Source organism: Lithobates pipiens, unplaced genomic scaffold (assembly GCF_037356315.1).
Source record: "Lithobates pipiens isolate NorthernLeopardFrog02 unplaced genomic scaffold, aLitPip1_a1.2 Scaffold_18, whole genome shotgun sequence".
Taxonomy (NCBI): Eukaryota; Metazoa; Chordata; class Amphibia; order Anura; family Ranidae; genus Lithobates; species Lithobates pipiens.
The window spans coordinates 510,977,249-511,049,337 of NW_027507758.1; the positions used below are offsets into that span (position 1 = coordinate 510,977,249).

The following is a 72,089-nucleotide window of genomic DNA, read 5'->3' on the forward strand; positions in this document are numbered from 1 at the left end:
TTATGTACAGCCAAGGTCGTATAGCCCGGTCTTTGGGAGAACGTCGCCTGTTTCTCCCACAGAAGCCGCTTAGCCTGTTCCTTCTTTGTGGGGCTTAACCGGTCTCCTAGCTGTACAAGGCTAATGAGGTCAGTCTGGGGCTCTCTCTCTATTAAGTCAGGGAGGGGTAAACCTTCTGAGTCGTCCGCAGCAGGGGCACATACTACAGCAACATCCTCCTGCCGTTCCTGATACTCCTTCAGCATGTTCACATGAAAGGTTCGCTGGATTCTTTCATCTGCACAGCTGGCAATGACATAGGTAGTATCACATACCTGGGCTACTACTTTATACGGGCCCTGCCAAGATGCCTGCATCTTGTCGGTCTTCACAGGCTTGAGCACTAAGACCTTCTGCCCAACCTGGAAGACCCGCTGTCGGGCCCCCCGGTCGTACCATCTCTTCTGTCTTCCCTGGGCCACCTGGAGATTCTCTCTTACCATCAGAGACAGTTGCTCCATGCGGTCCCTGAGTTCCAGAACATAGGGTACTATGGGGGTCCCTTCTTGCTCTGTCTCTCCCTCCCAGTGTCCTCTGATGAGATTGAGGGGTCCGCGGACCCTTCTCCCATAGAGCAACTCGAAGGGCGAGAACCCAGTAGATTCCTGGGGTACCTCTCTGTACGCAAATAACAGGTGAGGCAGGAATCTCTCCCAGTCTCTGCAAGAGTCCGAAAAGGTCCTCAGCATTTGCTTGAGGGTCCCGTTAAAGCGTTCACAGAGACCATTAGTCTGGGGGTGGTAGGGGGAGCTCAGTAAGGGCTTAATATTGCACACCTTCCACAACTGCCGGGTGAGTACCGCGGTAAACTGGGTTCCCTGGTCAGAGAGAATCTCTTTAGGGAACCCCACTCTGGTAAAAATCTTAACCAGGGCATCAGCTACTGTCTCTGCTTCAATGTTGGACATAGCTACTGCCTCTGGGTAACGGGTGGCGTAGTCCACCACAGTGAGAATATACTTCTTTCCGGATGGACTAGGCCGGGCCAGGGGACCCACAATGTCAATGGATATGCGGTAAAAGGGCTCCCCAATAATAGGCATGGACATGAGTTTAGCCTTAGGGTGGTCCCCCCTCTTCCCTATCCGTTGACATGTGTCACACGTTTTGCAGTATTGTCGCACATCCTGGCTAAAATTGGGCCAGAAGAAATTCTGTGTGATCCTATGGGCCGTGCGACGGAACCCTAGATGTCCTGCTAGCGGCACATCATGCCCGATTCGCAGAATCTCCAGCTGGTATTTCTTAGGTACCACCAGCTGTCGTTTCTGCGAAGGGGCCTTACTTCTCTGAGATGGCTTAGGGATCCTATACAGTCTATCCCCATCCCATTCAAACAGCTCCCCATCTATTCCCCTTTCCTGAGTATCTGCCTTAGCCCTATACTTGTGTAAGGTCGGGTCCTCCCGAGTTTCCCTCCCGAATGCTTCTGGGGTATCCCAGCCTAGGCGCACCTGATCTAAGGTATGTGTCGGGGAGGATAGTCTCACCTGGGTCTCTGCAGCGAGCGGGCCGGTTCCAGCAGTACGTGTCTGTGCACGGGTAGTCACAGGGTTGACTTCATCGGGGCCCATCGGGGTGTAAGCAGAAAGGAGGGGGGCCAAATCATTCCCCAGTAGTACATCCGCAGGCAAGTCCTTCATCACCCCCACATTCACGTGTCCCGAACCAACCCCCCAATCCAGGTGAACACGGGCCACGGGTAGCCGGAAGATGGTACCTCCCGCTACTCTTACGGCTACAGTGTCTCCGGTGTGTTGGCTCTCTGGGATGAGGTTCTTCTGTAGTAGGGTCATGGTAGCGCCGCTATCACGTAAGCCATTGGCTACCGTTCCATTAACCCGGACCGTCTGCCTGTGTTGTTGCCTGTTGTCCCGGTTAGCTGCTTGTATTGGATCAGCCTCGTGCAGGACGCCCCAATGTTCTTCCTCCTCAACGCAGTGGGCCGCAGGCATGGGTGTGCGGGGGCTCCCCCTTGCTGGTTGTCTCCATGACTTGGACTGGATGGCTGGATTTAATGGACAGTTTGGCTTTTTGTGCCCTAGCTGTTTACATCCGAAACACCTGATGGGTTGTGCATAGTCCTGGGAGTTGAACCTGGGCTGCTGAGGATAAGTGGCCGCTGGGGTTGGTGCTGAAGCTGTGTTAGAGGCTGATAAACTGGGCCGAGATGGTGGATAGCGCTCGCTTCCGTCTGACCTTCGAGAGTCCAGATATTCATCGACCAAAGTAGCCGCTTGCTGTACAGTCCGTGGTTGCTTATCTCGTACCCAATCCCGTAGTACCGGAGGGGTGTGGTTAAAGAACTGTTCTAAGAGTACTAGTTGGGTGATGTCCTCTATGGTATGAGCGTGGCTTCCCTGGATCCAGCCCTTAAGGTCTCGCTGCAGACGATGTGCCCACTCCACGTATGTTATGTGGGTTTGTTTCCGGGATTCTCGAAACTTAATCCGGCTGGCTTCGGGTGTAATGGCAAATCGGGCTAGCAGAGCTTCTTTTACCCGGTCATAGTCTTTAGCGTCCTCATCCTCCAGGGCCCGATACGCATCCGCCGCTCTGCCAGTTAAATTACTTGCCAGTAAGGCGACCCAATCTTGGGGCAGTACTTCATGTATCTGGCATAGTCTCTCAAAGTCCTGCAGGAATGCTTCAATTTCCTCCTCTCCCTCCTTAAATAGTTTGAACGCCCGAAAGGGCAACTTACGGACAGGCGCTGCATCTTTAGGTGTTGTCTCCGATTGCCGTATTTCTGCCATTCTCTGCTCATGCTGCCGCTCTAGTTCTCTCTCCTGTCGCTCATCCTGCAGCTGGATGTCTCTAATGGCATTCTGTATGGCGGTCTCTGATGGGTTAGCACCATATAATGAATGAATGAATGAATGAAATACTTATATAGCGCACAATGCGAACTGAATCGCCTCTAGGCGCTGTGGCGAGCTTTGATCATCTGCTAAAAGAGGAAGGTCTTGAGTTTTTTCCTAAAAGCCAGGTGATTTTCTTCCAGGCGGATGTTGATTGGTAGAGCATTCCATAGCCGAGGCCCTTGGACAGCGAATCTCCGATCACCCTTGGATTTATACCGGGCTTTGGGCACGAGGAGGAGGTTTTTGTTGGCTGATCGAAGACTGCGGTTTGGTGTGTAATGATTTATTTTCTCCATTAGGTATTGCGGAGCTTCTCTATGCACGCATTTGTGGGTGAGGCAAAGGGTCTTGAACGTGATCCGATTTTTTACGGTTAGCCAATGTAAGCTCCTCAGTGAAGGAGAAATGGATTCCCAGGGTTTTTTTCCTGTTATCAGCCTTGCCGCCGTGTTTTGGATCAGTTGTAATCGCGCAAGTTGATATTGTGGTAATCCTATGTAAAGCGAGTTTGCGTAGTCCAGTCGTGAATTAATGATTGCCACCCGCTGTCGAACTCGTTGCTGAAACAAGTCTTCAACTGACCGGGGTCCTGCATCACCATCCCTCTGATCCATCTCGGTTAGTTCCCTGATCAAGGTGGCCTTGTTCTTTGTCCCACTGGTCTCTCCACGGCTCTCAAGTAAGTCTTTTAGTGTGGCTTTCCTGCAGGCTGCATAGCTGGTCATTTACTGTGGTGGTTTGAAGTGTCCCAGTAACTGAAGAGAAGATCCCACTGCTGCCACCAATGTAACGGCACCCCTAATATAAAGGGGGTTAACGCCGTTTACGATGTTCCCTCTCCTAGACACACATCCACTCGCTACCAATATCCACAGCTAAACGACCCTTTCCTATAGGAGCCGACCCCTCTGGCAAAAAGACGAGACACACTCTGTCTCTTCTGTAGTAGGAATGACTTTATTAATGAGAAACATTGTAACTTTATACACAATTCAAGGCACATGCTTTAACATGAACAAGGGCCCAGCTCCACCCACACATCCCAAGACTCAACACCTCATCCTGACGTTTGCTAGGCTTCAAACGATCCCACCCAATACACATCTTTTCACAAAGGGTTGGCAGCCAGTCTGTCTGGCACTTTACAATACACACAAGGACAGACTTAAATGAACACTAGAAATGCAAAACAACTTAATTCCTCACAGCAATGATACTTAACCCCCATATACAGTATACATCCAATCTATATACAATGTATATACAGCCTTGAATATGGCTATCACAGACCATATCGGGGGTTTCTTTTACTCACCCTGTGTCCAAAGTGACCCCACTGTCACACTACCTTTGGTAGAAATTCAGGATGAGGCCGCAGTACAACCTCCTCCTTATGAATAAACCAATATGACTCTTTACACAAGTTAGCAGCCAACTCTGATACTCTTCCTGCAGAAGATATGACAATCAAGAAAATTATTTTTCCTTGTCAAGAGGACCAAGGGAATATCTCGTATAGGTTCAAAAGGCTGCTTCTGTAAAGCCAACAGGACTAAATTTAAGTCCCAAGGGTTCAGGGGTGACCTAACTGGAGGATTAATCCATGTTGCCCCCTGAATAAAGTAAGTGGTCATTGAAAATACACAGATAAAGCCGACATCTGGCCTTAATAGTACTCAAGGCCAGCTTCATTTCTAATCCTATTGGTAGGAATTCAAGAGTCCTACCTATGAAATATTTCCTGGGGGGCCAACCCCTGGATTCACACCAGGGGACATATACCGTCCAGATTCTATAGTATATGACTCCGGAGGCTTACTTCCTAGCATTAACCAAATAGAAACTACTGAAGCTTACAGCTCATGAGCTTTTATATTGTGGGTCTCAATAGCCAAACCGCTAAATTTAGCGTTTGTAAGGTAGGATGGAATACCGGACCTTGTGAGAGAAGGGCTGGCCATAGCGGTAGGGTCCCCTATTGTCATTTTTACGATCTCTGCAAACCAAGATCTCCTGGGCCACAAGAATCCCCTCCTTTCCTTCTTGCTTGATCCTGCGAGAAGGCGCAGAAGCAGCAGAACAGGAGGGAGCGCATAGATCAGTGAAGAAAGGATCCCTTTGTCCTTGACACAAAGTTGTCAATCTTGTTGTTGAACCTGGACGCAAATAGATCCACGTCTGGAGCTCCCTATTTTTGGCATATTGACAGAAAGATGTCGAGGTGAAGGGAACATTCTCCCGGGAATAATTGTTGGTGACTCCAATAGTCCGTCTGCCAATTCCCAGTCCCTGGAATGAAAATTGCTGATAGGCACGGAATGTTGTTTCCCAAGATAGAATATGATTCACCTCTCTCCGACTTCTTGTGACCCCTTGGTGATTTACATAGGCCACAGCTGTGGCATTTTCGGATTGGAACCTGACAGGACAATTCCGTAGTCTGAGCATCCAGGCCTCCAGGCCTCCAGGGCCAGGGGTACTGCTTGAATCTTTAGAATATTGATGGGCAAGGTCATCTCTGATTTGGACCATTCCCCTAGGACAGACTGCTTCCTAGCCACGAAGGCTGGCATCTGTTGTTACCACCTTCCAGGTAACTGGTAGAAAGGATTTTCCTTTTTGAAGATTCTTGGATATCAACCACCAATTGACGCAGTTGGAAATCACACCCCTAAATCGCCAATCACATGTCAAACCAGGGCAAAACGTCCATGTATATGCCCCACTACAGCCACATTCAGACTCATATAAGATCAAAAATATGATGAGCTTGTTGAAAACAAATTAATAAACCAAATGGTATAGAAAGCAACCTGGTCAATATGTATAACAATTACCCAATATAACCAAACCATACAGTGGATACAAAAAAATAAAAGATAATAAAGATACCTAAAATAATGATATTAGACAAATACAATGATCCGGTACACATCTTTTCCATTCAGCCCTGTAACGACCATTAGTATGCACATCAGTAGTAATATTCTTAAAGTTCTAATGTATTCCAGGGAAAGTGAATAGGTTGCAAAGCAAAAATTCAAAGGGATTGATTTACTAAAACCAGAGAGTGCAAAATAGAGTACAGTTCTGTCTGCGTTACTTCCAGTTTAATGCCATATAGTTCTGTGTGCATTACTGCCTGTTTAACGCCATTTACTTCTGTGTGCGTTACTGCCGGTTTAACGCCATATAGTTGTGTGTGCGTTACTGCCAGTTTAACGCCATTTACTTCTGTGTGCGTTACTGCCGGTTTAACGCCATATAGTTTAGTATGTGTTACTGCCAGTTTAACGCCATATAGTTCTGTGTGCCTTACTGCCAGTTTAATGCCATTTACTTCTGTATGCATTACTGCCAGTTTAACGCCATATGGTTTTGTGGGCGTTACTGACAGTTTAACGCCATATAATTCTGTGTGTGTGTTACTGCCAGTTTAACGCCACATAGTTTTGTGCATTACTGCCAGTTTAACACCATTTACTTCTGTGTGTGTTACTGCCAGTTTAACACCATATAGTACTGTACATTTGGCGCATTATATTGCCGTATATTATAGAGTAACCGTGGAGTGTGTCTGTGTAGTGTGAGTACTCAAATTAAAGTGCACCAAATTCCACTTTACATAAATTAAAGTGCATCTACGTACAGATTTCCACTTCTTCTTTACATTTGCTTATAAGCACCGCACCCTCCCAATAATGTCTGGGAGGACAACAAGGAGAGGCAGACGTTCCCTTGGCACTGTAAGGGGGCCAGCAACAAATGTGTCCACAGGCAAAGGTGGATGTCCCCAAGCAGGGCATAATTTCCTCTGTTTAGTGAGTTTGCCCATGCTATCCAGCCACAGCATGCAGAGGAGGTGGTGGAGTGGTTTACTAAACCTTCCTCATCCTCCTCATCCTATGTCACACAAGCAGAGACAGGTGTGTAATCCCATGCAGGCACCACAGATACAAAAAGACCAATTTCTATGCACCTGTTACTTCTATCCAAAGTCAAAGTGACACCAGAATGTATCCAAAAAATCTCTAATCTTGTTCCCAGTGCACTACATTGTTGCTCCATCATACATACTGGCTCCCCAGCTGTTGCTAAGCAAAATAAAGGCAGCTTGCAGGAAAAATGTCTTTTTGTTGGGCTTTATAAATGCAATTATTGCTGCAGCAGATTCTAAGCATGGTACAGATCTGCCACTTTACAGGTAGACCAAGGGGACCCCCAGACACTATATTGGAAGTTGTTATGCTTTCACTTTAAACATAAAAACATCACTGCTCATTTAAAAATTACGTTTTTCACAAACTTTTCTTTTATTGATACATGTCCCCTATGGCAAGACACGGACCCCTATAACCATTGTATGCCCAATAACTTGCATATTAGCCTTCAAAATGGGCACTTTTGATTTTTGATGTTCGGGTCCCATTGACTTTAATGGGGTTCGTTATTCGGGTCCGAACTTTTGCGGCGTTTGAAAGTTCTTGTGCAAACCCAACAGCGGTCCGTTCGGCCCATCCCTACTCCATAACCTACATTGGAAACCCGATACCCTACATTGGAAGTAGAAGCAAAGCAATGAGAATCACAGTTCAGGGAAAATGAAGAAATAAAATATTTTATAATGTTAAATAAATAAAATTTAAAATAATGAAAAAAGAAAAAGAAAAAAAAAAACTTTTAGAAGAACAGCCAACATAAGTTTAAGAAGAGTTGACTGGCTGAAGCGTATTCAATGAAAGGGGAATTGAGCTGCTTGTAATGAGACAGGGCTGGTGACTTCAGAGCTAATAGCAGCAAATACAGAGTTAACTGGCAGAAATCCATGCAGTGAAAGGAGAAAGAAATGGCTGAATGATAGAGAGAGACAAGGGAGCTGACATCAGACAGCGGTGTAATCAGAGCGATTGCAGATACTGGAAGTTGCAAAGAAACAGCTAAAAGAAGGACATACAGAGAGGCTGGGTGAACTGATACCAACAATTTGCAGCAGAGGAAGAGTTCAGGTGCGTGACTAGGAGGTGATGCTATGCTGACATACAGATCTCTGCAATATCTGATGAAGAATGCCAGGGGAAGTAAGTGTACGTAATACAGTCTATGGTAGTGGAATAAGGCCCAGAGGACAGACTACAGATGAATATAAATAATATTAACTAAATCCTAGGGCTTCGAGCAAAGTCCAGACACAGATGGCTGTTAAATTAGGAATCATGCACAATGGATGTTTTTTTCAGCTGCTCCTAGGGGTGTCAGGCGTTTTTTTTTTTTTTTCTTTTCTTTTTTCCTGCCTTTAAATGCTCCTACATGTTAGTCTATGTGTTCATGCAAACATAGGCTTTTAGAGGAGTTTAGAGGTAGAGGCATTTAGAGGCAGAAAAAAAAAACACTGCGAGTGCATCTAGGAGTAGCAGAGTTTAGGTAGTAAAAGTACTTGTCGCTTCTAAACGTGTGTAGACACATCTAAACGTGTGTTAATGCCATGCACTTTTAGCACTTGAGAGTTAATTAAATTACATGGCCAGAATAATAATTTATTTATTATTTACAATTAAATGAATTAACATGCAAGCGCTTGACACCTGTAAAGGCTGATAAACACGCCTAAATGCACACTTATACAAGCGTCAGGTGTTTTTTCTGCTAAAACGCTGATGCTAGGAGAGTTGGCAAAACGTGCTGTGTGCATGATGTCTAAAGTGATGCGAAACTACACTATATTGTGAAAAGTATTGGTATGCCTGCCTTTACATGCACATGAACTTTACTGGCATCCCAGTTTTAGTCCATAGGGATCAGTATTGAGTTGGCCCACCCTTTGCAGCTATAACACCTTCAACTCTTCTGGGAAGACTGTCCACAAGGTTTAGGAGTGTGTTTATGGGAATGTTTAACCATTCTTCCAAAAGTGCATTTGTGAGGTCAGCCACTGATGTTGGACGAGAAAACCTGGCTCACAGTCTCTGCTTGAATTCATCCTAAAGGTGTTCTATCGGCTTGAAGTTAGGACAGTCAAGTTCTTCCACCCTAAACCCGCTCATCCATGTTTCTATGGACCTTTCTTTGTGCACTAGTCCAAATCATTTGGTGGAGGGGGGATTAGGGTGTGGGGTTGTTTTTTTTAGGGGTAGGGCTTGGCCCCTTAGTTCCAGTGAAGGGAACTGTTAAGGGGTCAGCATAACAAGACATTTTGGACTATTTCATGCTCTCAATTTTGTGGGAACAGTTTGGGGATGGCCCCTTCCTGCTAATAGCTAATATTAGCTAATAGCTAATATTAATTTGCTATTGTCACACAAATGGGTGGGTTCAGGGCGCAGTGCTCTGTGCCCCAAGCCCACCCTTTTATGAATACAAAAAATGAAATCCAATGAGTCCCTCACCCTGCATGTAGATTAGGGGGGGTGGTGCCCCTGCACTCCTAAGGCCCCTTTCACACGGGGCGGATGATCCACCGTGATGATCTGCTAGCTCAGCGGGGATCGCTCCGTTGTCCCCACTGAGCCGGCGGCGGACAGGGCGGTCTCCGCACACTGTGCAGGGACCGCCCTGTCAGCTCTCCGTTCTCCTTTTATGGGGATCGGATGAGCACGGACCGTCTGTCCGTGTTCATCAGATCCGCTCTGCAGATGGATAGAAAAATTGGATTTTCCTCCGTCTGCAGAATCGGACAGTAGCGGAGGCAGACAATAGCGGGTGTCTTCGTATGTTTATCCGCAGACACCCGCTATCCCATAGGGATGCATGTATGTCCGTATTTCATCCTCAAACGGATGGATGAAATACGGACATACTGTCCGCATGTGTGAAAGGGGCCTAAAGGAGTGGCTGCCACTGTCTGAAACCCATGTGACAGATGGACAATACAGGGCCAAATCATTGTCACTCTATAAGAGGGAATGTCTAGATAAATATCTTCATGGTAGGTTTAAAGGGTATTATTAAAATGAGAGCTGCAGAACTAAAAATTACTTTTGAAAAAACCTTAACAGGTTAAGCCTATATGAGATTTAAATGATTGGGTTTACATATACTGTATAGTATAATTAAAGGCAAAACTTTTTTTTCTAGTTTTGCTTAGGCCGCGTACACACGGGCGGATTGTCTGGCCAACTAAGTCCGTCAGACAATCCGACAGACAATCCGTCCTACTTTTGAATGAACGGACTTGACCACACACGATGAACAGACAGTCCGCTGAAAGCTTGCGCGATGACGTGTACAGCACGTACGACGGGACTAGAAATACGACGTCCAATACACTGCAATGCAACCTTCGGCCATGTAAATCCTTTCTGAGCATGCGCCATACTTAGTCCGTCCAACTTGCCTACTCACGAGCGGACTGTCCGCTGAAACCAAGTTTGGACGGACTGTATTACGGAAATTCCGAAAGACTTAGTCCGCCAGACTGTCCGCTGAAAAAGTCAGCTGAAGCCCACACACAAGCGGACTGTCCGCTGAAACACGTTTCAGCGGACTAAGTTGGACGGACAATCCTCTCGTGTGTACGCGGCCTTGCATGAGCGGACTTGCCCACACACGAGCGGACTGTTTCAGCGAACTGTTTGCCAAACAGTTCGCTCAACTTTTGAAATGAACGGACTCGCCCACGTAAGGCGGAGGCAAGTCCGCCCATTTTGAGCGCGTGTACAGGTAGGCGGGGCCCTCGAAGGAGACGTCGCGGGCTCCGCCGCCTGGAATGGACTTAAAGGGACACCCAACGCCGAAAAAAATCGGCGTGGGGGTTCCCCTTTAAGTCCATTCCAGGCGGCGGAGCCCGCGACGTCTCCTTCGCGGGCCCCGCCTACCTTGACACGCGCTCGAAATGAGCGGACTTCCCTCCGAGCGGGAACAGTTTGCTCATTTCGAAAGTAGCCTACACACGGGCGGACTGTTCGCTCAAACAAAGTTTCAGCGGACAGTTTTTCGGAATTTCCGAAAGACTTTGTCCGTCAAACTGTCCGCTGAAACTGTCCGCTGAAGCCCCACACACGGGCGGACTGTCCGCTGAAACACTGTTCAGCGGACAAAGTTGAGCGAACAGTCCGCCCGTGTGTACGCGGCCTTAGAGTGTAGAGGGATTAGAACACCTATTCGATTTTTATTGCTGTGTCCCCGTTAGAGAGATTCATGCTCTCCATTTGTCACGATTACTGTTCTCATCGAAAGTAAAAGCAAATCATAAATATTAGATTGTCCCCAGAACAGTAGAGGGGATATCTTCCAGTGGGGATACTAATTCTTGAAACCTTGGTGACAACATGGAATTTCCTCATTTTGGAGGGATTTCCTCTCATTTCCTGTTTTGGCTCTTGGACAGGAAGTGAAGGGATATCTCCCCTATGGCAAAAAAACAGGCAGGTGTTTCATCCCTCCCTTACTCTATCCAAAAAAAGGTTTTGCTTATAGTTTTACTTTGAGGACGCAGATTGTGTCAGTCCCTTCACTGCTGCTGCAACTCCCTTCCAAAATGTTGGGCAACCAAGTAAGTCACCTGCTACAGGAGGAGAAAAAGAAGAGAAGCAGCATCTTTCAGCAACCTGTGATGGACTAAAGTAGGTAAATATGCATATACTCACATATCTATAACTCAGTTCCCTCCCACAATGACAAAGCCTTCATTTTTACAATTCTCACACCAAGAAGACACATGATTTTTGGAAATCAGAGAAAGATAATTACATTTCTTTGATGTATATGGTATAATGTTGACAGTGACTAGGGCCTAATTATGATCTGAACAACTGTCACACAGCTGCTAGTTAACTATACAGAGGGAGGAGACTGTATATCCCCCTTGTAGCTGTTCCATCTGCACCCCTTGCCTGAGAAAGGAATCTGTATCAGATGCTTATAATCGGTGGTGCTTCAGCTGATACAACATTTCCACATGAGATATTATTATCACCAAACTGAATTCAATCAATAGCAAACTGTAAAAAAAAATCTGCATATGGTTTATTCTTTTCATACTCAATAGAGGATTAATTTATAGCATTTAACATCTTAGAGCAAACCCTTAAAGCTGAACATTGATTTAAAGTTGAATTTTATCGATAGCAACTTGATAAAAATAATGTTCTTTAGTAAGGAACATACATTCCACATTGATAATTATGCTACCAAAATGAAGTGCTGTTAATTGCCTCCAGCATTGTTACTGTTCCATCTTGCTGGAGTTGCCATACTGCCGAAGCCCAGAGCCCCTGAACAGCAGTAAATATTTAGGCTGTCAGCAGATTCAACTCTACAAATGTTGCAGTGCCTAAAATTAGAGAGCAACTGAGCATGTGCAGGGCAGGGAGAGACAGTGTATTATTGGATTTTAAACAGTATAGGTACTTATTTTAATTGTTTTACATAGCTATACCTGCAAAAGGGGCCAGCCTGAAGTGATCTGGAAAGATTGAAAGGTGAAGGGTGGTGACCACCTATGGGATTGTGGCAGACAATGGAAACTGCTGGAAGCTGTTAAGAAATTTGAAAATAAATACTTACCAGTGATCAGTGGTGGCTGGTGCTCAAAATTTTTGAGGGGGGCGCAAATGGAAAAATACTGCCCCCCCCCCCCCCCCCATCAATTGCAGCCTCACTGTGCGCATCAAATGCAGCCACTGTGCCCATCAAACGCAGCCACTGTGTCCATCATATGCAGTCACTTGTGCCTGTCAAATGCAGCCAAATGTGCCCATCAAATGCAGCCACTTGTGCCCAGTATATTTAATCACTTGTGCCCAGTATATACAGCCACTTGTGCCAATCAAGTGCAGCCACTTTGCTCATCATATGCAGCCATTTGTGCCCATGAAATGCAGCCACTTGTGCCCATCAAATGCAGCCAGGCTCGGCTGTCACTTCACTAACCCCCCCCCCCCCCCCCGGCCAGTCCACTCACCGCTCCTCTACTGTTGTGACAGGGCACTCCTCCTCGGTGGGAAGCGGCGGCTCTCCTCGGTGGCTCTCCTCCTTGGCAGCTCTCCTCGGCGGCTCTCCTCCTCAGCAGTTTTCCTCCTCGTGAGAAGTGGCGGCTGCGGCTCCTGTGTCCGCTCGTGACCAGCGTGACCAATTCTCTCACATGCCTTTGCTGGAGATCCGTGAGAATAATCCTGATGATTTCAGGAATTATCTCCGGATGATGGACCCCATTTGTTCACCATTTGTTGGCTTTGCTGTCCCCTTATATTACAAAGCAGGACACCTGCATGCGGCAAGCCATCATTCCCGAACAGAGGCTAGTCGCCACGTTGCAGTAATTGGCGACTGGGAGAAGTCTGCAGGACAAGTTCTCATCAGGCATCTCCTCCCAGGCTCTGGGGATCATTATTCCAGAGACCTGTTCTGCCATCATTCAAGTCCTGCAGAAGGACTATATTAGGGTAAGATTTCTCCTTTAACATCACATTCTATGTATTTCATGTTTGCTAATGTGTTGTATTTATTTCATCATTCCCTAAATACCATGGTTGTAATATGCTGTGAAGATGCACCCAAATTGAGAATCAAAGTAGGGATTTCCCTCCTCATCCCTTGCCGAATGTCAACATGAGCTAGCTCCCATCATGGGGGATCAATGGACGTGTTTCAGAGGTGCAACCCCTTCCTCTCAGCTACTTTAGTTGCGAGGAAGGGGTTGCACCCACAAAACGCATACATTGATATTCCGTGATGGCGGATAGCATATGTTGACACACTGTGTGCATCTTCAAAATTTGGCTTCCAATATACTTTTAAAAAGTTAGAAAAATACTAAAAATTTAAACTATTTGGATAATTTTGGTGAGTTTTAGATTCTGCCTAAAACATAAAATGATGTTTTTTAGTCTTTTTTGCACATCATTGATGTCTTCCTTGATCATCTGTACATCACAATTGCACACCAAATTGCACACCATGATCTCCCCGATGAGGATCTGTGCACTTGCACTTGTGAAATTAGTTTCTTCTTCCACAACATCCACATCACCTAAAATTAAAAAACATACCATGTATTATAAATATGCAGGCATACATCTATTACCTGAAGCTGTGGTCTCAGACACTGACCTGTTGTGGTCACTATTTCACCCAATTTATAAACCTCTCCTGCCTCCACATCCTCTGGTTGTGGTGTGGGGATTTCGCCTTCTTTAGGAGGTTGTGGGTACGTAGTGTCCTCTGATGTCCCAAGTCTTTTCTCCCCTATGTGAATAAAAAAGGTATACTTGGCACACAGATATTTGAGGGCAGAAATAGTAATATGAAACAAAGCCATCTAGACAACAATGTAGTAAACTTCTTTTAATACAAATAGGCATGAACAAATGTTAACCTGCATCTGCCAAAAACATTGTATTAGTGGGCGAACGATCGTTGTTTACTACAAATGATTATTGTGCCCACGAACCTGAAACTTGCCATTTTAAACTGTACAATAGTAAAGAAAAGCACATGGAGTGTAATAATTATAATAGGCACATGCAACAAAATACTTACTTTTTTGCAGCACTCTCTTGATTCTTCTGTACTGATCCTGCTCCCTCAATTTGAGGTCTGACCATCATTTCCTCAGTTGATCCTTGGATCACAAATTTACTCATGATCTTGGCCTTTCTCACATTTGGGTTGCTGTACGGTCCATGCTTCCCGTCATAGTCTGCCCTCCATTTCTACAAAGGACATATTAGAGGCCTTAAATCGCCTCTGAAATCGGGATGTTTGTTCCTCCGGGCTTTCGTCATCCTCCTCATTGCTGTTCTCTTCTGCATCCACTTGCACTTTCTTTGCCATGTGCTCTCCCACTGCGCCAAAAGAGAAGGTGTGGGGAATAGACTAGAAATAAGGTCAGGGGCGGGCGGAGTTTCAGGCATGCACAGTGTGTTTAAAGCATAACATGCGTGCGTCGTACGTATGATCTTTGAGCGGAGGATGGATTAGCATAAGCGCCAATCATGATAACGAAGGTACAATTTGAACTTGGGGCATCGGTGATCTATACTGCTTCTAGATTGAGGCCTATATTGGGACAAGATTAGAAGAGTTTAGCCTGACATTAGCATTTGTCTTCTGGTGTGTCTTGCAGAGAAAATTGATTGATTCAATGATCATGACTTCCTCCCCCAATTCATTGATATATACAGAGAGCTACTCTGTCTGTGGCAGGTGAAACTCCCCTTTTATACTAATAAAAGAAAGAGGCAGGCAGCGCTGGATCAAACATCAACTATTTGAAGGCCAAAATTGGTGGCCTTAGGAGCACTTATAATAGGGAGCGCAAGATGGTCCAGGATTCCATTAGATCAGGAGCAGATGACATTTATGTCCCCAGGCAGTGGTACTACGACAGACTGTGATTTTTGTCAGACCAGACTGAAATTAGGCCATCACTCTTAACCATTCCTTCCACACTTCCTTCCACTCTTCCTTCCACCTCAGATGAGACTTCCGGAGTCAAACCTGGACCTTCCACCCACGGAAGAAGATGTGGAGGAGCCCAGCTTGAGTCAGGAATAGCATTGTTCAACACATTTCTCAAAATTGTGTTTGATTGATGAATAATAAACTAAAACTATGTCCCATTTTCATACACAGGGAAGCCTCAGCCAGCAGGAGGCTGTGGAAAGTGGCAGCCAGGAGGTGGCAGGGGAAAGTGGCAGCCAGGAGGTGGTGGGGGAAAGTGGCAGCCAGGAGGTGGCCAGGCCCAGTAGCCTGACCGAATCCCAGGTTCCTCCCCTCCGCCTTCCAACAAAAAGTACCAGGAAGGGGAGGAAGATGAAGGAGTCATCGCTTTCTTTGATTCGGGAGGCTACTGCGACCCTCAGAACCACCCCCAATCTTCAAGAGGCCTATGCCTGCATGGTAGCCGGCAAAATGCAGGAAATGGAGCTGGGCCAATGCCTATGTTGTGAGGAAGTGATCTATCTGGCCCTAAATAAGGGGTTGAGGGGCGAAATCCCAAGCAAACCCCACCTGTGTGAGTTGGACCATCCTCTTCCTTCACCTCCTGCCACAACTCCAACACCAGAGCCACAGCCCGGAAGCAAGCGTGGAAGCAAAACAAGAGAGTGATGGCCTGGGTTCAGTCTGGTCTGACAAAAGTCACAGGCTGTTGTATGACCACAGCCTCAGGACATATACAATATGTAAACTGCTGCTGTTCCTGATCTCTTGGAGTCCTGGACTGGATTGTGCTCCCTATTAAATGGACTCCTCATGCTACCAATTTTGTCTGTCAAATAATTGATGTGTGCCCTGGGATACAAAGGCTTCACCAATTTTACCAGTTTATCCAGTGTTGCCTTCCTCTTTATTTTGTTATGAAATATAATAAATGCCTAGTTTATTTTCATAAATCCTTGGCTATGTGTTTTAGTTCAAAACTGACAGTTTGTATGCGAGTAGGCGGGTACATTTCAAAAATACAATGTCAAATTAACAAGGGACACCAAACAACCTCCTCGAGGTTAAAAAATACAAGATAATAATGGTTGGTAAAATGATAAAAAAATATTACGGAGATCACTAGAAAAAAAAGGAGATATTGATAAAAAAATAATTTAAAAAATCACTAGAAAAATACATTTGAAACATTATTATGGAGATCTGACGAAAATAATAAAAAATATTATTCAGGAGATCACCAAAAATAATAAAGAAATCAGTTTGTCAGAACTCTGTGTGAATATCAGCAAAAAAAACTTCATTATTCTAGCATTCTAAAGAAGAAGAGAATGCACTGCATTAAAAAATAAAAAACTTTGCAGTGTGACGTATGTGCTATCTCCATTATGAACGCTTGTTTTACCAGACCGAGTGATTCCATCTCATACTTGATTCAGAGCATGCATCGGACTTGTGTACACACGCTCAGAATTTATGACAACGGATTTTGTTGTTGGAAAATTTGAGAACCAGCTCTCAAATTTTGTTGGTCGGAAATTCCGACAAAAAATGTCCGAAGGAGCCTACACACGGTCAGAATTTCTGACAATAAGCTCAGATCGAATATTTGTTGTCAGAAATTCCAATCGTCTGTACGTGGCATAATGGTAAATCCAAAGCACAATTTTTAGCTGCTTTAAGATAGTTGGTTGCTACCTGTGAATTTGGTATTCTAACAGATGAATTTATTACTAGTATACAGGATTTATATACCGTATATACTCGAGTATAAGCCGAGATTTTCAGCCTCTTTTTTGAGGCTGAAAGTGCCCCCCTCGGCTTATACTCGAGTCATCGCTGTCTGCCCGCTCGATCAGCGTGTCGAGCAGACAGACAGCGGCCATTCTATTCAAAAGCCGCGCCTCCGGCTCCGCCTTCGCCTGTGATAGGCGGAACACTGAATTTCCCAGCAGCCTGTGTTCCGCCTATCACGGACATCGTATCATCCTCGTACTACGGACGAGGATGATACGACGTCTGTGATAGGCGGAACACAGGCTGCTGGGAAATTCAGTGTTCCGCCTATCACAGGCGAAGGCGGCGGCGCAGCTTTTGAACTTTACAATGGCCGCCGACGAAGAGGGCACGGGACGGCACGGCACGGGACGGGACGGGACGGGGGCAAGGCAAGGCACGACACGGGACGGATGCAAGGAGGCAAGGCACGGGACGGAGGCAAGGAGGCAAGGCACGGGACGGAGGCTCGGGACAAAGGTAGGCTGGACACACACACACACACACACACACACACACACACACACACACACACACACACACACACACACACACACACACACACACACACATGGATGGAGACACACACAGGGATGGATGGATGGATGGATGGAGACACACACACACAGGGATGGATGGATGGATGGATGGAGACACACACACACAGGGATGGATGGATGGATGGATGGAGACACACACACACAGGGATGGATGGATGGATGGACACACACACACACAGGGATGGATGGACGGACACACAGGGATGGACGGACACACAGGGATGGACGGACACACAGGGATGGACGGACACACAGGGATGGACGGACACACACACAGGGATGGACAGGCATGTCTCACCCTCGGCTTATACACGAGTCAATAAGTTTGCCAGTTTTTTTGGGGGTAAATTGGGGGCCTCGGCTTATATTCGGGTCGGCCTATACTCGAGTATATACGGTACCATAGCACCAACAATTTGCACAGTGCTTTACAACATAAAGGGAAAAAGTACAGTTACAATACAATAAAATACAAGAGAGTTAAGAGGGCTCTGCTCATAAGAGTTTACAAACTTATAGGGTGTGGCAAGTGGCACAAAAGGTAATAACTGTGAGGGATGACCTGAGAATTAAAGCAGTTGTAAACCCAAAAGCAAACATGTATTATATTGCAGCTTACCAATACTTAAATGTGATTGCTGCATTTGTTTCCTTTTTTTAGGTTTTCTTTATTCTATTTTTATCTGGTGATCCAGGCTGCAAGTCTGTTGTTTTTTTTTTAAAGCACAAACTCTTCAATAGAATGTATCAGTTTACATGGATGAGACAAATCACTTAACACTGGTAGGGGTAAATAAAATGATCAGGTTTTATTTATTTATTATTTATTCATTCAAAACCTTTATTCCAAAAGGAAAAAAACTATTCTCTGTAATAGCTTATAAAGTGTTAGCTGGAGCTAACCACCACCACCACCCCCCAGACTGACAATGGTGCTGTCTGCTGTGCCTCCTATGCACATTCCTCCAGGTTGTGTCTTACTAATATGGGGATTGTTTTATTGGCCAGATTACCAGATGAAAACAGAAGGGAAAAAAAACTGATGCAGCCACCACATCTAATGATTGGTAAATACCATGCTTCCATTGCAGATAAACCTTTGTGCAATGCAGTAATTTCTCCTGCCTCTATTAACAAGGGCTGCTCCATTATCCAGGGCCGTCTTTAAGGCAGGGCAAAAGGGGCAGCTGCCCAGGGCCCTGTCATTGTTGTGGGGCCCAAAGTAGCTGCCTCATACTTGCCAACTATCCCCGTTTACATTCCCTTGTCCCTTGAAGTTTTAGTCCTGTGCTGCTACTAATGCTGCCCAGCTCTGCCCTATTGTTGTGTACAGATGACTCACCTGCAGACCTGTGTTTACATGTAAATACTGGCATTAATATGTAAATAGCAGTCACATGCATATGTAAATAGCTGAGGCCAACGGCATTGATATGTAAATATAGGCAACATTCATAGGTATATCATGCCCCCCTGAAGTGAGGAGAAGATGTGCTGTAACCTATCGGCACCAGTGAGCAGTATTACTGTACAGTAATCTCTAGCAGCCAATCAACAAGCAGAAATGTGCTGTAACCCCTAGCAACTAATCAGTAAGCCTTAAGAAGTGCTGTAACCTCTAGCAACCAGTCAGTAAGCAGTAATGATATACTGTAACCTCTGGCAACCAATCGCAATCGCTGCCTGATCTGATATAGTAAACTGATTGTAAGTCTAGCTGCTATTTATTGTATGTCTCAGAGAAGGTGGAGAGCGAAATTGCATGGTGGGGGGGGGGGGGGCCCTAAGAAAATTTTTGCCCAGGGTCCAATCAATATTAAAGACGGCCCTGCCATTATCCTTATACTTGTTAAAGGATCTGCTCTCTCCATACTGCCTGAGAAAGTCTACTGGAAGTACTCCACTTACTCCACCTACTCTGAAATGTATTTGTTTTCTTAGAGACCCTATGTCTATGCTTGGTTACCTGTCAGTGAAGTAAGATGCAAATCAACTAGTGTGCAAGCTGTGATCTCTACATGCAATGCAATCTACAATTAATGAATGGTCTTATCACAACAGCCTTAGTTGCCCCTATGCTATAAGTTTATTTGAATGTATATATTTATATAGCACTGATAATTTACACAGCACTTTACATTTACATCAGTCCCAGCACTCAAGGAGCCAACAATCTAAGGCCCCTATCTCACATGCATGCATATACAGTATATATATGAGCCAATTAACCTACCAACATATATTTGGAGTGTTAGAAGAAACCTGAGTACCTAAAGGAGACTCATGCAAGCACAGGTAAAACATACAAACTCCATTTAGGTCATGTCCCAGTTGGGTTTCAGACCGAAGACCCTAGTTCAGCAAGGCAGCAGTACTAACCACGAAGCCACTGTCCAAAGTTTCACCAACAAACTTCACTGCTGGATAAGAAGAGAAGGAACCCCACTGCATTTATTACCTATAAGCAGGGCTGGACTGGGACAAAAATTTGTCCCTGGACTTCATCCAGATGGGCCCACTTTAATTTTGCAAACACGCACAAAAACAGTATATAAACTATACACAATTGCACAAAAAAACATAAGTAAAAACATTCCACTATTGGGCACATGACAGACCGTATATCTGTCCTCCAAGTTTGACAACATTTATTTTTCTGTATGAAAATGTCTTAACTGAAAATATACTCTAACTCCGTCCTCACTAACCTCTTTTATCATTTTACTTATTCTCCTCTGTATTTTTCTCCTCCTTCTCACATTACTGTGTGAAGTCAGAGGGCTAACGTCATGCAGGAACATTGTTACAGCCTCATTGGCTGGAATTTCAGAAACCAGCATTGCTGCACAGCCATTGACTGCCTTCCAGCAATGGCAGCGGCACTGAGGCTGAGCCAGGTTCCACACTATGAAGTGAGGTGATGGGCAGTGTGGATGACAGGTCTCTCCCATACTGGCCGACCAACCCTGATGGCCCTGATGCCCACCCCCCCCCCCCTTGCAAACGAACAGTTGCAGCAAGGAGGTGCAGGTTTTTAAGTATAAAATCAGATGGTGAGGATGCAATATAATGCTTCCTTGCCATCTGTTAGACACCCTCTGAAAAATGACCTACTGTGGTTCACTCTTCAGAGGGCAACACCAGTGTACCCTAATCTACAGCAATGCTAATCCTAAGGTCACAGGAACCTGGGTGCAGAAATATTTCTGGCGCTCCCACATGGGTGGGGTCATTTTACTACTCCCCTTTACAAATGTTTCTATGGCAATGAATGCAGCCTCATCAGTGCCCATCAATGCAGCCTCACCAATGCCCATCAATGCAGCCTCACCAATGCCCATCAATGCAAACTCACCAGTTCCCATCAATGCAACCTCACCAGTGCCCATCAATGCAGCCTCACTAGTGCCCATCAGCACAGCCCTATCAGTGCCCATTAGCGCAGCCACACTAGTGTCCATTAATGCAGCTACACCAGTACCCATTAATGCAGCCACACCAGAGCCCATAAGCGCAGCCACACCAGTGCCCATCAGTGCAGCCTCACTAGTGCCCATCAACGCAGCCACACCAGTGGCCGTTAATGCAGCTACACCAGTGCCTATTCATGCAGCCACACCATTGCCCATCACCGCAGCCACACCAGTGCTCATCAATGCAGCCTCACCAGTGCCCATTAACCGCTTGCCGACCAACCGGCGCAGTTGTATTGAGGCAACATGGCTCGGCTGCGCGAATCGCCGTTATGTTACGTCGGTAACATAAACGACCACTAGGGCTCGCTCCGCGAGTCGATGCGAGTGCCTGGCGGTCTCGATCAACGCCGGGCTCCCGCAATCGCTCGGGGCACACGGAGAACCGGGAGCTGTGTGTGTAGACACACAGTTGCCAGTTCTCTATGAACAGACGATCTGTCAGTTTCCCTACACAGTCCCATCCCCCCTTCAGTTAGAACACACAATAGGACACACATTAACCCCTTCACTGCCCCCTAGTTTTAACCCCTTCACTGCCAGTGACATTTTTACAGTAATCAATGCAATTTTAATCACACTGATCGCTGTATTAATGCCAATGGTCCCAAAAATGTGTTAAAATTGTCTGACGTGTTCGCCATAATGTCGCAGTCACAATAAAAATCGGTGATCACCGCCATTACTAGCAAAAAAATTTTTATAAAAATGCCATAAAACTATTCCCTATTTTGTAGTCGCAATAACTTTTGCGAAAACCAATCAATATATGCTTATTTTGATTTTTTTTACCAAAAATATGTAGAATACATATCAGCCTAAACTGAGGGAAACAAATGTTTTTTTATATATATATTTTTTATGGATATTTATTATAGCAAAAGTTAAAAAAAAAAATTTTTTTTTCAAAATTGGCGCTTTTTTTGTTTATAGTGCAAAAAATAAAAACTGCAGAGGTGATCAAATACCACCAAAAGAAAGCTCTATTTGTGGGGGAAAAGGATGTCAATTTTGTTTGGGAGCCACACCAGCCAAACAGTCCGGCGCTTAAGCGGTTATGCAGCCTGATCAGTGCACATCAGTGCAGCCACACCAGTGCCCATTAATGCAGCCTGATCGGTGCTCATCAGCGCAGCCACCCCAGTGCCCATTGATGCAGCCACACCAGTGACCATTAATGCAGCCTAATCAGTGGCCATAAGCGCAGCCACACCAGTGTCCATTCATGCAGCCACACCAGTGCCCATTAATGCAGCCACACCAGCGCCTATTAATGCAACCACACCAGTGCCCATGAATGCAGCCACACCACCTCGCATTAATGCAGCCACACCAGTGCCCATTAATGCAGCTTGAACAGTGACCATCAGCGCAGCCTCATAAGTGCCCATCAGTGTTAGTCCCCCCAGTACCTGGTCTGCACAACTTCTTCTATCTAGGTCCCAGGTGCAGTGCTTGTCCTGCAGGTGTTTCCTCTGCAGCTGGGAGCCTGGGACCAGCTGTGCACTGCTGGTACATCAGGTCCTCTCCCTTCCTCCTGGGCACCACAGAGCTGGGTAACTAGGGCTGGAGGATACTGGGTGGGGGGGGGGGGTGAGGGGAGTGGGAGAGGACTCACAAATCCTGTCCACTAATCAGTTAATGTCCTGACTCCCGCTGTTTAGAAGAAAACTTCTCCAGGCCCCCTGTGTTCAGTGGGGGCCGGGGAACAGAAAGCGGACTATTTCATCACTTTTAGCTTTAGGCGGATTAATCCGCAGCTGCGCTTGCGGCTGGCTCCAGTATACTGATATAGCACAAACCAGCCTTCAACTGCGTAGTGTGCTGCTGCGGATTGATCCGCCCAAAGCCGATGAAATTCGCTTTCTGTCCCTCAGCCCCCCACTGAACACAGGGGGCCCAGAGAATTTTTTTTTTCTAAACAGCTGCACGGCAGGAGTTAAGCTTATTGGTGGACAGGGTTTGGGAGTAGGGAGTCCCCGTCCGCTATACCTCCGCTGTCACTGAAAGCGGCCCACTGAGCTATCGGCCCACCAGAAAACTCCCGGGAGTCCCGATGGCCAGTATATGCCTGCCTAGAAATGCCTGTTCTATTTCAATTGTGAACCTTATTTTCAGCACCCAATTGTTTTCAAATACTGATATTTTCCATCCTTAGTAATGTAACTCATGTACAGTGCTGAAGACCCAACTTTGGATTTTAATGACAAGTCCCTTAAAATTGCTCTAAAGCACATTGAATCTGCAGGTCTGTAAATTAATCTTCCTAAAATTCATCTGTCATTTCTGGGTCACATTATATCACAAGAGGGACTTCTGGCAGATCCTGATGTGTAAAAGTTGTTATACAAACATCTGCCCCATCGGACTTTCAGACCTTATGTGCTTTATTAAAGTGGAGTTCCACCCCAAAAAACAAAAATGTATTAATGTGCTTAAAAAAAACATTTGGAGAAAAAAATGTTTTACTCACCTCTAAATGCCTGTTGCTAGGGGGTCCCTTGTACTCTGCCTTCTTCATCGCCTGGGCTCCTGACATCACTTCCCTCGGCACAGGAAGGGAGATCGCCTCTCCCCCTCCCTCTTGCCAATCATCTGGGACACGTGCCAGGTCCCAGATGATTGCACGCCCAGTGACGGCACACGGTGTGGCTCGCGCATGCGCAGTGGGTGCCCAGCTGTGAAGCCACAGCCGGGCACCCACAGTTAAAATGCCAGCGCCGCAGAGCAGAGGGCAGAGCAGAAGGGGGGATGAACGGGGTTTTGATCCCCCGCATCGCTGGACTCCAGGACAGGTAAGTATCTGATTATTAACCCCCCTAGCGGTAATCCCGAGTCTGGCTCGGGTTGGGATTTTAATTACAGGAGCGGTAACCCCGAGCCAGACTCGGGATCGCTTCGCTCGATGCAGGGGAGGACACAGGGAGAGTTACTCACCTTGTCCCCTGGATCCAGCGATGTCCGTCGCGCTGTGTGATCGAGCCGTCCTGCGCTCGATTCACAGTGCCGAATGCCGCCGAGCTCCGTTCCCTGCGACGTTACGGCGCACGGGAGCGGAGAACGGCGGCAAATTCAAAAAAGTAAAAGTACACAAAACACACACAGCACTGTAATCTTACAGATTACAGTGCTGTATTAAAAAATACACACCCCCTTTGTCCCTAGTGGTCTGTGCAGTGCCCTGCATGCACTTTTATATTATAAAAACTGTTTTTTTCTGCCTGAAATTTGGAGATTGTCCATAGCAACAAAAGTGTCCCTTTTTCAGTGTTTTAGGATTTGATTACATTATTGAATATTTTTTATTATTCTTTATTATATTATAAACTTTATCATACCCGGGATGTCTGCTAGACTCTGGTTTGAAAAGATTTAAGAGCGTTATTCCTAAGAATTACAGGACTACAAAATAAAACACCAGATTTCCATGCAAAATAATTGTACCGCTTTCAGCACCTTATTCCAGACTGAATCATACCGCCAGGGAGGTTAAAAGTCAGCAGCTGCAGTATTTGTAGCTGCTGACTTTATTTTAAATTTTTTTTTTTCTTTTTTAAGTGGGAAACCCTCTTTAAAGTGGGATTCCACTGTCTTGATCCTTTTTTTTTTTTTTGGCATACCGGCAATCCTTATTAAAATGAAATCTAACACTTACTTTTTCCTTTTGTACATCCAGCAGCATGTTGTTTTGTTATTCAAAACGATTTTATAAAACCGTCTCCTGACGGTTGTCATTTTGCCTGTGGGCATGTGAAGCCCACAGGCATCCTCTTCCGGGAGAGTGCGCTGATAAAAGACCAGCATGCACCGCCCGTTCGATTAAATCTCGCGCATGCGCAGTAAGCGCTATATCGAGCGCCGTCTTCTGCTCCGGTTGCCATGACAACGGTTGTTGTCGACGGAAGTCCCGCACCAAATTACACATGCAATCGCGTCACTTCCGGTCTCGAAATAACGCGATTGTAGCCCTCGGCGATGCCCAAGGCATCCTGGGAAATGGTGTCATACTTCTCCCAGGAGCCTCAGCGAGCCGGGCTGCCGAGGGAAGTGACGTTCTTAGCCCGGGCAATGGAAGAGGCAGATTTCGTGGGACCACCTAGCAACCGCAAGAAATAGGTAAGTAAAAAATTTTTTTATTATCCAATTAATTTTAAGAAGACCATTTGATGCACATACGAGTTAGGTTATATTTTTGGTGGCAACACCACTTTAAGTTTAACTTTATGGTATTTCAAATGTATTCCCAATAATGCTTCAGTAGTGCAGCCATTCAGAACGTTACCACAAAGAAAGGCACACATGGTTGGGTTAGAGACTGTCCAGTGCAGCTTTAAAACAGTTAAATGGCTCATTGTGAGTCAGGGTTGTCAACTGTCGGCAAACTCGGACAGTTTGCAAAATCTGTGATTTTTACATCTGTTGATGAATGTCCATTATCATACCTCCCAACTTTTTGAGATGGAAATGAGGGACACCTATCAGAAAAAGTATGCAGGCATAGGACACAACCCCTGCCACGCCCCTTAAAGGAGAATTGTACAAAAAAAACAAGATTGGTTAAACTCGCAAGTGCTTTTTTTTTACCACTACTATTGCTTTTATAATGGCTTTTGGAATTTGAATAATGCAGCAATTTACAAATTGGATGAAAGGTTTAGTTATGGAAAACACTTTGATAGATAACGTGCATTTTATATACATCTATATAGATCAGACCAAAATGAGGGACAAATAAGGAGGAAAGAGGAACAGAGGGCCGTTGTTCCAAATCAGGGACAGTCCCTTGAAATTAGGGACATTTGGGAGCTATGCATTATGGACTTTACATGGACAGATGTAAAAATCATGTATTTTACAAACTGAATTTTATGATGATTGGCAACCGTGTCACGAGTTGTCCAGCCCTAGGATTATATGATTGTTCTCTACTTACTAGTGTTGCCATGCGTAGATGTTTTAGACTTTATCCTTGGTGCCTTGGCTGGATTCACACCTATACATTTTTTGTGCTTTTTGCATTTTGCAGATATGCACTACAGAACATGTTCCATAGGAAACCATGATAAATGGACTGTAGGGCAAATCTGCAAAATGCACTAAAACTGCATAAGTGTGAATCCACCCTAAGGCTGGATTCACACCTATGCATTTTTAGTGCTTTTTGCATTTTGCAGATTTGTCCTACAGAACGAGTTCCATAGGAAACCATGGTAAATGGACTGTAGTACAAATCTGCAAGAAGCACAAAAAATACATAGGTGTGAATCCAACCTTACATGACCGTCTTGCTATCTATTCCTGCTCACCATGGTTTCAGTGAATTTTACGGTGGATTCACACTCATGCAGTTTTAGTGCATTTTGTATTTTGCAGATTTGCCCTACAGTCCATTTATCATGGTTTCCTATGGAACATGTTCTGTAGTGCAAATCTGCAAAATGCAAAAAGCACAAAAAATGCATAGGTGTGAATCCAGCCTTACAGCATATGACTTCAAACAAGCTTGTCTTGCATGCCTAGTAGAAGTACATTAAGGCTGGATTCACACCTATGTAGTTTTTGTGCATTTTGCAGATTTGACCTACAGAACGTGTTCCATAGGAAACCATGTTAAATGGACTCCAGTGCAAATCTGCAAAATGCAAAAAGCACTAAAACTGCATAGGTGTGAATCCAGCCTTACAGGACATTCAACAAAGCAAATGGCCAAACGCAGAAAATAAATTAAGCCCGGTTTACAGTTTTATCAATGTAATAAACGTGAATTTTCTTAGTTACTGGCTATATTGTCTGTGGATTTCATTGCTTACTGGTATCAGAGTCCTTGAGAGAAAGCATTATACATTAATACTTCTACACGAGAATCACCAAGGAATTGTAAGAACAAAGCAAAGACATGAACTATACTTGTAGCCAGTCATGGATGCCTATGTACTAATTACCATTCAGTCTTGCGTTACTTGTCAGAGTCGTGACAAATCGGCTGTCACATACACTCCACCATTCCAGACAGTGCCATTTCCCGATTCTGCTTGGAAGAAGCTTGCTATAGATATTGTAGTATGTCCTTTTACAAGGGTACCTGTGGACTGCCAATTTGATAGAACATTATTGAATTATTACAAGAAACATAGAGAAATTGCATTTGGCTCAAATATAACATCAGCTGCTGTAATTAAATTTCTCCCACCAGTCTTCAGCAGGAAAGGTAACCCAAAGGAACTAGTGTCTGACAATGAACCACAATTAGTTTCATCTAAGTTGGAATCCTTCCTGAAAGAGTGAAATCATTTGCATAGGAATTCCTCAGCTTATTACCCCCAAGGTAAAGGAGAAATTGGCCGATTCCACAGAAGTCTTAAAGAAGCTCTTTACATTTTCCTTAAATGGGGATCTTGGATAGTTTTTACTACTTCTTACCTGTCTATAGAGTGACTAGACATGCAACTAAGCAAGCCTCACCAGCTGAACTACTACATGGCAGACCAATACAAACTCATTTATATGTTGCAAACATACAATTCCAACAAAATACATTGGGGTTGATTTACTAAAGGCAAATCCACTCTGCACTACACTTGGAAGTGCATTCGCTGTAGATCTGAGGGGAAGATCTGAAATGAGGGGAAGCTCTGCTGATTTTATCATCCAATCATGTACAAGCAAAAATGCAGTTTTTTTTTTTCCCTTGCATGTCCCCCTCAGATCAATTGCAGTTCCAAGTGCACTTACAGTGCATTTGGAAGTGTACAGTGGATTTGCCTTTAGTAAATACCCCCCCCCCCCTTAAATTTTTTGTTGCTAAGAATATTAAAAATCAACAGGATTTGTTAACCACTTGCTTACAGGGCACTTAAACACCTTCCTGCCCAGACCAATTTTCAGCTTTCGGTGCTCTCACAATTTGAATTACAATTACTCAGTCATGCAACACTGTACCCAAATGAATTTTTTGTCCTTTTTTTCCCACAAATAGAGCTTTCTTTTGGTGGTATTTGATCACCTCTGGGGTTTTTATTTTTTGCGCTATAAATGAAAAAAGACCGAAAATTTTGAAAAAAAACGCATATTTCTTTGTTTCTGTGACAGAATTATGCAAATTATTAATTTTTCTTCATAAATTTTGGTCACAATTTATACTGCTACATGTCTTTGGTAAAAATAACCCAAATTAGTGGATATTATTTGGTCTTTGTGAAAGTTAGAGAGTCTACAAGCTGTGGTGCGAATCGCACAAAATTGATCACATCTGATGTACTGGTGGCCTATCTCGCTTCTTGTGACCCGAACAAGCCAGGAAAGTACAAATACCCCCCAAATGACCCCTTTTTGGAAAGTAGACATTCCAAGGTATTTAGTAAGAGGTATAGTGAGCTTTTTGATGTTGTCATTTTTTTCCCACAATTCTTTGCAAAATTAAGATTTTTCATTTTTTTTTTCTCCACAAAATTGTCATTGTAATAGGTTATTTCTCTCACGTGGCATGTGTATACCACAAATGACACCCCCCAAAAAATTCTGCTACTCCTCCTGAGTATTACAATACCACATGTGTGGGACTTTTTCACAGCCTGGCCACATAGAGAGGCCCAACATGCAGGTAGCGCCATCATGTGTTCTAGGAACATAAGTTACACATCTAACTTGTTGACTATTTATTACACTTTTGAAGCACCAGGACAATGACACGTGACACTGATGACAGATGGCACTGATACGTGGCAATGATGACAGGTGGTACTGATGACAGATGGCACTAATATGTGGCACTGATGACAGATGGCACTAATATGTGGCACTGATGACGCGTGGCACTTATACGTGGCACTAATACGTGGCACTGATGACACGTGGCACTGAAACGTGGCACCGATGACAGATGGCACTAATACGTGGCACTAATATGTGCCACCGATGACAGATGGCACTAATACATGGCACCGATGACGCGTGACACTGATGACAGATGGCACTGATAAGTGGCATTGATGACACGTGACACTGACAACAGATGGCACGTGACACTGACAGGTGGCACTGATGACAAATGGCACTGATACGTGGCACTGATGACAGATGGCACTATGTGGCACTGATGACACGTGGCACTGACGGCAGGTGGCACTGACGGCAGGTGGCACTGACGGCAGGTGGCACTGGGGGCAGGTGGCACTGGGGTGGATGGCACTGGGGGCAGGTAGCACTGGGGTGGATGGCACTGGGGGCAGGTAGCACTGGGGTGGATGGCACTAGGGGCAGGTAGCACTGGGGTGGATGGCACTAGGGGCAGGTAGCACTGGGGTGGATGGCACTGGGGGCAGGTAGCACTGGGGTGGATGGCACTGGGGGCAGGTAGCACTGGGGTGGATGGCACTGGGGCAGATGGCACTGCTGGGGGCGGATGGCACTGCTGGGGGCGGATGGCACTGCTGGGGGCGGATGGCACTTTTTATTTCATTTTTTTTATTTATTTTTTTTCCACAATCAGAACGGCTGCCGCTGCAGCCGTTCATCTCTCCCCTCTCGCACTGTCTGTGCGAGGAAGGAGAGCGGCGCTGCGAGATGATCTCATATGTTTACATATGAGATCATCTCCCATTGGACACGCCGATCACGCTGTAAACGGCCGCTGTGATTGGCCGTTTACAGCGATCTGTGTTTGCCTGTCCCCGGGGGACACGGCGAACACAGAACTTCCGCGATGCGCGCCCGCGGCGGCGCGCATTGCGGAAGTAAACATCAGGCCGTCCAGGGACGACCGCCCGGACGAACGCGCCTGCTCTACGGCCGTCATTCGGCTATAGGGCGGGCGCGAGGAGGTTAATAATGCCCTTGTAAACAGGTGCAGTCTGTTTTCTCTACTGCAGGTGGTGCTTGTCCTCAACAGTAATGCATGTAGAGGAGGAAGTGGAGACAACCCTCATTCCTCTATGATCTCCTCTGTCACTAAGAGGCGGCATCCGATTGGATGCTGGCTTCCTATGGGACGTTGGCAGCCATCTTGGGTCAGGTAGAGTCTATTTAAGATCCTGGCTCCCAAGTTTGGCGAGCATTCCACGTGTGAGTAGTTTAGGGACAGGTCTTCTGTCTGTAAGTAGTGTAATAGTGTCAGGGACAGTTTCCAGATGAGTAGGGAAAGTGTAGAGAACGTTCACCCTTCCTAGAAAGCCTCCTTACATGGGTATGGACCGGCTAGGCCGCAGTCCGCCCCTCGAGGCAGACGCTGACAGCACACCTGGGACCTACTGCCCTACTCATCACTGTAACATTTTGTGAGTGTTCTCAGTCAGGTTGCCTTCTCTGCTTTACTGAACTTTGGCTTCAATACAGTTCTGTTTCTGCAACTGCACATCCCCACAGAATATAACTACTCTGCCTCCCAGAATACAAAAATAAAAAATAACAGTCATAGAGACATTTTGTGAGAGAGCATTAATTATGTTATCATAATATAAAATATCATAATTATTTTTAATATTATTATTATTATTTTTTATTAATACTACAACTATAATTTTTGTCCACAGCATTGCTCCCTAGAAGTGTATATCTATGCAGAAGTTCTCCTGCTACCTGGATAAATACAAAAACTATTTTTTTTATTGAACTTAGTTGGTGTATAAAGTAAAATTCTTATGTTCTCCTGGCAGCACATTTAAAGTCCTTATTTTGGATGCAGCTCTATTTTGGTACTCTCCTGCTACTTTATATTAAGATAAGTAACATGTATTGTCACAGTTGAAACTGCTATCTTTTTTTCTATAGGGTTCCATTACTGGAGCCGTAATCATATCATGCAGATTACAATTTAACACCCCTATGCTAACCCTATGCTTGGGGAGGCTGTACCCACAGCATGAGATGAATAGCCATGATCTGTTTCAAAGATATTTGCAAACCTTCTCTTCTCCACATCCTCACATCTGTCAATTGACAATCACCTATATTTTACAAGCTAAGATTGTGGTTCAAAAAAAAAGTTTAAAATATTTTTTTTTCTTTTGAAAGGATTTGGGAAGTGTTGAAACCCTTGTCAGGTTTTCATTGCTGTGTGTGCCCCTGTTGAGGAGATCGACCCTCACTATTTGCATTACCCCCAACCATTCTAGATTCCAGAGGACTGTCCTGGGATTTTAGGAAACCTCAGCACTCCATGGATATAGGCTGCATCTCAGAGTCGGCCAACTGCCAGAATGTGTTATCATGCTGGTAATATATCGAGGTGGGTGATGCCCCTCTCCTATATTATTATTATCATTATACAGGATTTATATAGCACCAACGGTTAGCACTTTACAATATAATATGGTGGCAATGTACCGAGGTGAGGGATGCCCCATGTGATGCTAACTCAGTCTTCATCTCTCTTCCAGGACAGCCAGTGTTCTCCCTCTACTATGATCGATTGGAGCTTCGGCCTGAATGAACAAGGAGGTCCAAGATGCAATCTGAACAGGGAAATGTCAGGATCTTGGGGGCAACCTGGACACCCCTCTAAAGGATGGCATACAGAGAAAGATTACTTTGGCATCGTCACCCCAGCAGCTTGGGCCATTTTCTTTTACTTGAGATGAGACCCAGATGCAGTAATTCTTCTACAGGGGCATCTTATGGAGCTGGGAGCTCAGGGGCCAGCCAGAAGCCAAGCACCACCAGTACCTCTCCTCTTTCCTCTTCATGCTTGGAAAAGATGTGGGAAACATCCCCCTGGTAGGGGCCACAGGTTCAGAGGGCAAGCAGATCCTGGGTTAGCTGCAGAGGCTGCCCAGGGTCGAGAATGACAATTGGCAGGCAGCGTAGCTTGAGTTGCTGGAGGAGAGTCAAAGAATGAGGACCTTTTACAGCTGGCAGCGATAAACTAGGCCGAGCCCAAAGCAAATGGCAAGGGCTGGCTTCTTCTGCACTGGTTTGTACTGGTATACTTTGTGACTTTGTGCTACCTTACATCTGGCACCCATACAGTGTTCATAAAATAGTACTGTGCTAAGCAGTAGTGGTATGTACTGTCTCCGGGTATATATTTCCACACTTTGCTTCACTGACTGTAATCTTTTTTAATAATAGTTATTGCATGGAAACATGATGGAGGTGCTCAGGCCAGTCGCAATGTTAATCATCTGCAGTATTAGAATAATAATAGTAATAATAATAATACTGCAGACATAAACCCACTGACTAATTAAAATAAATAAAAAACTCTCAAGCAACATTTACCTATTTTTCTGCTGCTGCTGAACACTGCTCTGATTCTGAGAAATCAGAAAAAAAGTCCATTGGGAAAACCTACACTTCCTGGTCAATTTCCTTGGACCCTTGCAAGGCTCAGAGGTTCCTCCATGTCATTATTGAGTCATGGAGTCCCAGAAGTGTTGGTATCCCAGGAGACTTCAGGTGAAGATTCCTTGACATCGGAGCACCTTTCAGCAATGCAGGCAGCAATACCTTTTCACGTTCTTGCATGTGGTAATGTGCATTTTACCAACACAATGCATGTTACATGTGTTATTGCTCTGGGGTGCCAGTCATTTTAATGGTATCCCAAAGCACTAAGTCTACGCACCTGCTTTACTGTGCTGTTAAACCTCCCTCTGCGATAAATTGGCAGACAGGCAGAGGAAAGGAAGGATGTATGTGCTGTGAGCATAATATTGGACTATGTTACATACTCCTGACCTTTGCCCTCAGTATATTGTGCTTTGTGTTCTACTTCTGATTTCTGCATTTATAAACCATGTTCTACATCAGGGGTGGCCAACCAGTGCCCCGGGGGCCACATGTGGCCCGTGGAGTCCTCTGATGTGGCCCGTGACCTCCTGCTCTGGAATGGCGGGTTAGCAAGCCCAGATCACAGGTTGCTGACCCGTTATACCACAGCATCAGTGTTGTGAATGAAGCTGGTGGTAGAGGAAGAAAGCGGCTGCAGAGCAGAGTCACATAAGCCAATGCTTCCTGTACAGCGCTGGCTTTTGCCACAGGCAGAGTCTTTGGCAAAGTTCAGTTAACCCAAAGGATAGACACAGGTGCACTACCCTGCACCCACGGTGTGGGTAAACCACAGCACATCAGTGTGAAAGCAGTTTTGGCCCTTTTCACATGATTGGCCCTACCCAATCGGACCCTCAATTCACCTCTAGAGCGGCAGATATAAACTGACTTTTGACCATTTACTCCCACCTGCCTTCAATCCTAAAAATTTGATTAAAAAAAAAATAGAAGGGAATTTGTCCCCTTCCATCTAGGTGGATCGGATCAGAGGGCCTATAGAGTAGCCGTGACCTGTCATCCACCCGCTCCGCTCATTGTGGCCCACGACTTGTTACCAAGTTGCTTAAGTGGCCCTCACTCTTAAAAAGTTTGGGCACCCCTGTTCTACATACTACTGCCTGCTGCATATGTGATTTATATTACACATCCTGACCGCTACAATCTGTAATTTATGCTGCACATTACAAACGCCTTATTATTATCATCTCAACAGTTGCTGAATGCTAAATACTCCAACTGTTTTAACCACTTCAATACAGGGCATTTATACACCCTTCCTTCCCAGACCAATTTTTAGCTTTCAGCGCTCTCACACTTTGAATGCTAATTACTCAGTCATGCAACACTGTACCCAAACAACATTTTTATCATTTTTTTCATACAAATAGAGATTTCTTTTGGTGGTATTTAATCACCACTGTTTTTTTTTTTTTTTGTGACATAAGTGAAAAAAGAGCGAAAAGTTTCTATGATAAAATTTATTAAATAAGTCATTTTTGTTCAATACATTTGGGCCAAAATTTATACGGCTACATCTCTTTGGTAAAAATAACCCAAATTAGTGGATATTATTTAGTCTCTGTGAAAGTTATCCAAGCTATGATGCAAATCACACCTGATGCACTGATGGCCTATCTCATTTCTTGAGGACCTGAAATGTCAGGAAAGTACAAATACCCCCCAAATGACCCCTTTTTGAAAAGTAGATCATCCAAGGTATTTAGCAAGAGGCATGGTGAGTTTTTTGAACTTGTAATTTTTTCCCACAATTTTTGGGAAAATTAAGAATTTTTATTTTTATTTATTTTTTCACAAAATTGTCATAATAATAAGTTATTTCTCACACACAGCATATGCATACTTCCAATTACACCCCAAAATACATTCTGCTACTCCTCCCGAGTATGGCAATATGACATGTGTGACTTTTACACAGCCTGGCCACACAGAGAGGTCCAACATGCAGGGAGCACCGTCAGGGGTTCTAGGAGCATAAAATTACACCTCTAATTTCCTAACCAACTATTATTACATTTGTGAAGGTCCTGGAGCCCCAGGACAGTGGTATTACCCACAAAATGACCCCATTTTGGAAAGCAGACACCCCAATGTCTATTTTATGAGGCATAATGAGTCTTTTCAATGGTTCATTTTTGTCCAAAAGTCTTCAAAAAATGTAGAAAGAAAATGAAAACGTTTTTTTTTTTTTACACAATTTTTTTTTTACACAAAGTGGTCAGTTTATAAGTATAATTTCTAACTCAAAGCATGTATATAGCAAACATGACATCTCAAAATACATTATGCTACTCCTCCCGAGTATGGCGATACCACATGTGTGAAACTTTTACACAGCCTGGCCACATACAGAGGCCCAGCATGCAGGGAGCACCATCATGTGTTCTAGGAGCATAAATTATACCTCTAATTTCCTAACAACCTATTACATTTTTGAAGGCCCTGGAGCACCAGGACAATGGAATTACCCACAGGTACAGTACTCAGGTACAGGTACTCGGGTACTCAGATGGGCTGTGACAGGTACTCGGATACTCAGATGGGCTGTGACAGGTACTCAGGTACTTGGGTACTCAGATGGGGTGTGACAGGTACTCAGGTGGGCTGTGACAGGTACTCAGGTACTTTGATGGGTGGTGACAGGTACTCAGGTACTCAGGTACTTAGATGGGCTGGTACAGGTACTCAGGTACTTTGATGGGTGGTGACAGGTACTCAGATGGGCTGCGACAGGTACTCAGGTACTTTGATGGGTGGTGACAGGTACTCGGGTGGGCTGTGACAGGTACTCAGGTACTCAGATGGGCTGTGACAGGTATTCAGGTACTTGGGTACTCGGATGGGGTGTGACAGGTACTCAGGTATTCAGGTGGGCTGTGACAGGTACTCGGATACTCAGATGGGCTGTGACAGGTACTCAGGTACTTTGATGGGTGGTGACAGGTACTCAGGTACTCGGGTACTCAGATGGGCTGGGACAGGTACTCAGGTACTTTGATGGGTGGTGACAGGTACTCGGATGGGCTGCGACAGGTACTCAGGTACTTTGATGGGTGGTGACAGGTACTCGGATGGGCTTCGACAGGTACTCAGGTACTTTGATGGGTGGTGACAGGTAATCGGATGGGCTTCGACAGGTACTCAGGTACTTTGATGGGTGGTGACAGGTACTCGGATGGGCTGTGACAGGTACTCAGGTACTCGGGTACTCAGATGGGCTGGGACAGGTACTCAGGTACTTTGATGGATGGTGACAGGTACTCTGATGGGTGGTGACAGGTACTTTGATGGGTGATGACAGGTACTCTTTATTGGTGGGGCAATCAGTGTGTTTTGGTGTGTACTGTAAGCGGTAACGATATGTTACCGCAATCTCCTTTTCACACGATCGGTGTGTGAGGAGGAGAACCCGGTAACATCTCGTTACCGCAGTTTGTTTACATTCCGTGACCGGCTGTGATTGGACACAGCCAGTCATATGGTAAAGAGCCAATTTCATTGGCTCTTTACTGCGATCGGCATTGGGTAACAACCTGCATCCCCGATCGTCGCTCTGTGCGCGCCCTAGGGGTGTGCACGAGCACCGTGCATGTGGGCAATGCATGTGACTAGCTGTGATTGGACACAGCCGGTCACATGGTAAAGAGCCATTTGTTAATGGCTCTTTACCCGGATTAGGGATGGGCTGTGTCCAAGTAACACAGCTCATCCATGATCGCCGCTCTGAGGGATCCCGGGGGCCCGCAGGATCAGCGAGATACCGAGGACGTCATATGACACTCGCCCAGGATGGGAGATCTGACTATATCCCAGTATTGAAGTGGTTAAGGAAGTTTTTCTTTAGCCACTTCAATACTGGACACCCCCCCCCCCCCCCTCCTGCCCTGGCCAATTTTCAGCTTTTAGTGCTGTCACCCTTTGAATGACAATTGCGCAGCCATGCAACACTGTACCCATATGACATTTTTATCATTTTTTGTCATGCAAATAGAGATGTTCTTTGGTGGTATTTAATCACCGCAGGGGGGTTTATTTATTTTTTTGCTAAATAAATGAAAAACTTAAAATTTTATTTAAAAAAAAATATTTTTTTTAGATTCTGTTATAAAATTTTGCAAATAAGTAATTTTTCTCCTTCAGTGATGTGCACTGATGAGGCTTCACTGATGGGTACCGATGAGGCTTCACTGATAGGCAATGATAGGCTGCATTAATGGGCACTAATGAGGCAGCACTGATATGCGGCACTAATAGGTGTCACTAATAGGTGGCACTGATGGGAACTGATAGGCGGCACAGTTGGGCACTGATAGGCAGAACTGATGAGGATGCTCTGATCAGTAGCACTGATGGGCACTAATAGGCGGCACAGATGGGCACTGATGGCGCTGGAATGATAATCAGGGCACTACTCATCAGTGCCCTGATTATCTGTGTACATGTCCCTTGTCACACTTACCGGTTACCAGCTCTGCTTTCCTCATGCTGTGACAGTGTGTGAGGAAAGTACTGCCAATAACCAGCAAGTCTGTTTACATCGTAATCAGTTGTGATTGGACACAGCTGATCACATGGTAAAGGGCCACTCTAATGCCCCGTACACACGATCCGAAAATCGTACGGAAAATACCGCTTTCGAATCGATCGTACGATAATCGGATCGTTAGTATAGAGCTTTCGAGAGCCGATTAGGACAGTACATCCGATATTATTGGACATGCACGGAAATTTTTTTCGTACGATGCCAGATCGTACGATTTTCGTTTAATCAGTACAGCTATCGTTCGAAAATGCAATACAAATGCATTACAACACATGACATCACTTCCGAATTTTTTTTCTGTCGTGCGGGAATTTTCGTGACTTTAGTAAACTCATCAGATTCGATCTGAGATTAGCATGCAATAAAAAACGGACGATCATTCGTCCGATAATCTCATCGTGTGTATGGGGCATAAGTAGCTCTTTACCATGATCTGTGATTATATCACAGAGTGCGCCAGATACCCTCCCCAGGGGGTGCGCGGGGGAATGGTTCTGGGAGGAACGCCCTCCCAGGAACAACAGAGCTTGCGCTGTATAGCCTTTTCGGCTATAACGCAGTTATGAAGTGGTTAATATACAAACAGACAAAGTGTTAACCTATTTTTTTAACTATATTCTATGCAGAGAAAGGCAGGTGTAATTGTAGCACTTACTCCTGTGGGAGCCACTGGAAATTTGCCCAGGTTATTCCCCAGTGGATTGCCTCACAGCCAGGCACAAGGTCACAGCCACACTTCAGTAACCAGTCTAGGGGTGTTGTTTTTGATGTTTTTATTTTTGGAGAACTTGGATAGGGTTGAGGGAATTGAGTGGGGTACTACAAAAACAGAAACTATATACAAGTTGAGGGCAGTGAACTCCTTTCTGCAAAGCTGAAGCAGAAGTCCTTGCATATAGCAAATTCGATTTGGCTTGTAGTGAAAACAGTTCAATCTAGAGCTGAAGCAGAAGTCCTTGCAAATAGCAAACTGTGAACTTGGCTAGGAGTAGAAACAGTCAACATCACACAAGCTTTTTCCTTTACAGCAATAAGAGCAGCCCCACGCAGCTAACTCTCTAGCACAAGAGGCATGGCAGCAGCCCAAACTCTCTAAGCTCTCTCACTAGTCCATACTCACAAAATGTCCAGGGACAGTTGATTGCCTCCTTCCAACTTCCAAGTAACACTTTACCTTCAGTGATACCAGACTAGATCTTCAGCACACAGCCCCATAGTCAGCATTTGACATGTACGCAGCTGTATTAAAAAGGAAGCGTAGGACATACATGGCAGGGTGCAAGGAACTTAGTGGAGATAACAGGTTAAAAGTTAGTGTGGGGTTAGTTAGAATGTAGTCGTACTTACCCCATTGGAGGATGGTCACAGAGGGGAGGAGTGTGGCAATTCTTCCATGTGCTTGGGTGGAGCAAGGCAGCAGTTGGGGGTCAGCAAGCGAGGAGAAACCTTCCCGCCCTCCCTCCCTATTAAAAGGTTAGGTTTGTTAGGCTGGATTGCAGCGGGGAATGGGGGCGTCGGGTCCTTGATGACAGGTATATATATATATATATATATATATATATATATATATATATAGAGATATATAGAGATATATGTAGAAATACATGGGTCATTTGAAAAGATTGGGACCCATTATGGTTGGTCTGGTGTCAGTCTGGATTAACGGCTAATAAGTTTTGGGGGGTCTGTTTGCGAGTCCTCGAGGCGAGTTGGCAGCTGGGGACAGATGCTAACGAAGAGGGATCAGAGGCTCAAAGTAATAAGGGGTCGTCAAGGTTTGAAAATTGTTTAAAATATTTAAAATAAAATTAAGTTTTTTATTGATTGTTAATAAAGGCCGTTGAGGCCATTTATATCCAAGTAGGTGTCCGTGTATTCATTTAGCAGTAAGTGCATGCATGTATTGGTAGGGCAGTAAGGTATCTGGTTACCCTAGTCATGTAACTTCAGCATCCAGATCCCCAGGTCACCCTCCTGAGGCCTCACATACTGCAAGCACATGGCAGAACTGCCCTGGGTGGCAGTAAACCCTCCAAGCTGGACTAATCCTCTCCAGCAAAGGAGTCAGAGCTCAGTGTGTGATCAAAGAACATATACAGTTACCCAGCATGCCATCAAGATCCAGCTCCCTGGTATTGGCCAGGGCTGTATAAATATTCATACTGCCACCTGCATAACTCCACACCTATGATCCAGAAAGTTCTCACAGCTTCCTGAAAAGCAGAGGGAGAAAATAGACTAGCAGCAGCTGAGAACACTGAACTGACCCAATTAATCTGCAGCACTGTATGCAGGTACCAAACTAAATTTATCTAAAACAATATTCACAGTCACACTGATTACAGCAAAGCAATTTAAATATACCTATCATAACACATCCAGTTCCATTGAACAAAGTGAACCAGAACTAAAACAAACAAATCCTAGAACCTACCTAGGATAGTGCTACATAACGAAAGAGTTTACACTTTTTAAAATGATCCTTCGTGCTGAGGGATATGTACATCTGTAGGGCCGCGTACACACGGGCGGACTGTTCGTCCAACTTTGTCCGCTGAACAGTGTTTGGGCGGACAGTCCGCTCGTGTGTGGGCTTTCAGCGGACAGTTTCAGCGGACAGTTGGACGGACAAGGTTTTTCGGAAATTCCGTAAAACTGTCCGCTGAAACCTTGTTTCAGCGAACAGTCCGCTCGTGTGTAGGCTTGTTCGTCAAACAAAGTTGCGCGCATGCTCAGAAAGGATTTTCACGCCGAAAGCTATAATGCAGTGTATAGGACGTCGTGTTTTTCGTCCCGTCGTACGTGCCGTTCACGTCATCGCGCACGGTTTCAGCAAACTGTTCGTCCGTCGTGTGTGGCCATGTCCGTCCATGCTAAGTTTGAGCGGACTGTTTGCCGAAACTGTTGGACGGACAAAGTTGGGCGAACAGTCCGCGCGTGTGTACGCGGCCTAGGACTCTCATTTGTGCCACTGTAATTGGGGAGAGTATTTTGCATGGAATTTGTCCTCTTTTGTCTAAGTTGTTCCTATTCTAAATTTTTTAAGACTAAGTTCACCTTTTTGAAAAAATAAATAAATAAATGTACATATTGTTTGCCGAAAAAAATGTGCATTTATTATTCCTTTCACAGAAGCCTGCGGGTGGATCACAGGTGCAATGCCAGGCTCCTGCAAACACTGCCTGCAGCTCTGTTGCCCACACTTCTGTACAGGTTTCTGTTACAGAGCTGTAGGCAGTGTGAACGGATTATGAGCATGCTGATCAACACACTTATGGACTATTGAGAACTACAAGCCATGGCAGAACTACAAGACATTTACAAGACATGGCAAAGGGGACCTGTAGTTCTCTCATTCACAGATCCCTATGAATGAGAAATATGACAGCGGGTGTGAGGAGAGTATCTACTGTTGGGGGGAGGTGTAAAATCCGGCATGCGGGGCACAGGGGCACATTACAACCTAAAAATGGGTGTAATATGTATAACATGCTCTAAAAGGTGAATGTATCCTTTAAAGTTTGAGAGGTATGTATTTGTGCTGGTGACCATTGTGGCAAAGTGATGTGAAATCTAAAAATGTACAGCTGTCACGTGAACAGAAGGTAAGGAGAAATATTACAATGGGAACATCTTTTTGGATAAATTATCACTATCTGTTGTGCCTTTGAGATAGAAAGTGAAGGGAAATTTCTCTTATGCCTCGTACACACGATCAGATTGTTGGCCAACAAAGTGTCAGACTTTTGTCCAAAGGGTGTGTGCCAGGAACTTGTCTTGCATACAAACGGTACACAATTGTCAGCCAACAAACACGAGCGTAGTTATGTACTATGAGGAATTTCAGCTCTTCTGCTAATGTCATTTTTGGTGAGCATTGATTCTGAGCATGCATGTTTGTACTTTCAATTTTTGTGTGACAGACTTGTGTACAGACGATAGGAAAATCTGACAACAGACCGTTGTCCGATGAAAATTTAGCCTGCCATCCAACATTTGTTGGCAGAAGGTTGGACAACAATTGTCTGAGTGAGCATACTAACGGTCGGATTTTAGGCCAACAGTCAGTCATCATAAAATTCCCTGCTGAAAATCCGATTGTGCGTACAAAGCTTAAGAGCATCAAGCTTTATTAAACTAATACCTGGTAACCTTGCAATGAAGATCCTTGTTGAGGGCTGTTCTCTGCAACATTCACCTTTGAGTCCAGGCCTTGATGATGCAGCCCCAGGGGATGTGGACATGATGTCCTTGCTTTGGGCTATATTCACACCTAAGGGTAGCGCAGCAAGTTTATGGGGTTTTTTTCCGCTTTTTTTCTTGTTTTTTTAGTGGATCGTTTTTGGAGCGGCACCATTCATTTGAATAGGCCTACCTCTGTTCCAAGAAATCTCATGTGCCAAATCTTGGCACAGAACCATAAGCATTTGCGGTTGCGATTTTTGCCACGATTGTAGCACATTTTGTCACTCGACAATCATGGCAAAATCACACTGCGTTTGGGTTACATTAAGAAATAATGGCATTGCAAATGTGTTCTGAATCTCAGCAATTCTGCCCACAATCCAATCTCTCAGATGTGAATGGAGCCTTACAGTAAGGGAGTTGAATGATACTGAGCATCACCCAACCTGTAAAAGAACTGAACCTAGACCTCAGAATAAGCAGTAAGCCTGTGGGGTCAGCAACAGAGAAAAAGTGATTATTGTAGCAAGAGCTAGTACAAAGTTATTTTTATATTTTTTACCTGCCACTGGGCTTTACACGGGATATGTGCTTTACCCACTCAGATGTGCGTTAATGAGGACCCAGATGTTTTTAATTTCCCTTGGATCCCCTGTCTGTAGGGCATTATCCTGAAACGTTGCTCTGTTGCTGATCCTTGGCCATTGCTGATATCAAGCGGTGACAGGGTCACTTTTATTTGCACAGGTTTGCTTTAGGCCAAGTTACTAGAGTTACATAAGTGGCAAAACAGGATTATGCTAGCAACAATTTAAATCTAAATATCAATATTGCAATTATTGCTTTCCCATTGTTTTCTGATTCAGAGACTGAAAAAACTGAGATCAGCAGCATTTAATATGAATAATGTATCTATAGTAACAGCCATTTCTTAAGCATAATGACTCTGCGGCAGTCAGTAAGTGTCTAAAATTTTTTTGCAACATTCAATTAGCTTTATAACTATTTACATGTATTTATTAATGAAACCAATATTTTATTCTTTAAAGAAAATATTTCAGCATAACACCATGTTGTATATTTTTTATTTTTTTTTGGCAAATGCTTACATTTATGTTACAGATCTCTGCTCAAATCCCACAAGGCCAATATTATACAGAATGCTAAATGTCAGTTATACATTTAGTGTCTAGCCTTGTATAGTTATAATAGGGGATCTGATTATTGACATAATTTACAACTGGATAAATTCAAGATAACCTGTTCTAGGCAAATGATTCTGCAAAGTATTGTCACTCCAGTCAAATATGGAGTAGGACAGAGCAACACATTGCAAGTTTTCATTTTATTAAAATTCCTGTGAAAATTGGAGAATTTTATTTTTCTATTTTTTTAGTAAAATGCATTGGAGTCATGAAAGTTGAAAATTAAAGTGGTTGTAAAGGATGAGACTGAGTTCACACATGCTGTTGCCGTGGCTCACAACAGGGGGTCCAGTGCATCCCTGTTCACCGATTCAGGTGCGCATCTGGTCTGGATTTTTGCCTGAATTTGCATCTGAATCGGAACCAAAGACACGTAGGACCCTTTCCAAATGCGAACCATTGAGAGCCGGTCACACTCTCCTGTCATGTGAATTGGATGTGGAAAAAGCCTCATCCAATTTGCATATGTATGAACCCAGCCTGAAGGTTTTTGAGCCAATTTTACCTCATCATATTAGCCTCATTAATTTTAAAATTTTCAGAAAAATGCAGACATAGAAAAAATAAAAATGGTGAAGCATCAATAAAAGGAATAATAATCAAACACACAAAGAACATTAAATGAAATAAACTAAGCAGCCCTACATACCCCCTTCCTAAAAAAACGCCCTCTGAATAAATTTTTTGTTTCAAGCAAATGTCACCTAAGCAGGTCAATGAGCAAAATTAAAAGATTCCACTGCTGCAAAATTTCACCAACAGCAAAAATGTCATGACAATCTTACAACTCATCCTTAACCACTTGACCACTGGGCACTTAAACCCCCTTCCTAACCAGACCAATTTTCAGCTTTTGATGCTCTCACACTTTGAATGACAGTCATGCAACACTGTACCTATATGAAATGTCTGTCCTTTTTTTCACACAAATAGTTTTGGTGGTATTTAATCACCACTGGGTTTTTTATTTTTTTTGCGCATAAATCAAAAAAGACTGAAAATTCGGTTTAAAAAAATAAATAAATTCTTTGTTTTTGGTAAAATGTATTGCAGAGTATTGGCGGGTATTGGCAGAGTATTGCAAAATATTGGCAGAGTGTTGCAGAGTATTGCACAGTATTGGCAGAGTATTGCACAGTATGGGCAGAGTATTGCACAGTATTGGCACAGAGCAGCACTGTGGGCACTACACAGCCAGCCCACAGTGCTGCTGCAATCTCTCTCCCTCTGCCCTCGCACTGTACTGATTTGTTTACAAGTGATCGCTCTGTCATTTGTCATTTGTCCTACCAGCGGCCGTTTATCGCGATCCATGATGCGCCGAAGGGGGGGCACGAGAGCAATATTCTGGCAAGACATCCATGGATGTCCTCCCAGAAAAATACGACCGAGCTGTAGCCGTCTTTCGGCTATGGCCCGGTCGGCAAGTGGTTAATAGTAAGTACAATTGCATGGTCGGATCCACAGTTACTAAAGAGAAGATTGCCTGTGACCTCGTGGTCTTGAGCTCTGTGGTCGGACATTCCGGCAACCAAATCCGTCGGATTAATTCAGACGGATTAATTCTGGAAGAGGTCCGGAAGAGATGTTGCATACATGCGGTCGGACTAAATTGTCAGAATTTCCGGTTGTCAAGAACTCGGTGACGTAAGCCGCGTATGGCGGCACTAGAAAAAGGAAGTTCAGCACCACGTCCGGCACCCTTTGGGCTCCTTCTGCTGATCTCGTGTTTATCGCGTGTTAGTAGATGTTTAGTGAGAGACGATTCGCTCTTTTCAGATTTGTGCTTCAGTACTGCTCTTCAGTTTCTGCTTGTCTTTGCGTATCTGATTATCAGTGCGTGTAGTCAGTAAGCATTTGTTTCTCATTGTGGACTATATCTTAGTATAGTACGCTTTGATTTGCATTGCTTATTGTCTGCTTGCTTCTGCTTTTCAGGTCGTTCTTTCAGGCATTGCTGTTTATCGGTGCTTTCTGTTGTACGTTCTGACCAGCCGACCATTTTCAAACCCTGTTTCGTGTACGTACTCGTCGTAGAGTTTGTGCTGTGCAGGGGCTTGGTGTTGGGCTTTTAGCTTTCCCACAAGCCCAGTCCATGAACAGGGCAAGGAGGCGTTTGTGGGCCAAGAATTGGTTGCGCCAGCGTGACCAGTTCTCGCACATGCCTTTGCTAAGTGAGATCCGGGAGAATAATCCTGATGATTTCAGGAATTATCTCCGGATGACGGACCTCGTTTTTCACCGTCTGCTGGCTTTTCTGTCCCCTTATATCAGCAGGCAGGATACCTGCATGCGGCAAGCCATTACTCCGGAGCAGAAGCTCATTGCCATGTTGCGCTACTTGGCGACAGGGAGAAGCCTTCAGGACCTGAAGTTCTCCACAGGCATCTCCTCCCAGGCTCTGGGGATCATTATTCCAGAGACCTGTTCTGCCATCATTCAGGTCCTGCAGAAGGACTATATGAAGGTAAGTTTTATCCTTTAACATCACATTCTATGTATTTAATGATTGCTAATGTCTTGGATTTCTTTCCTCCTTCCCTAATTACCATGATTGCAATATGCTCTAATTGATATGCTGTGCCCTTTTGTCCTCATGCATGCTGGAAGCTTTTCAAGTTCCTTTTTTGTCCTTCATGCATATTTGCCTTCACTAACTTCCCCACCATGCTCTTCTGGGCCCATAAAACTATAGTCTAGTCACTTAGCAATGTCTTTTGTCAGCTACATAGTATTGATTTCCCCTAAACACCCCCTAAAATGTCTACAAATGTTATGTGTGTGCTTCAATTCATGCAGAGTGACATTTTTTTTTTTTGGTGGCCCAAACTCCTTAGGAACCCCCCTCCCCATAACTGCAAGGTCAGCTGACAGCAATCCTCTATCTGCTGACTTTACCAAACCCAATACACACTCTACCTACCTTTTTTATGGTCACATTTATGGACGAATTCACCAAAGCATGTAGTGCAAGGGCCTGCCTCAGTACTTTCAAATGCTATATTTTTTATTTTTTTTTACCCTATTATTATCTTGATAGGTAATAGCAGAATGTCAAAATGTGCTTTGTTTTATTTTTGGTATTATGACACTTCTTACCTGTCCGGTGGGCTGCCAATAGTGTAAGTAAGGAGGGGCTTCCCAAAGTATCACACATTATTTAGGCATTCAGCTCTCAATCAAGTGGAGAGGGTTACCTGTCCAAAACATCCCCCCCCCTTATTTTTTGAAAGGGCCCATCAGATGGGGGGGGTGGGGGTGGGGGAGGGATGGGGGTGTGATGACTCTGATAAGGGGACCTTATACTTTAGGCTTTAAATACTAGACATGGGCGCCGTCAATAAATTTGTTTCGTTCTGTTCCGTTTCGATTCGTAATAAAATTAATTCGTACTTCGTATTTCGTGTCCGAAATTTTGTTCTGTTTCGTACGAAATACGAATTGTCGTTAGGTTCGTTAACGTGTACGAACGTTCTTTACGATGAATTTAAAGGCAAAAATATACCTCAATATGACAGTCGATGCTGATGGAAGTTTGGTTTTTATCCGAAATACGAAATTCCGTTGAAGAATTTCCTATCCGAAATACGAAGTTTCATTAGATGAGAAAGAGAGAAGCGGATTGTCTGCCATGCACCGCTGGTCCAGTTTGCGCCTGCTCCTCCTGGGGCTGCTTATTATGAGGGGCTCCCACCACCCCTGTGCTGTGCTGACTTCCTCCTGGGGCTGCTTATTATGAGGGGCTCCCACCATCCCTGTGCTGTGCTGACTTCCTCCTGGGGCTGCTTATTATGAGGGGCTCCCACCATCCCTGTGCTGTGCTGACTTCCTCCTGGGGCTGTACCTCTGCTGTGCATATTATGAGGGGCTCCCACCATCCCTGTGCTATGTTCATTATGAGGGGCTCCCACCATCCCTGTGCTGTGCTGACTTCCTCCTGGGGATGCTTATTATGAGGGGCTCCCACCATCCCTGTGCTATGCTGACTTACTCCTGGGGCTGTAGCTCTGCTGTGCATATTATGAGGGGCTCCCACCATCCCTGTGCTATGCTCATTATGAGGGGCTGCCACCATCCCTGTGCTATGCTCATTATGAGGGGCTCCCACCATCCCTGTGCTATGCTGATTATGAGGGGCTCCCACCATCCCTGTGCTATGCTGACTTCCTCCTGGGGCTGCTTATGGGGCTGGTGTCAGTGCTGTATATCACGGTGCTGGTGTCAGTGCTGTATATCACGGTACTGGTGTCAGTGCTGTAGATCACGGTGCTGGTGTCAGTGCTTTATGTCACGCTGCTGATGTCAGTGCTCTCTATCACGATGCTGGTGTCAGATCACTCTATCACAGTGCAGGTGTCATTGCTGTATGTCACGCTGCTGATGTCAGTGCTCTCTATCACGGTGCTGGTGTCAGATCACTCTATCACGGTGCAGGTGTCATTGCTCTATGTCACGCTGCTAATGTCAGTGCTCTCTAGAGGTCGACCAAAAAAAAGGGCTAATTTGCGTTTGAAGGACCTCTGCGCAAATACCGCGTCACATAAAATATTGCAACAACCGCTATTTTATTCCCTAGGGTCTCTGCTAAAAATATATATATATATAATTTTTGGGGCTTCTGAGTGATTTTCTAGCAGAAAATACTGGCTTTTTACTTGTAAGCAACAAGTGTCAGAAAAGATTTAGTCTTTAAATGGTTAAACTGAGAACTTCTACACAGGGAGTTCAGCCCATTGAAGAAGAAACATTGTATCACTTTGATCTTTTCTTGGCAGCCTGCCCAGAGAGGAGGAAAGTCCTTCACTGATGTCTTCAGGCAACTTACATTGACTTCTATTACAGAAGTCTTTTGCAAGTTATAATAAGCATAATGACTGAGTCGTCGTCGATTCGACGACAACTGATCCGAAATTGGTAAACAAAAGTTCGTATTCCGTACATAATTCGGACGCACAGCAATTCGTATTTTGGATCCTCCCGAACATACGAATTTTGGGAATTTGAGATTCATACGAAACGAATCGCACATGTCTATTAAATACTCATTTCCCAAAATGTTATACTGATCTTGGCCAAAAATGTTGGTGTCTAATCTGCTTGCAATGTTGATTAGCAAAATTACTAATTTTTTGTCTTGTTTCACTCCACAGTTTCCTTCAACGCCACCGGAATGGCTGACTGTGGCCTCCCACTTTGCCAGCCTTTGGGACTTTCCCAATTGTGGAGGTGCAATTGATGGGAAACACGTCCGCATCGTCCCACCCCCAACTCGGGGTTGTACTATTATAATTACAAGAGATTTCATAGTATCGTGATGTTGGCAGTGGTGTCAGCGACCTATGACTTCCTGTATGTGGACGTGGGGCAAAATGGCCGGATGTCGGATGGTGGAGTGTTCTCACGGACGGAATTCTACTGGCGTCTCCAGAGTGGCAGTCTGGGCTTGCCACCCCCAGAGGATGAGGCGTTTGCCCTGGCAAACCATCTGATGCAGCCTTTCCCGATGAGGACCCTCACCCCGGATCAGAGGATCTTTAATTTCCGGCTGGCCAGAGCCAGAAGAGTGGTGGAGAACACTTTTGGAATACTGGCCAGCCGGTTGCACCTTTTTTTAACGCCTATCCACATGGTGGAATATAAAATCAATCACATAGTGCTTGCCTGCTGTGTTCTGCACAATTTCTTAAAAAAGACATTCAACAAACTATGTGGTCTCAGTTGGCCAAGATGCAGACTTGCCTGAAAATGAGAACCTCATGGCCCTTGAAGCTGCTTGTCCTGGCTTGCCCCCCCCCAAAGCGCCTGTGAGGTCAGAACCCAATGCATGGACTACTTTGTGGGTAGGGGGGCCATTGATATGCCAGACAATGTCTGAGAGGCATTTTTTAATACATTTTTATTTGAAACTACAATAATCTTTGTTATCATTTACTGCCTGGCTTGGTTTTAGGTGTCTCCTAGCTAAATATTTGATTTTTGTTGTTGTGCCTTTTTCTACAACAGTGCAAACCCAAGCTCTGAGCGAGATGAGGTGACTCTTCTTCAGATAATCTTATTATGCTGTGGGTCTGCTACACACACACCTTGTTTTTGTTAACTAATGTATGTAGTGCATTACTGACAAAAATATTGCTAATTTTCAGCACCATGGCAGAAATATGTTGGGTCAGGAAAATGGCATAATTGTGAAAATTAACACATCACTGTGGGTGTTATTTACTAAAGGCACATCCACTATGCACTACAAGTGCACTGCAAAAGTACACCTGAAACTGCACTTGGATTGCAAAGTGGAGTTGCCTTTAGTAAATAACACCCATTGTTACCGAAAACAACAATATTACTCCAAATACTGCTTTTGCGCATTGAAAAAGGAAGCCACACATTTGTGATAATTTAACTTTTTAATCAAAGCACATTCACATGTGCGTCTAGAAAAGGGTTTTACAACAAACCAACATATTGGGGTGTATCAAAAACATTGTTTAAGGTAATTTTTTTGTAACTTGGTCTTTTTGTGTAAACAGGCATGTATCAAAGCGTAACATACAGAACACAGGAACTTACAAAGTTCAACTTTGAAAAGTGAAGACAATATCAGACATGAGTATGTACAAACTGGGCTGATATTGCCTTCATCACATTGGGTGTCACCCCTGGAAAAGCCAAATTTGGAAGATGCACACAGTGTGTCAACATGTGCTATCTCCCATCATGGGGGGTCAATGTACATGTTTTGGGGCTGCAACCCCTTCATCTCAGCCACTTTCCACAAAACACGTACATTGATCCCCCATGATGGGAGATAGGGCATGTTGACACACTGTGTGCATCTTCCAAATTTGGCTTTTTGTAAAATACAAAAGTTGTTGTTTCAAAACACAAAAATAAAACTCTAGCTAGTTTGGGGTGTTTCAGACTCTTCCCAAAACATCAATGATGTTCTTAATTTTATTTTGAACAACATTGATGTTTTTCTGTATATTTTCTAAATCCCGATTGCACCCCATTATCTCCCCAATTAGGATCTGGGCACTTTCACTGGTAAAATGTGATTCTTCTTCCACATCACCTACAAAAAAAAGCAAAAAAACACACCATGTATTATAAATATGCCGACATACATTGATTAGCTTACCGGAAGCTGTGGTCTCCGACACTCACCTGTTGTGGTGACAATTTGTCCAACTTCAACGATCTCTCCTTCCTCCTCCTCTTGCTCCTCTGCTTCTGGTGTTGGAATTTCACCTTCTTTGGAAAGTGTGGGGTCCCTGGTGTCCTCAGACTTCCAGAGTCTTCTCTCCCCTATGAGAATGTAAAAAAGGAATACTTAGCACACAGAGGGCAGAAATAGGAATATGAAACATTGCTTGGAAGTGTGGTACAATTGTGTTTTTTGGCCGAGTTCAAAGGTGAGAACATTATTGTGGACACTATGAACTTGAAAGTGGCCATTTTAAACTGTACAACATGAAATCAAAGCACATGGAGCAGTATGCAAGCAAGAATAATCATATGAACACACGACAACTACTTACTTTTTTGAAGAACACGCTTGATCCTTCTGTACTGATCATGCTCCCTCAGTTTCAGGTCTGACCAGCATTTTCTCAGTTGATCCTTGGATCGTCGTACCCCAAAATTCTTCTGAAGACTCTTCACAACTTTAGTCATGATCTTGGCCTTTTTGATATTTGGGTTTGGGTAAGGTCCATACTTCCCATCATAGTCGGTCCTCTTCAATATGCCCACCATCTCCAACATCATTACAAAAGACATATTTGAGGCCTTAAATCTTCTCTTCCAGGATCGGGGCGTTTCAGGCTCCGGGCTTTCCTCGCCCTCCTCCTCGTTAGTGGAACTCTGATTGCGCACCTGTGTTCTCTCCGCCATGTGCTCTCCCCACTGCGCTGAAAGAGAAGGGACGGGGAATAGTCTAGAAAGAATTTCAGGGGTGGGTGGAGTTTCACGCATGCACACTGTATATAAAACGCAACACATGTGTCATAGGTACGATCTGTCAACAGAGTGAGGAGCTGACGCGACGATTGTGCAAACTAAGGTAAAATCTTGAACTTGGTACATCACTAGACTAGACTGCTTCTATCTAGGCCTATGTTGCGACAAGATTAGGAGGGTTTATCATGGCATTATTAGTATTTTAGGGTTTGTCTTGTGTTGTGTCTTGCAGACAAGATGGATCCCTTCCAAAACGCTAATTTTAGGGGGCTATTCATTCAACTGTTCAGGGAGATGCCCTGCCTGTGGCAGATCAACAACCCGTTTTATCATGACCGAAGAAAGAGGAAGGCAGCGCTGGAGAAACTTCTTGCTTTGGTGTGGATAATGGTCCCCACGGCAGACATGACCTATGTGAAGTTAAAAATTGGTGCCATCAACCCTAACACCTTTGAAATTTTGTGCTCACAAGGCCCATGCCAGAAAGGACTTATATCCTCTATTTATAGTGTCCTCCACAATTCAATCTCACCCACCACAGACACACATCTCTACATGAGAAGATGGGCTACAATTTTACCATCCCCCCTAACCATTTCCCAATGGCAGGACATCTGGACCTCTACTTCTAGAGTCTCCAGATGTGTGGAGCAGAGAGAGACGGCCTACAAGATACTAATGTTTTGGTACAAAACCCCTGAAATGTTACATAAATATGATCATTCCGTATCTAAGTTGTGTTGGAGATGCCAACGAGATGAGGGCACCCATTACCATATTTTCTGGAGCTGCCCTTTGATCGTGCCTTTCTGGTCCATGGTCCAATCCCTACTACAATCTGTTTTGGAGGTAGATATTCCATTAGACCCTAAACACTACTTGTTAGGCCTGCCTATCGCGGCGTTATCTAAACACGCCAAGAAATTGACAGCCTATATTCTTCTAGCTGCTAAGAGAGCGATTCCTGCTCTTTGGCTGCCCACCTCCCCCTCGTCCCAATCGCAGCTAATCTCTGCTATTGCATATATACGCAGAATGGAACGTATGACTGCGTTGGTACAAGATTCTCTACCCAAGTTTTCTAAAATATGGGATAAGTGGGACATCTCCACGGTTAACCCTGAGACTATACCTTAACTTTTTTGGCCATTTACTCTAGGGAATGTTTTTCTCAGGTTTGGTCTTGAGATTCATACTTCACAACCCCTCCCACACTGATATATATATCTTTTGGTTTCTCTATGTATCTTTATTGGTAGATTCGTGGTGTGTCCTTTTTTCTTTTTTTTTTCTTTTTACCTTTTGATGTGCTGTATTGAAATGTTAACAGTCTATTTCCCGCCTGCGGCTGTTTTGTTTGATGAAGTTACATTATCAATCTTGACTATTTGTATCGATGTATACGTATTCATCTATTGTACGAAAATCTTTTTTTCTTCAATAAAAATACATAAAAAAATAAAATAAAAATTGGTGCCATGAAGAGTACATATCTCAGAGAGAGAAAGAAGCACCTGGAGTCCCTGAGATCAAGAGATCCAGATGCCATTTAGTACCCCAGGATGGTTTACTTAGAGAGGCTGCATTTTCTGGTAGACCAGGGGGTACCCAGGCCACCACTCGACCATCTTCCTTCAAGGCTTCTTTCACCCCCAGCTGAGGCTTCCAATGTTCAACCTGGGCCTTCCAGGCAGCAACATGTGGACGGACCCAGCTTGAGACAGGTATTGCATTGTTGAACATATTTCTTGTCATACATTTAATGATGTTAACTAGATGTCATTATTGATCAGTAAGTTGTGATTTTACAAAGTAGTTTACATCTCAATAGACAGTAGTGAGCAAAAATGTTTGGGACGAGAATGAAAAATGCTTGGCTCAGAATGATAGTCTGTTCTATTTGGTAACATTAAATTTGCAACTGTCATGAGCACCAAATTGTGTGATTGATGAGCAAAAAACTAAAACTATGTCCCATTTTCATACACAGGAAGATCTCAGTCGGGGGGGAGGCTGTGGCAAGTGGCAGCCAGGAGGTCGACCAGCGCCCTCCTTCTCCTCCTCCTGCCACAACTACAGGAGCCCAGCCACAGCCTGGAAGGATGCCTGGTGGGAAGTGCCTAAGGAAGACGAGAGAGTGATGGCCTGGGTTCAGTCTGGTCTGACAGAAGATGCAGCCTCTTGAAGAACCACATCCTGGGGACATAGATGGCATCTGCTCTTCATGATATCTCGGACTTCTGGACCAGACTTCTCTCCCTGAGATATGTACTCCTCAGGCCACCAATTTTTCTTTTTCAAATTAGTTCATGTCTGCCCTGGGGGCCAAAGGCTTAGCCAAATTGACAAGTTTCTCCAGCGCTGCCTCCCTCTTTTTAGTTGTTTGACACCTAAATAAAGGTTTTTTTGGTTTGAAGAAATACTTGCGTAAGTGTTTTACTTAAAAAAGGACAGTTTATTTGTGAGTAGACAGGTACATTTCGAATATACAAAGTGAAATGAATAACAAGGGGCACCAACACCAAACAACCTCCTGTAGATTAAAAAAGAAAAAACAAAATACAAAAAAGATAATAATGGTGTTGTGGTAAGTTGAAACCCAAAACACACCCCAAAAAATGCAAAGATGAGCAAACTGACAAAAAAGGAGATGTTGATGAAAAAACCAACCACAAAATTCCCCCCAAAAAAATTGTGTAGATGTGACGATTTAAAATATTGTAGTGCTGAAATGAGTAAAAAAGACTCAGGAAATATGTTCAGGAGAAGTGTGTGGGACTATGAGCATCAAAAGAAGTTCATTCTTGCAGCACTGTAAAGAACAAGAGAATGCGCTTTATGAAAGAATTTTTAACATTGCAGTGTGACGAATGTGCTATATCGATTACGAGCAGTAGTTTTACCTGAGCGGGCGCTTCCGTGTCCGAATTTGATTGTGAGCATGCGTGGCACCTTGTCCGTCGGAGTAGGCTACACATGATCGGAGTATGTCCGATCGGAGAATTTTGGCGGAAAATTTTACCGGCAAGTTGGAAAAGTTGGTCCGTTGGATATTCCGACGGAAACAGTCCGATGAAGACCACACACAGTCGGAATATCCGACAAAATGGTCCGATAGGACACTTTCCGTCGGAATCTCCGACCGTGTGTACAAGGGCTTATAGTCTTTAGCTGTGAGGCCTTAGACTGCCCCATTTCTTCACAAATGCTGAGGGGAAGATTATATATACCAAAGAGACGTGCCTTATGGTCCTCAGCTCTGGGGTTTTAGGCTACATAGAAAGTCACCCCATGTTCTTCCCCCATGGGGAGTCCAGGGAAAAGACTGTCCTCCAACTGTTATGTAGTAAACGTTTTGGAGTATCCCATGCTCCTAAACCCTCTCCTGTTACAAGTACTATCAGCAATAAATTACAAAAAGACAACCCCTAGACTGTTTATTGGAGATAGTGAGTGAACTGTTGCTTGAGTGACTGGTAGCCTCTATACTGTTTGGGGAAGAACCAGTTAATGTTAGTAGCACTGCGCTAAGGGGTGGACGGGATGTGAGACAGAGGACGTACAATGCCTGAGCACTGTTCCTGCTGTTATCCTGACGGTTGGACGTGCAGTGCCCGAGCTCCGTTCCTGCTGTTATCCTGATGGTTATTTGGACTCTATTTTCTTCCACTATAAGCTTCCATTAGGACACCCTGGGTTCCAAGAAGTCACTGAGCACCCCATGGGTCCCTCCGCTGTCACTGGGCAAGCTGAGATCCTCCCTTAATCCCGTACGTACCGCGCAGAGACAGAGGATCGTATCTCTCAGCTAGAGGACTCCACTAGCGTGTATTAGAGGGAAGTACCTGCCTTACAAATCCAGGTTAAAGCATTACAGGACAAAGACATTGACACTGAGAACAGACTCAGATGGAACAATATCCGAACCTTGAGCCTACCTGAAAAAGTGGAAGGCCCTAAGCCGACGGAGTTTGCTGAATCCTTCCTTATCCGGCTGCTGGGCCTCCCTGCAATGCCTTCAACGTTCATGGTGGAAAGAGCCCATAGGGTCCCCCCTGGGCTGCCTATTCCAGGGGCACCACCACAACCTTTTCTTCTAAAACTGCTCAATTATCATGACTGAGACCGGATTCTGGCGGCAGCCAGGAGGAAACAAGAATTAAGGTATGAGAGCGCCAAGATACTTCTCTTTCCGGATTACTCACCGGAGGTTCAGCAGAAGAGTCCCTCCTTCACAGAGATCTGTAAGAGGCTCAGGGAGCAGGGCCTAAAGTTCAACCTTCTCTAACCTAGCAAGCTTCGGATTATAGATGGAGACCGTACCAAGTTTTTTGAGACCCCGGTGATCTAACCAATGCAAGTATCTGAGCATAGGCCTTAGGGGCCCAGTTGGCCTTAATTTTCATAGATTTTTCCAATTTTTTGTTATCCTGGACTCTGCATAAACTTTCCTCCACAGTGCCAAATGTCCCTGGATCTACATACTATGCTTAAGCAGTACACTGTTTGGGGCCAGGCTGCTACACATTTTCAAGTATCTGTTTCAGCTTGTTTTTCAATTTGTTACAGGCTGCTGCCTCTCCTTTTGACTGTCTACCCCTCGGAGGCCCCCTCCACAACACCCCCCCTCCCTTTTCCTCCCCCAGACTCAGCGATTGCATGGCCACTGACCGCGGTTTCCCATCTGAGATTGTACCCCGTACAGTCCCATACTCTGCCTCCTTCCTGGAGTGTACATTGTTAGAGACTGCCAGTAATAGCACTACTGAGTTGAGCTTTCTCAAGTCCGGGTTACACTAAGGTGCTCCGAGTTCACTGGGCATACTGTATTGCTTGAGGGCTCTTTTATTTTATTTCAGTATGTCAAACTGTGTGTAATCCACAAATTTTGATTTTACAGGAAATGCATCTGATGGGCTGCACCCATGGCCTTAAAAATGCCATGGGTGCAGAGGGCTTTCCATTCCATTTCCATAACACTTTGATCCATAAATCCCTCCTTTGTGTGGTTGAAGCAGGACACTCTGATTCTCAAGGCAGGTAATATTGTTGGCACTCATGATATGGCAGCGGAGGTTCTAGCTAGTATTTATCTCCCTCCTCCATTTAGGGCTGATGTTTTTTTTATAGTATTCTGGAGAGGATCACCCCCTATTGTCCTGCTAAGCTGTAGCTGATGGGTGACTTTAATGTCATCTTGTCCCCGGATCTGGATAGACCCATACCACCCAAGTCTTGCTCTGGGGAACTACTAAACTGGGCTGAGTCAGCAGGTGTAAAGGAGGTCTGAAGGTGGAAGCATCCTTCCACTAAAGTATATAATCCTGTTACTCCACCTCCTACAAGACTTCCTCTAGAATTGATTTTGCATTTGCTAACCCTGCCATGCTGACAGATATTTCTGAGGCCAGGTATCTCCCTTCCAGTCTTTCAGACCATCCCCCCTGGTAATTAAGTTCAAAACTCATTCCATTTGTAACAGTTCCCTATGGCAGTTAGACTCGCAATGGATTTCTCATGGTGATATAGCAGAACATACTCCACAGGTTATGCATGAATGGGGGTCTAATGCAGGGTCGTCCTCTCCAGAAACGGTTTGGGATGCCTTTAAAGCCTTCATGAGGGGCCACTATATCTTGGCCATCAAGGCAGTAAAAACAAAGCAAGCTACCACTATGTTGGTGCTGAAAGGAGAAATAGAGAAGGTGTCTGTCCGTTATGAGCCTGACACGTCTGTCTCCAAATTCAGGCATCTAAACAAGATCTCCACTTACATATCGCGGAGATTACTAGACTGGACTTATTCCACAAGAAGCAAAGGTTCTTTGAACAGGTGGATAGAAATGGCAGACTGCTAGCGATGATATCTCACCATGATATCCCTTTCATCCTGATTCTGAGCTTACCTCTCCCATGACGTCTCCTGAAGCCAAAATGTCTCCTGAAGGCATCCTGAAAGAATTTCAGGATTTCTACCAAACATTATATACTACTACCTTGCCATCATGATATCATAGCGTCCCTCTTGGACCCAATAGCTCTGGGTTGGCTGTCAGACCCTGGGAGATCGCAACTGGTCCGCCCCATTACTACTAATGAGGTCCTTACAGTAATTAACTACCTCTCTACAGGTACGGCCCCGGGGCCGGACGGGCAAACTCTAAAGTGCACGCAGATATACTGGCCCCCCAACCTGGCTTCCCTGTTTACTTACTGCCTGGAGGCTGGAGTTCTCCCACCCTCTATGACTGAAGTGCACATCATCCTTTTCCACAAACTCAATAAAGATTCCAAACTGTGTGCATCCTATAGACCCATAGTACTCTTGAATAATGACCTAAAAATTCTCTCTAGAATTAGAGATAACAGAGGCTTAGACTGAACCCCCTGTTACCGTCCATTATAGACGAGGATCAAACCAGTTTTATGGCTCACAAATCCATGGATATCAACCTCCATAGACTATTCACCAACCTGCATGCAAACCATGATCAGTAGGGCACTAGGGTAGTGGCCTCATTAGACTTCGAGAAGGCGTTTGGTTCGATCGAAGGGCCTTTCCTGAGGGAGATACTTAGGAGAATGGGATTTCCTCTGATATTTATCTGATGGTTACAAACCATCTATCACTCGCCAGCAGCTGCCATACGATTAGGGGGTCAAGTGTCATCTACCTTTACATTGTCTAGAGGCACGAGGCAGGGCTGCCCTTTCTCCCCAGCACTGTTTGCCATAGCCATGGAGTCTGTGGCTGAGGCACTATGCGTCTCCCCACTCATTAAGGGACTCAGACTGTCCTTGCTTGAGGAGAGAGTAGCCCTGCATGCAGACAACCTCTTGCTCTTTTTAAATGATGTGGATTCCTCCCTGAGAGAGGCGCTCTTGATTCTCACTGAATTTTCTAAAATAACAGGGCTTATGCCGCGTACACACTATCAGAATTCTCGTCGGAAAAAGCTCTGATGGTTTTCCTGACGGAATTCCGACGGAATTCGGCTCAAGCTGTCTTGCCTACACACGGTCACATCAAATTCCGATCGTTTATAACACGGTGACGTACAACACGTACGAGTGGACTAGAAAAAGGAAGTTCAATAGCCAGTAGCCAATAGCTTCTGTCTCGTAGTTGAATCTGAGCATGCGTGATTTTTGGCATGTCGGAATTGCATACACACGATCGGAATTACAATAGAAAGTTTCTCCGTCTGGAAAATTGAGAACATGCTATAAATTTTTGGCTGGCGGAAATTCGGACAGCTAAATTCCGATGGAGCATACACACGGTCGCATTTTCTGATGAAAAGCTCTCATCAGTCTTTTTCTGGCCGGAATTCCGATCGTGTGTACGCGGCATAAGGGTGACATTGTCTAAGTCACAGATTCTTGCTATAGACCCCGGAGCCCAATCTGGGGCCACATCAAATATCCAGTTATAATGGGTGGGGAAGTGTACTTATCTGCGGGTCAAGGTCTCAAGACATGCTAAGAGCTTTATCCCCCTAAATCTGAATCCTGTAGTTCAGCAGGTTAGAACTAAATTGAAAGCATGGGAGAACCTCCCACTATCCCTCCTAGGCCGCATAAATCTCATCAAAATTAAAGTTTATCCAAAATTCAATTAACTATTCCGGAACTTCCCTCAGTGAATACCCCAATCATTCTTTTCTCATTTAAACAGACTTTTTTCCTCCTTTATTTTGGGTCCTCGCCCACCTAGCTACAAACTAACTATCCTTATCCGCCCCACCTTGCAAGGGGGGTTGGCGTTTACAGACTGCCAAAAATATTTTCCAACTGGTCACTGTGGCCTGATGGCTGTCGCTGGATATGTCAAACTCTGCAGTAATTGTGGAGGCTGCAGTGGTCGAGTCTGTGGAAGCACTGTCCAATTTTCCCTTTAGGGGGTCCAAAGCTCCTTACGACATAACTCCCTCCATGCTCACGACTCTCAGAGCATAGAAGCAGGGCTGGCCTGTGAGCGATATCCGAGAACAGCAGTTTCTCCAAACGCCCCCCTGTGGAATAACCCTAACTTACCACATTTGTTCACGATCCCTGAACCCAAAGTGTGGGCCAAATATAACATCAAACGGCTCTCGGATGTTGTCACAGACAGCTCTATATGCTCCTTTGACCATCTAGTACCACAGCTTAACGTCCTGACTTTGCACCTATTTCGATACCTACAGTTGCCCCATGCTTTCAAAAGTCAATTCCCCCCTACAGAGAGACAATTGGTACAACCTGACCTAGAAAGAATTACATGTTACGAATGCGCGGGAAAAAACACTTCAATCTTGTATGCTCATCTCCTCAGAGTCTCCGCTCCAGAGCTGTCCACACTTCGGCAGCACTGGTCCCAAGATGCTCCAGAACTTGACTCTGAGGACTGGAAGGACATATGGGATTTCTCATTTAAAATTCTGATCTTCCTGATAGACCATCGCATACAGGATAAGATTGTCCACGAGGCATACATTACTCCATATAGGTTACACAAAATGATTTCCTCCCTGTCCTCGGAGTGCTGGCGACGTAGTCACCCCCAGGGAGACTTCATTCATGTGTTTTGGACCTGCCTTGTGATCAAGATGTATTCAATACAAATAGTCTCTGTGATTAATTACCTCCTGGATATCTCAATAGCCCCCTGACCACAAATCTGTTTGCTGGGTCTGGTTTGAGGAATTGGTACCTAGAGTGGCAGACAGGACCCTGATATATCTACTACTGTTTTATGTCAGGAAAATTATTCCCTTATTTTGGAAGGAGTGGGCTCTGCCCTCTCTCTCATTATGGCAGACACACGTTAACAATGTAATTCCCTTGTATAAAGACATCTACTATCATCATGGCTGTCCCAAGAAATTCGCCAGAGTATGGGCCAAGTGGCTTGCTGAACCCTCCACAGCACCGACTAATTAAGGAGGTGGGGTCCATCTCAGACCGCCCTGCAATAACAAAGTTACCTTTCTTATTGTGATGCTTCATATTAAATGAGAGGCTACTGTACTGTAGATGTTTCTACCTAGTGTTTCTGATCCTCCTAGTGCACAAGCCAAACTAGTTAATTACTTGGTACTGCCAAGACCAGCATGCGATTTTGCATGTTTTTCTGCTATGCCTTGCAGAGACTCTTGCGTGGGTACATGCTGATTTCCAGTCTGGATTAAGTCAATCTTTGGCTTTTTTGATTGTTTGTTTCTATCTGTGTATGTCTAAGTTTTATATACAATAAATAGATTTATAAAAAAAATTTAAAAAAATAGTTGGTAGCACTGCAGAGTTCAGAGTGGGGCCTGGCCAAAGGAGTCAACCTTTGACTCCCCATAAGGTAACTAGTGGCAAGATCTTGCTTCTGTAGTCCCTGACTGTGTTTCTGCCTACCCTGGGGTGCTTGATGTTTCCTTTCTTGAAAGTTTTGGAAGGTTGAGGACAGATCCTAATGGGAGAGTTGGCTATAGCTTTAAACGAGTTTTTTAGCAGAGATAACAGTGTTGATGCTACAAAAAGCTTGTTTAATACGACAGCTGGTACTCCATTTACGATCTATTTTTACCCTGCTTCCAGTCTGGTACATAATGGAGCTTTAAAGAATCTTACTCACCCTAACAAACTGGTCTAAAGTCTTTAGTAAGTGAACAGACTACTGCTAACTTTAGACTGTATAACTTCCAGCATCCCACAGCCTCTTCTTGTGTAAACAGGCTCCAGGGTTATGTAAAGATGTTGGCACTGCTGTCATTGGGGATCACAAGCAGCAGAGCTCTGTTCTTTCATACTCCACACTATGCCTAGAAAACAACACTATAGTACACCCATCACTGTGGAACCACAATGCCTTCTGGAAACATGCCTTGCACAATAAAGCATGTATCTGTGTTAAAGCAATACATAGTGTAAATGGGCTCTTCAAAGATTGATTAGATTTGTAGATTTCCCATCATGCCTCAGGCTTTAGGAGTCATGCTTGTAATTGTCAGCCTTGCAATGCCTCATAGGACTTGTAGTTCTGCAACAGCTGGAGGGCCACAGGTTGAACACTCTTGCTTTTAAGTGTCTCTAAACCCACAACAGTAAAATCAGTCTGTATACTGTATCTATGTATGTACAGTATATGTGAACCATGTTTGTTATACTCACTGTGGAACTTAAGGAGTTAATCCTGCACATTTTGTGAAAAGCCTGTTTGATCCTGTCTTCCTTTCTTTCATCCCCCAATCCATCTCCCGATAGTACAGAGCCTTGGGGGCACTCTGCACATGCTCAGTTTGGTGTGTATTGCTAGAGTTTGTTTTTCTTGGGAGGGTGCATGTGATCGGCACAGGGCCAATCAACACTGTCCAAACAGAAAGTCAGAGTCCTGCACCCCATAGGACCATCAGGAAGACTGGAAACTCCTACAAGCTTTAAGCAGTGCTCAGCCAGACACTGATAGAAGTCATAAGACTGCTATATACTGCTGATGAAAAAGGTATTTAGCAGTTTATTTACTAAAATAATTGCATTCCTATGTTCTGTGTACTGTGGGAGACCAGATATAGTGAATGCAGGGTCCTGGGTTTAGTAATACTTTAAGGTACAGTTTAAATGGGTTATGAAAAAACATTTAGGCTGGCTCCAAATTTGTGTTGTTAAAGGCAAAATAGTATACAGTACCTCACAAAAGTAAGTACACCCCCACATTTTTGTAAATACTATATTATACCTTTTCATGTGACAACACTGAAGAAATTACACTTTGCTACAATGTAAAGTAGTGAGTGCACAGCTTGTATAACAGTGTAAATTTGCTGTCCCCTCAAAATAACTCAACACACAGCCATTAATGTCTAAATCACTGGCAACAAAAGTGAGTACAGCTAATTTACACTGTTATACAAGCTGTAAACTCACTACTTTACATTGTTACAATGTGGTACCATTGATTGCCACACCTGCGATACACACAAGCTGCAAAAATGCTGTGGGTTTTTTTATGTGTTAAGGTCCATTGATATTCGTCCCTGCAAAATGAATGAGTTGCCTTATCGCAATACATCTCAGTGCACAAAAATATGTGGGGCTTTCTGTTGGAATTTCTGTACAGACCTATACAGAGCAGTGAGGAAGGGAAAGAAAACAATCACTTCTCTGACTCAGCTGTGTGTGCAATTTGAGCTTTAAAGTGTATGTAAACCCTCACCTTGTAAAACAACCCATTCAGTTTAAAATATAAATGAAAGACAAAGCATGTGTGTATGTATAAAATATAAATTAAAAAAAATGATATACCCTTGTTTCCCTTTTTTATAAGTGATCATGTAAACCTCTGTTCTCAGCCGCATAAGAGCTTGGGGGGGGGGGGGAGGAACAGCAGCACACTGATCTTCGCAGTAAATGGCTGAGCAGGGGGGTTACCTGGATAAGTCTGATCATTGGAGTAGAGCAGGTTGAGTTCCCAGCATAGCTAGAGAACTGACTAACGTGTTCTCCTGCTTAGTTTTTTTTTTTTAGGAAAGCAGAGGTACTAGCAGGGACACCAGGGATTTCACACAAAGGAAGCAATGCAAAGAGAACAGGATACTTTCTCACACTAGTACATGGTACAGCAGGCACATATCAGGAAAATTATATTTTTTACCTAACTAGCTTATTAAGCATTAAAAATTAAAAAATCCAGTGTTCAAATCTAGTTAGAACTTATATAAATTGATAGTTATAATTGATTATGGCACACCTAGCTGCCCAGCCCCTCACAAAGAATGCCACCTAGGATTTTTCTTTGCTGGTGGTCCAGAATAGAGAATCTAAAAAAAGGAAGGCTGTCATTTTTAAATATTTTTTCTTTGCTATGGGAATGTGGACATTTACCACATATAAAGTAGGTTATCCTATATTGACTGCAAACGTGGAAATACACTTTAAAGTGGAGTTCTAGCCTGGGGAAAAAAAATAAAAGTCAGCAGCTACAAATACTGTAGCTGCTGACTTTTAATATAAGGACACTCTGTTCAGGGAGCCCGTGATGTTGGCACCCAAGCCGATCCGTCCATCGCCTTCAGGTGCAGGCGCCGGCATTGCCATAAGGGAAACTGGCAATGGTGCCTTCAGGCTCATGCGCGAGTCGCTCAGCGCTTTCTGAATGGTCCCGTGGTCTTCTAGGACATACACATGCCCAAGAAGGCATCGGGGGGAAGTAGGAGTGCCGGATGCAACCGCTGAAGTGATGTACTACTCTACAGCGACATAGGCCAAATGTCCCAAAGAAAAAAATGCAAAAAAGGTACCAAAAAGAAAAAAATATATCCAAAAACAATTGGTCAATTGTTTGAGACCTAGTTGTCTTTTTGCCTGGAAATCAGCTTTAAGAAGTCAGTGCAAAACACAATGACACATAGGGGTCCAGTTATTAAACACAAGCATTCGTCTAGGCTGCACAAATATTCTGGGTCATTTCTATAGCATTATGACTTCCTATGATCGTCAGCTCCATCTAGTAGAAAAAATGTTGTACACCTTGAAGTATTTTAGAAAAAAAAAACTAGATGAAACAGATGATCATAGAAAGTCATAGTATTAAAGTATAATTCCAGTCAAACTCTAACTAAGCTAAAGACTAAGCTAAAGAATGCTCCAACCCCCATTCTAAGCCTATTCAGTCTACCCTGTAATATAAAAGATGTCTGTGCTTACCTATTCTGAAGTCACTTGGGTCAGGTCATATGATCATCTCCCAAGCATAGAGGAGGGACAGCTGACAACAGATGCCCCATAGTAAGCCTATGAATGACAGTACCCCCCAAGGCTCTGCCACCGTTGTCAGTATCTGTCCTCTACACTGAAGCTGACGCTGGAGAGATCATGTGACTGGACCAGAGCAATTTCAGAATAGGTAAGTATAGCCATCTTTCCTTTGCATGGCAGATAGAATGGGCTAAGAATGGGGGTAGGAGTAGATTTAAGCTTACTAAAATCTAAAGAAGAGAGAAAGATTCGTGCAGCCTGGATGGATGCTTCTGATGTTAGTCCAATGAATGTTTTATAAATACATCCTATAGTGGCCCATTTAGACAAAACTAAATTATATGATTTGCATTTTATCCCCAGAAAATACTTATTCTGATTTTTAGGACCTGTTTATAAATCTGCTCAAGGCAATAATAATGCTCTCCCTCGCCATAACTCAAGAAAGTAAAAACAACCGGTAACATCTTTGTACAAACCATATATTTTGTCACTTTAAATATTTTACAGCTGTGTGTCCTTGCCATCTCAGCATAATATCCTACTGTTAATAAAGAAAGTACATTTCTTCACATTTCACATGTTTCTGCTACTTTTTTTTCACCCCTACCTTGCATTTTTTTTCACTTGCTTTTAACACTGCTAAATCTTTTTTCTATACGGATGTAAACAGGAACAAAACAACATGCCATTATTATAACCATCTTTTTAAACAGAGTCCAAGCCTACAAAATAATAGGCAAAAAAATAAAAAATGTTTCTGATTGGTTAGTATGATTTATTGCCCTTTGCATTGTGGTTTTTGATAAACTCTTTGACATTTTTGGATAGAAAAGGCACTGCAACATTCAATTTATAGAGCATCAGAAAATGTAACATTTATTTGGGTTAAGGAAAACCAACAGCTGAGTATAATTTCTTTAGTTTATTGCAGCACATTAAGTGGTAATTTAAAGGCAGCACAGGTGACCCTAAAAGGGGAGGTCAAGATACCCCTAGGGTAGTTAGGAGGCACAGAGCACTTGCTCCATCGTGGCTTCCTGAATGTGAACAAAACTTGATTAGCATGGCATAAAGTGCTACATCAAAAGAAGTTTTCACAGTAGGCAGCAGGTGGAGCACTAGCCAAGATCTAATTAGGGGATCCCATACAACCAGAGCCTCAGGGGGTGCCTATAGGAAGATAACCCACATTGAGCTGAACTTAGACATCAGCGATAAATCAGCGTTTGCAGCTTCACCGGGCCTACATACATGAATTATTAAACAGCAGAGAATCCAAAGGACAGCAGAGAACACCTTCAATTTCAGCAGGTACTCTGTGATTGTATTATACAGACTCTATTTTTTTATTATTATTAAAGCAAACATCAAGCCTGCATGTAATTATCATGCCAAGGTTTAACCAACCACAACAAAATAACATGCATGTCTATGAAACAAAGAATTGGAGCGATAACACTGTGATATCCGACACACAGCATGGAAATGTTTTTTCATGCTTTGTCCATACTTGAAAATGATATTTGCTGAGAAAGGTGAAAATCCCAGTAGAAGGCTGTATTAACAACTAAGCAGAAATCAGATTTTAAAATTTAGTGTGGAAAGATTGTTAAATCAATCAAGAATCAGCCAAGTTGCCTATTATAATAATAATAATAAAAAAATATTGTAATCTGAATAAATGTGATCAATGAATTTAAAGGCTCCCGAACAGAGAGGGTGGGGTAATTTTACATCTCTGTAAAGTCAGATTGTTAAAGAGGAGGAGGCTGCAAAAAATAGAACCCCCTGTATTCCTAGGGATCCCAACAGTGGCGGCTGGGGAAGTTTTATGATGGGGGGCACCAGACCCGACCATCCTTTTTGACCCCCTCCCACTTATAGCATACACCCACTCCATCCCCTGTATTCCACTTGCTTCCACTCATAGTATCAGGAGTATACAGCTCAGCATAACAGGACAGAGTATACAGCCCCAGAATCACAGGACAGAGTATACAGCCCCAGAATCCAGGGCTGTCTTTAATATAGATTGGACCCTGGGCAAAATTTTTCTTGCCCCCCCCCCCCCCTCCCAGCAATTTCCCTCTCCACCTACTCTGAGACATACAATAAATAGCAGCTTGACTTAAAATCAGTTTTCCGTATCAGATCAGGCAGCAATTGAGATTGGTTGCCAGCAGTTACAGCATATCATTACTGCTTACTGACTAGTAGCTAGAGGTTACAGCACACATTACGGCTCACTGATTAGTTGCTAGAGGTTACAGCACATCACCTCCTCACAGCAGGGGAGCATGATATACATATGAATGCCGCCTTTATTTACATATCAATGCCACCAACCGCAGCTATTTACTCAGTATTGTCACCGCTATTTACATATGAATGCCAGTTTTTTACATGTAAACACAGGGTCTGCAGGTGAGTCATCTGCACACAACAATAGGGCAGAGCTGGGCAGAATTAGTAGCAGCACTTCACACTGAGATATTGGGACATAGCACAGGAATAAAACTTCAAGGGATAAGGTTATTTAAACCTGGATAGTTGGCAAGTATGAGGCAGCTGTTTTGGGCCCCACAACAATGACAGGGCCCAGGGCAGCTGCCCCTTTTGCCCTGCCTTAAAGACGGCCCTGCCAGAATCACAGCAGAGTATACAGCCCCAGAATCACAGCAGAGTATACAGCCCTAGATTACAGTAGGGTATACAGCCCAAGAATCACAGCAAAGTATACAGCCCCAGAATCACAGCAGAGTATACAGCCCCAGATTACAGCAGAGTATACAGCCCCAGAATCACAGCAGAATGTACAGCCCAGAATCATAGCAGAGTATACAGCTCCAGAATCACAGCAGAGTATACAGCCCCAGAATCACAGCAGAATGTACAGCCCAGAATCATAGCAGAGTATACAGCTCCAGAATCACAGCAGAGTATACAGCCCCAGAATCACAGCAGAGTATACCGCCCCAGAATCACAGCAGAGTATACCGCCCCAGAAGCACAGCAGAGTATACAGCCCCAGAATCACAGCAGAGTATACAGTCCAGAATCACAGCAGAGTATACAGTCCAGAATCACAGCAGATTATACAGCCCCAGAATCAGGCCCGGACTGGGACAAAAAATAGGCCCGGGCATTTTGCATTGAGCAGCCAATGACAGGTTAAACGGCCCCTTCCCCACTGTCCTTCCTGACAGATCCCCTGAGAGGGGGAGGGGGTGAGGTGGGACCAGGAAAGAGCATGGGGGGTTGGAGAGCACAGGGAAGAACCTTGAGAACATGGGGTGAGGTGAGTGCACAGGGGAGAGGCAGAGAATACAGAGAGGAAGAGGAGAGCACAGGGGGGCAGCGTAGAGCATAGGGGGAGGTGGAGAGCACAGGGGGGCAGTGGAGAGCATGTGGGGAGGTGGGGAGAACAGGGAGGGCAGCAGAGAGCACTGGGGGGTGGGGGAGAGCACAGGGGGGTGGCGGAGAGCACGGGGCATGGGCAGAGAGCACAGGGAGGCTGGGCAGAGAGCACGGGAAGGGTGGGCAGAGAGCACGGGGGAGGTGGGCAGAGAGCACAGGGGAGGTGGGCAGAGAGCACGGGGGAGGTGGCGGAGAGTATGGGAGAGGTGGAGAGCATGGGGGGAGGTGGAGAGCATAGGGGGATGGCAGAGAGCATGGGGGGATTGCAGAGAGCATGGGGGGTGGCGGAGAGCATGTGGGGGTGGCGGAGAGCATGAGGGGAGATGGAGAGCATGGGGGGGTGGAGAATATGGGAGGGTGGCAGAGAGTATGGGTGCCGTGGAGAGCATGGGGGGAGGCAGAGAGCATGGGGAGGTGGCGGAGAGCATGGGGGGTGGCGGAGAGCATGGGGGGAGGCAGAAAGCATGGGGGGTGGAGGAGAGCATGGGGGTGGCGGAGAGCATGGGGGAGGCGGAGAGTATGGGGGAGGCGGAGAGCATGGGGGAGGCGGAGAGCATGGGGGGTGGTAGAGAGCATGGGGGGGTGGCAGAGAGCATGGGGGGTGGAGAGCATGGGGGGTGGAGAGCATGGGGGGAGGTGGAGAGTATGGGGGGTGGCAGAGAGCATGGGGGTGGAGAATATGGGGGGATGGCAGAGAGTATGGGTGCCGTGGAGAACATGGGGGGAGGTGAAGAGCATGGGGGGGGTGGCAGAGAGCACGGGATGGCAGAGAGTTTGGGTGCGGTGGAGAGCCCAGGGGGAGCAGCAGAGAGAACCAGGATAGGAGGAGGGCTGGAGACGGCTGCATATAGAAGAAGAATTCATTCCATCTTCCTCCTGCAGTCTCGGGATGCTTCTCCTCTCCCTCTCACAGGCATTCCGCTACTGCAGGAGGAAGTTGGAGAGAATTATTCTTCTATATGCAGCCGCCCCCACCGTTCCTCCTATGCAGTTTACGGGGAGGCTAAACTCACATTTTCATCGGCTCCAAGGTGTCGCTTCGGCTCCTCCTCCCGGCACCAATGGCTGACCTATACAGGTGGCAGAGGCCGAAGGAGTCTCATCTAGCTCCTCCCCCCGGCGCCGATGGCTAAGCAGCCGGGCGGCCGAGGAGAGGCTGGATGAACGGCGCCAGCTCAAGCCCCGCAAGGACTTGCAGCCTGGCAGGCCTGGCGGCCCTGGCGGCCGCGGCCCACCGGGCAAGTGCCCGGTTTGCCCTATGGCCAATCCGGGCCTGCCCAGAATCACAGCAGAGTATACAGCCCCAGAATCATAGCATACTGATCATCATCACTGTTCACATCATTGATTATCATCACATTGCATCACTGATCATCATCCCATTACTGCTCACCAATGATCACATCATCAATGAACATCACATTGCTGGAACACAGTGTTCCCTTGTACATCTTGTACCCCTAGAGTCCATAAGGTTATATCTATACAGGCTCTTATGTGACAGCCCAATGACCTGTTGTACATAGACAGGACTTGTCAGGGAAAGCGTGACTGTGCAGCAGGAATTGCATGACAGATGCGCACATTCAAGTCGCGTTGGCACGCACATCTGCATCCACGCACACACTTGCGCGCACACGTGCGCCTGTCACCAATGTTGGCGCCAAAGGGGCTATTTAAAGTGAATACACCAAAGACTCCTTGTTGTTTGGTCTGCAGCTTCTTTGTGCCCTTAATCCTGTTATCCATGCTCTGATCCTTGACCCAGCTTGCTCCTACTAACCCTGTCTGCTTGATACCCAGACTCTGGCTTGTTTCTTGGACTTCTCTTCTGCCTGCTGCTCTGCCTGATCCACCAGAACGTTACCGACCCAGCCTGTCTGACTCTGCATCTACTCCTCCAGCCTGCTGCAGCTCTGCTCATGCGAATCGCACCTGTTCCTGTTCCATCTGTGATCCAGTCTGCCACGGTTCTGGTCTACCAGTCTGCCTGCTGCACCGCCAGCCACAAGCATCCAGCCATACCGATACTGGACCGATACTAGGCACTCCTGCCTCACTGTGCTTCTGTGGCTGCTGTTCCAACCTCAGGAGCTCACAAGCCGGTGCGGCAAGAGAGGCTCTCCTCTACACGTTAGGCCGCGTACACACGGGCGGACTATCCGTCCAACAATCCGTCAGACAATCCGACAGACAGTCTGTCCTACTTTTGAATGAACGGACTTGATCACACACGACGAACAGACAGTCCGCTGAAAGCTTGCGTGATGACGTGTACAGCACGTACGACGGGACTAGAAATACGACGTCCAATACACTGCAATGCAACCTTCGGCCGTGTAAATCCTTTCTGAGCATGCGCCATACTTAGTCCGTCCAACTTGCCTACTCACGAGCGGACTGTCCGCTGAAACCAAGTTTGGACGGACAATATTACGGAAATTCCGAAAGACTTAGTCCGCCAGACTGTCCGCTGAAAAAGTCAGCTGAAGACCACACACGAGCGGATTGTCCGCTGAAACACGTTTCAGCGGACCAAGTCCGTCAGACAGTCCGCCCGTGTGTACGCGGCCTTAGGCTCACAATTCAGGTACATGACAGGACTGTACTCACCACCCGCACTCCTGATCAGAGGACTTGTCTGCTATTGCTGGGCTGAGGACAAGGACTTGGGGGGAGTTCTGAGTCTAGACTGTTCCGCACCCTGTCCACCTTCTTCTTCATGTGCAGTAAACACAATAAAGAATATTTTCAGTTTACATTTACTTTAAAGCCCTCATTTAGTCAATTGGAACAGATACATTGATTAAACAGCACAGGAATACAAACACCCCCCTCCCCTGTGATACAGGTTTGTGTATGATGGGTCACAAGTATTCCCCTCATCAAGCTCTATACCTGTAGATAGTGTGAGCTGTTAAATAGGAAAACATTATGTGTTAGGCCTCTTGCACATGATACTCTTGTTTGAGCATCTACTTTATTTTTTATTGTTTTATGTATTTTTGCGGATTTACACAAACGCTCATTTTCAGACAACTCCGTAAAAACATATTCTCATGTTCTCGTTCTGCACAATATGTATTTGTATGCATGAGATGTAAAATACTGACCAAAAAAAGCAGATTTTTCTTTTTTACTGAAGAATGCATGGTGTTTTTTTTTTTACGTGTCTGTGTGCATAGGCGCATTACACTTAATGGGCTGTATTTCAAGCTGCAGTGTGCAGCGGGCCTTAAGGTGAATTCAAAAAGCTGTAAAAAAAAATCCTGTATCCAGTTTACTCAAAATGAGGCGCCTATTTATAATGACTTCACACGAGGCATGCCAAAATAAAGTATTTCAAAATCAGTTAATAAGTTTCAGAATATACATGTAGACTAGTGGTCTCCAAACTGCAGTCCAGGGGCTGGAGGTAGGGTGCCCACGTGTCCCGGATTGCCCGGGACTGTCCCGCAATTGCAATCTCTGTCCTTGGTCCCCCTTCATTCCCGGACAATACAGTGTCCCGGAATGAAATTGAGGTCACAGCCACCACCTACTAACTAGTAATTAAATTGCTCCACACTTCCGGAACTGGTTGCTAGGGTAGGCCCACCTGGTGTCTAGCAACCAATGACATCACAGATTCTCAATTTTAGAGTAAAGGCCGGGAGCGAGGCCCACGCTTAGTGCTGCACTGCTGTATCCACCCACAATCGGCACCTCCTCCTTCTCCGGCACCCAGCAGTAAGCAACAGGGACTGACATTATATTCACTCTCCAGGCAATATCTCCTCTCTACCCACCTCCTTCCTCTGCGCCCTTCGCCCGGCAGCATGCAGAGGGAGTGACAGCAGCAGGGACTAGTCACCTGGTGTCTGTTCTGTGTGCTGCTGCTGGATCAGATCAATGGCTGCCCGAGTGCCCGACTTCTCCTGCATCTGGTGGCAAGCTATGGGTGGCAAGTGGCACACTGCATCTGGTGGCAAGCTATGGGTGGCAAGTGTCACACTGCATCTGGTAGCAGGCTACGGTTGGCAAATGCCACATTGTATCTGGCTATGGGTGGCAAGTAGCACACTGTATCTAGTGGCAGGCTATGGGTGGCAAGTGGCCACTGCATCTGGTGGCAGGCTACGGGTGGCAAGTGGCACACTACATCTGGTGGCAGGCTATGGGTGGCAAGTGGCACACTGAATCTGGTGGCAGGTTATGGGTGGCAAGTGGGCACATTGCATTTGGTGGCATGCTATTCGTGGCAAGTGGCACACTGCATCTGGTGGCAATCTATGGGTGGCAAGTGGCACACTGCATATGGTGGCAGGCTACAGGGGGAATGTGGCACACTGCATCTGGTGGCAGGCAACAGTGGCAAGTGACGTGCTGCATCTGGTGGCAGGTGACGGTGGAAAGTAACAAGCTGCGTCTGGGGACAGGCGATGGTGGCATGCTGCATCTGGTGTTAAGTGACAAGCTCAGGGTTCCCACTGATTCTGCATTACAATGTGGTAATATAATTAATGTGATTTGACCATCCTGACACCTAGCATGATGTCGGGATGCCAGCCATTTTCCCGACAAATCATTTTGCCGCCAAATTCCCCATCAACCCTGAGACTACATTGCCACCCTCATCTTTTTTAGAGAAGAGGGGTGTCCCTGAAGGGCAATTTTGAAATGTGGTCACCATAGCCAGAGATGGCCCTTTGTTTACCATTACTTGGCTATTGGGGCACTATTCCTCCCACTGACGTTAACAATGGGGCATAATTTCTGCCCCTGACACCAATAGTGGGGCACTATTCCTCCCGCTGACACCAACGATGGAGCACTATTCCTCCCACTGACATCAATGAAGGGGCACTATTCCTCTCACTGACACCAATGATAGAGCACTATTCCTCTCACTGACACCAGTGATGGGGCACTATTCTTCCCACGGACACCAGTGATCAGGCATTGTTACAAACGCCAGGACATTTTCTACCCCTACTGGTCACAGTAGGGGTAGAAAGTTTGAAGGATAATAAACTGGCCCTTTGTTTAGAAAGTTTGGAGACCCCTAATGTAGACTGTCCAAAATGGTTGGTAATATATTGTATCCCTTACATGCCATAGTATCCTTTTAACATAGGAACAGAAGTATTCACTAAATAATTTACTAGCATTTTGAGTAAACCAACCTATCGAGCAAATGATTTGTCTACCTGGGTAGTTAACAACAATATCTTTATGAGTTTCTGCCAATGTATAGAATTGGGAAACAGGGTTAACAGTTCTCAGAAAGTCAGCAGTTTTATTAATTAGAAATTAGTTGATTTTCCAGGATTTCATCTATGATAGTAAAGAGCTCTTTTGGACAATTCTCTAATTTAACAGTTGGTATTTTCCTATATCGCAGTTTATTATCCAACATTTTAAAACACGTCTTCACATATCGATCATTTTATTCATCATAATGATATGCTTATGCCTATGGGACTAATAATGCTTATGAAACTGTAATCCTTTCATTCATGTCTCAAATCCTGAGCACTTTCTGCACATAACATTAGTTTCAACACGTGCAAGTTGCAATATATAAATTCTTCAATATCTCATTTCAGAGCACATCACTTTGAAGATAAAACTCATAAAGCAACGAGGGCTCCTCCAAACAATAAAGCTTTTAAAACACCAAATGCGGTTTGTGTATA

The 72,089-nt window shown here is 44.8% G+C and overlaps 1 long non-coding RNA gene across 1 annotated transcript; it reads left to right on the top strand.

Moving 5' to 3' along the window:
- The first annotated feature begins 7,727 nt into the window (after positions 1-7,727).
- On the top strand, positions 7,728-38,776 carry LOC143988836 (uncharacterized). Its single transcript, XR_013276925.1, has 2 exons — positions 7,728-7,909; positions 31,464-38,776. It is a non-coding gene; the product is annotated as an uncharacterized LOC143988836 (long non-coding RNA).
- The last annotated feature ends 33,313 nt before the right edge of the window (positions 38,777-72,089 follow it).